This window comes from Apium graveolens, chromosome 5 (assembly GCF_009905375.1).
Source record: "Apium graveolens cultivar Ventura chromosome 5, ASM990537v1, whole genome shotgun sequence".
Classification (NCBI taxonomy): Eukaryota; Viridiplantae; Streptophyta; class Magnoliopsida; order Apiales; family Apiaceae; genus Apium; species Apium graveolens.
The window spans coordinates 166642994-166715082 of NC_133651.1; positions in this window are offsets into that span (position 1 = coordinate 166642994).

The window sequence follows — 72089 nt, forward strand, 5'->3', positions numbered from 1 at the left end:
CGAGTTCCACTTCCCTTAACAACACCCAATCTCATTAAACAATCAACTACTCTTTACTGTGACCCCGCAATATACACACACACCACAAGTTATAGTCTCAGAGATGAATATCAAAAAAAAATAATCACAAGTCGTTTTATTCCACAATTAAGTCAATACACCTTAAAAAGGTTTCTGATTAAATTTACATTTCTTTGCCATTATTACAATTCATAATATACATAAGTCTAGTACATTACTAGTTGAAAACTTCGCCTATTGGTAATTTCTACCTCAGCTACAGCGGCCTGAACGCTTCCGGAAAGCTGCGGAACGTTTCCTATCCGCTTGCGAATTGGGAGCTTGGTCCTGTTCATCTTATCTATCTGATGTTGTGTGATGAAAGAAGAAAGCAAGGGTGAGCAGCAAGCCCACCAAAATAATATGTATAATGATTAACAATATATGAGCCTACTCATAATACTCATGAAAGTCTTGGTCAAAAGAAATGAACCAAGTTTGATATCTTAATGCGATGAAGTCGCAAAATATTCAGTATATATATACATATATACTTTTCAAAATATTGGAAGTCCTCTTCCATGCATAATATGCACAAAGTCCCAGTGTATAACTGTATAAAAAAAATATCGTTGCAAGGTGATCTCATATATCTAACCTTGTCTCAACGTTTTTTTCTGAAAATCTTTGCCATGCATAAGACAATTATTAATTAGATATAAGTTTAAAAGATGAAGTTACAAGATACCCCAATATACTTATATCTTTCCCAAATACTACTTGAACTACCACCGTTCAAGTTATAATTAGCTTCAAAAGTTCATCACATAGATGAGACTATAAGACAAGATTTGAATAGATTAAATCTTTAAAATATTATCAAAATAAAATGAAGTTACGAGATACTTCATTTGATGTAAACATCATTTTGAAAACTTGACCCTGCCAACACTCAACAATCGCCCAACCGTAGCCTTTCTATCGAAGTGCTCTGGGTAGTGTTGCAGAAATTATCCAATTGGATGATGAACTCATTACGGGAGTTTGCCGCGCCAGGAAGACCACTTACGATGATCAGTCGTAGTAGTACAACCCCACCATTTTCTACATGTAGAGGAGAACCTGTCGGATTTACTTGTCAACCGAACACTGAACTCCTAAGGAATGGACCGCCTTAGCGGAACTTCCAGGCCATTTGGGCCAATATAATAAGGCTGGGCCGGCGCTACTCGGCCACTTATGCCACTCCTAGTTCAGATGAAATCCATGACTCTGAAACGTAAAGCTCGTTCCCCCTTTCCCCAAGTAGAAACTTGTTGATACGGCTTCACCAAGAAGTCGTATCTAGTTGGAAAGGAAAACTCACCGATATTTCCCAGGCGATGCCTGTTAATGGATTAACTTGTTCCAAGAATTTTACTTCCCGAATATTGGGTAAGTAATTAATTCATTTATCAAAACAGCAACCTTGTTGCGAATATAAAATACACCACAGAGCCGGATTCCCCAGGTTTTGAGCGAGTATTTAAATCCCCTTAAAAAGGAAGATCTTAAATATAAAAATGAGTTTTGGGATCCGCTCTAACTTTTAAAAATCATTTTGAAGACTCGAAAACACTTTAAAGAGTGTTGGGAGTAAAGCTGATTTAATGAAGTAAATCAGTCCCCAGTATATTTAGAAAAATGCCTGAATATTATTATTTAAATAATATTCTCATAAAGATAATCCTTATAAAAATAATCGAAGTAGAAGTATTAAAACTTATACTTGAAATGGATATTAAATAACCAAAGATATACTTATATAAAAGTACTATCTTTATTTGAATAATCGAAAATAAGTTTGATTATTTACACCTTATTCTTTAATAAAATAAAGAATATATCTCAGCAAATAATCGGAGTCATAGATCCTCAAATGAATATTCAAAAATATTCAATAAATAATATAAACTGAGTCATAAGCCCTCGAATGAATATTCAAATAATATTCAGATAAATAAATAAAAGGGTCATAAGCCCTCGAATGAATATTCAAAATAATATTCATTAATAAAATAAAAGGAGTCATAAGTCCTCGAATGAATATTCAAATAATATTCAAATAAATAAATAAAAGGAGTCATACGCCTTCGAATTATATTTGAAATAATATTCAATAATAAAATAAAGTTAAAGTTATCGAATAAACCTTATTCGATTAATAGTTTGGAAAACTATAACCATATATATATATATATAAATATATATATATATATATATCCATATCCATATATACAAAATCTACTCGGGATCCTCGACTCCCGGTTTTAGAAAATATTTTCACCCTTGGGTCCCTATACTAAGGGTATATGCAAGATACAACTATCCTCTAGCATAGGTATTATCAAATAAACCAACAAATATATATCTCAAGAATATAAAACAGGCATGCATATATACCATATCACATGCTACAATATATCGCAACATTTGCTAAATAACAATCATGCAATATCACAAGATAATGCATATACATACATTTACATCACAACAACAGTGTATCGGATAGAATACTTGCCTGAGCGACTTGGGGGTGAGAAAGGCTCGGGACGAGTCTGGCAACCTATAAACAACAAGTAAGTTGGAATTAAACCAAAATCACTTGTAAGTCTATGCTTTAACTAACTTAGACTCTAATGCTAGTTTTACGCTCACCGATTCGCTTAAGTCACTCGGGTACCCTCGGCTCCACCATTTTTAATAACTTGACCTTTACGAGTTTTAACGCGATTCCTTCGCGAATGACTTACCAACTGCCTAACACACTTACCATAAATGTTTCATACATTAATTAACCCTTTTTGGTCTTTAACCTACATTCCAAAATAAGGCGAGGGAAAAAGTTTCGTTCGCGAAACGCCGTTACTTGAAACGGTCGTTTCTCCTAAACCGTAAATCGGAATCGAACGAACTACATATCAAAACGAAGCTCGTAACATGAGCTATCTAAACATGGCAGTGGTCACAATCTAGCAGGGGGTTCTCGGGTCCTAATGCTATGCACAAAAACAGTCCAGAGAAAATCGGACATTACGACGGCTATGTTTACGCGATTACCCAATTTTAAACAACTCCAAATCATCTCACAATCAACCCACAATCACAACCCAATTCAACCTCAAATCCAAGATACAACCAACATCCATCCTTATCACATCATAACAATCCCAAACAATTCAATATTACTCATTCATACATATGCTTAACCTAACTTTAATCATGCTTTAAGTTTCTTTAAATCAAAACCACTAAATTATCATTTCATTTCACCACCATTCCAAATCTCAACTCTAAACATAACAACAAGATACCATAACATCTTACTCATCAAAATCACTTTATAATATATAAGAACCTAGGGTTTGAAAGTGGTATACCTTCCTTGGATTGGTGGGTGAAGCTAGGAAGCCTTAATAAGCTTGGAGTAGTCTTAAGAAAGCTTGGATCTTCAAGAAAACAAGAAAAAAAACTCAAGTTAAAACTTGAAAACACTATTCATTGTCTTCTCCAATGATTAAATCAAGAAGCTAGAGAAAGAATTTGTGGCTTAAACTTATGATATAGCCATTACTAAGCATAAAGAAGGTTAGGGAATTTTCTTACCAATTAAGGATGCTTGGATCTTGATTTTGGAAATTTTTAGCTTTGAAAATGCAAGAAAGCCGAGAGCAAAGTGAAGACAATGCCTTGGTTGATTTTTTTTTTGATTTTGATGAAATGAATTGCTAGTTGGTTGGCTTGTTTTTGTTTTCCATTTAGCAAATTACCACCTTGTCCTTGCATTTGTGTGGTCCTAAATCAACCACACCTCCTTCCTTCCATGTCATGCTTATGTCACCCCTATGATGTCATCCTCCCTTCCTTGTCTCCTTTCTATTGGTTGGATGACATCACTCCCCTTAAACCCTTTGATTAACTCCCTAATCGTTTGCCTAATGACCGCTGATCTGTTGTACGGTTCGCTTAGCTTTCGTTCTCGTTTATCGTTTGAAGGATCATACCCGGGATCTTATTACTTAGGTTCCCTTGACCTTTCTCAATACATTATATTCCTTTTTATGATCCTCTATTATAATCCTTTAATTTAAATCCTTTTTATTTTGTTACCTTATACTCAATTCTCTCCGTACCTTGTGGATTTCCGGGAAAAACCAAAGTGTTCGGAATTGGATTCTGACGATCTTTACATACACTTATATACTTCATAGAGTACTAATAATATCCCATAAGATCAATAACAGAACCCCTACATAGCGTGGCATGAACAGTTTTCTCATTCAGCAAAAACACTATTCATAAGGGTTTCAAAAATTTCCCAAAAATTGGGGTTATTACAGTCTCCCCTCCTTAAAAGGATTCCGTCCCGGAATCAGATAGAAAACAAATGGGTATACTTTCTTAGCATTACACTTTCTAACTCTCGAGTCAATTTTCCACATTGTGGTTCTACCACCAAACTCTGCCTAGTTTGATAATCCTTCTCCTAAGCACTTGTTCTTTTTCACTCTATAACCCTTCCTGGTTGCTCCATACAGGTTACGTCGGGTTGCATATCTATGCGCTCATATGCCTCTATTTATCTGGCATCTAAATTACACTTCCTTAACATTGATACGTGAAACACGTTACGACCTGCTACATGTTCGGGGTTAGGGCTAGCTTCTATGCTAACTTCCCAAACGTCTTAATATATCCAAGGGTCCAACAAATTGTAGACTTAGCTTTCCTTTCTTTCCGAACCTCATCAATCCTTTCCAAGGGATACCTATAACATTACTAGGTCCCCTATTTCATACTCTTTATCCTTTCGTGTCAAATCAACATACTTATCATGTCCATCTTGTGCTACTACCAGCCGTCCTCTGATTAGATCTATCATATCCTTGGTCTTTTGGACTACTGCGGGTCCGAGCATCTTGCGCTCTACAACTTCATCCTAACATAAGGGAGATCGACATTGTCTTCCCTCAAGGATCTCATAAGGCGACATCTCGATAATGACATATGATCTATTGTCGTAAGATAACTCAATCCGAATTAAGTGATCATTCCAAATTCTTTCAAGTCTATTGCACAGACTCTCATCATAGCTTTTAACATTAAAGCTTTTGCTTCTCAATACCCATTCTTTTCCAGTTCGTAATCGCTACTACCTTCCGTTCCTAATATTATACGGGTTATACTTTTGCTTGTTAGCGTTCTATAACCTTTTAATATCCACGTCAACCTTAGTATCACGAATGTGTTCCCATTCCGCATACTACCACCACTTTATTACTCCTTTTTCAGTTGTTTCTATTTTCCAAAATTTGATCAATCAAATAGAAGTAAAGGAATTTGTTGAGAGATCACTATGATCATGAACACTTGTTATATCGCATAGTTAGTACAGAAGGTGGCCAGCCTTTAGTACTTGATAAGCAATTAAACAACATGTGGTATCCTACTAGGCTTCTATCACAAAGATAGATAGTCATTCGGCAATCCCTCCCCTTCTGGAAGGGTTGTTCTTCTCAGCTTATATGAAATGAAAAGAAGAGAAAAGAACGAATTGAAGAGAATTGTATATTCATAAAAATTTTATTGCCATAAAATATCTGGCTTGGAATCTACCTCTGAACTATAGAGGTTTGTCATAGAAGAACAAAACATATATGTATTTATATCCGCATCAAGTATTATAGCATCGCATTTCACGTGCCTAAATATTTCTATTCCGTCCATCATTCTATGGACCCATGCTCTTCATCGAGCTTATACGCAATCACCTTTGAAACTCCCTCGACATCGAAAATCGAATCTGGGATCTCATTCTATACATCATCGTTACTAGAATTCTATGCTCGCACCGCAACCTTCCTCGTATAATAATACGACTCTCTTATTGATAAGAAAGAATAATTATTCACTAGGTAGATACTCTACTTAATTAGTATATCAATGATAACTTATACACTACCACGACCCGATTAGTGGTACTCAATCTCAACACCCATTCCAATACAACTCTCACGGTTGTAATCAGCTCAATACTCGCAGAATCATTGCTGCCTTACTATGGTCCACCACTGACCTACTGTCGTCATTCATTTTTCCATAAAGTCTTAATATCTAACCATACGGAGTCTATACCTGTCGTATCAAATCCTTCTAAGGAGGTAACATAATCACCATTCATGATTCATGGAGTACACTCCTGATTCTAACATACCTACATGACATGAAGCAGATAAAATTGCAGAAGAGTTTCAATCAAAGCAACGATAGCAGGTCAATACCATTCTTAATCATATGCCTTAAATAGAAGACTTACTCAAAGGTTCGTTTAGTCCTTTTGAAACATGGTCCAGGCTCATTCTCAAGATAGGACCTCCTAAGATAGATAGCCCGTTCATGGCGATTACACGAATTAAACCTTTACTAACTACTATTACGGCTGGGTATTGCACAGTCATCAGAAGGAATGTCAATCTTCCAAACCATAATACAACCTTCAGCTTTTAACCATCATCACTGTATCCTTTTTGGCACACGCGCCTATAATTATCCGCTTACCTTTAAAGTGTCGGCCACCTCTTTGGCCTTTCCTGATAGTAAAATTTCCTTACAGTCAATGTCATTTTAACCACCTCCAAATAAATTTTCTACCTTATTTCAATCACAGCTTATGTGAAAATACTTTTCTTTAATATCTGATGAGTAAAAAAAAAAATTCCATTTTTCCATAAGTTATCCCCTCAGTCTTTAGAGGTTAATCACTGTCATGACTGACTCTCAATCATAATTAGAACATCTTTTATCTTAAGTCCTAATTGCCCTGAACAATTTCGACCATTACTGGTTCGATCCATACTTTCTCGTGGTTAAACACGTGCCTCACTTGGCAACATTATAATTACGTCATATTTCCTTTATCAACATTTCTATTCTTGAGAATTTTGAATATTACCTTTTTCCTTGTAAAACCTCTAAGGTTATCCTTCAATCGTTCCTCCTGTATTCCCTAGATACAGGGCATATCACAATACCATTTACTAATACTAGAACCATTGTCTATATACTTCTGAAAAAATTTCTCCACTGATTCTTAAAGGTTGTTGTTACCTTAACCCTTTCCCAATCATACTGTCAAAACTCATACTGTCCCTGTTAAGGGTGACATGCCAACCTTTATGCAGTCCCCTAGGATTCATTTTAAGTTACCAATGTTCTATCCTTAATTCCACCTTAAAAAGGTACTTGCGTCCTTCCATGGATAAATCAAGTCATATATCTTTGATAGATTATCTTATTCATCATTCCCACCTCGATAGTCTATACCTAACTTCATAATAGCATCCTTATTCAAATTGAGGTCAATCCATATGGCCTCCAAAAGATAACAATGGTCATCCGCTTTTCTTTTCTGATTTGGTAATGATAACATGGATGTTCTGGAAGATATTGGTCATGTTCAACGTGGACTTCTTCTTAATAATTCCTTATTTACTTTTGTTGTTTATCTCAACAGTCACCTTAATGTTGGGATACCTCCCATACCTGGTGTCTCCCTTTCTGGGTATCGAGCCACCGGTCTTACCTTTCACATTATTGAAGGTCACTTCCTTCATCCAATTTTTCCTGATTTCTTACTTCCTTGTCTCCTCAGTCTATCCGTGTCTCAATATTTATCCTTCGAACTATCTCAAGGTTTCCTCGAATCCTCCCAACTTAAAGGGGGTACAATATACGTATCTCTTATGCCTTCAACCATCAATTTTTAACTCATGGTGGACCATCATCCTGACAATTACATACTTTTCTATTTCTATTGCTATGAGTCTTTAGGGTTTCCTCATACCCAACTTCCTTATTATTCCTCAAACTCTACTGCCTTTATATTCCTTTCCACTTCAGTTTCTTTTTATTTTCCTTTCTCTTATCATTATTTCACAAATCAATCACAATATAAGCATTGATTTCAAACATCCCGTCATTCTGGATTCGTGTCCTCAGAACGAATCTTGACAACTTTTACAACTTAGATTCATAATTTATCATACTTGTCTGCCTTTGTTCTGGCTCTAAAGCTTTTACACTATCTCCTTATCTTTGGGAATTACTTTCCCGAAAACAATTGACTGGACTTAATCAGTTTATTCTAACCTCTGGCTCCGTGCCTTTCTTGGTCTTTCACCAACGGGTGGTCTCTCTCTTAGGAGGGTAAGTGACAAAACAGTCTTTTGTGGTTCGTCAATCATTTAGAGTCTCAAATGATTCATCTATTTCCTTTAGCCAGACTCTTGCCTCGACTGGGTCAGCTTGTTCCTTGGAACTCTGAGAGCTTAGCGACTTAAAGGTCATGAAAGAATTTCCCACCGCACTGTCTCCTCAGGGTGGTGGTTGGGGATAATAGTCTAAGTTCTCTTTAGACAGGTCCATGAATTGCCGTATAGGGGTATCATCTCGGGTCTCCTTTCCTTACTCGACTTTTGATTCCTCAGTCTAAATATTTCTTCCTACTCCCCATAATTGGAGTCATCTTTTAATTTAAAAAATCTTCATTTTCCACTTTATTATATTCCGGGTTCTTTAAATTTTAATTGCAACCTCCCTGATTATTACGTTCCAGGTTTGCCCTTAATCTTTTTCCTTCTGGGGGCATATTACTTGGAAAATTTTGAGAATCTCCGGATATTTGTCTTACTTACTTTGCTTAAGTCTTCCCCTTCGTTTAGTCCTTGCACGATTGTAAATCATGAATTCTTAAGTTCGATAAACTTCATGACACTCTCTTAAGTGTTAATAGAGCAATTAACAATGTGATTTATCACAAACAAACTGACCTGAACTGAAATTAACGAATATATACATAACCATTTGTTCGAGGGTACAACAACTGAACATATTACAGAGGGTTACATCATTCGAACTTATCGCTCCTATCCCAAAAGTACTACCGTAGATAGTCATCTCATCATTATAACTAATCATTCATCACTTAGGCTAATCCTCCAAAAGCGGTGCTACATGAAACCCTTGTTTGATTGCTCTGGCTCTACACACTACCATGGATTAAGAGATGCGAGCACGCACGACATCCCTAACCTGCTCCATCACAGAGGTGATGAGGTCTAAGATAGTCGCAAGTAGAGCCGGATCGACCTGACCCTCAAGATGGCCTCTAGCTGTAACACGGGTGGTAGCCTCAATCCTTTCCATGCTATACGCTAATCCTGCCGGAAGTATCCCGCCCTCAATCCTTGGTGCAGTAAGTCGATCCAACAGATCACTCCTAACATTACGGGCCTCAGACAGGCCACCCAAAGTCATATAGTAATTGGCGATAAGAGAAGCCTGAGTGGTAGCATCTAGCAGTCCATGGGGTGCGGGTGGTGCAGACCCAGGAGATCCAAAGGGATAACCAAGCACGGTATCAGGTGACAATGGTTCAGGGGATAAAGGTGGCATTTCCTCAGTATGTGCTGGGCTCTGTACAGGGGATGGGACAGGAATTGGTGGAACCTCATGGATGTCTACAGGAGCCTCTGGAAGAGGGTCTGATACTGGTATAATTGGGGTCGTGGAAGGCCCCACTCCTTCTGCCCTCATTAACCTTCGTGCCCTTGGTAACTCTTCATCCTCTACGGCCACCCTCGCGGCCATTCTTGCTCTGGTAGTCGCCCTGACTATGGTCATCAGTTCCTCAGCGGTCCTCTCTTCATTCTCATCAGGATCCTCCATGAGATCCTCCTCAGCCACAATCCTTTCCGGAATAACATCCTCAACCGCAACATTCTCTATCTGAACCTCATCCGGTCCCTCATTAGGGTACTCCATCGGATTCACAATTTGATCTCCAACTTGTAATAAAACATCCTCATGTTGATGCTCCTGAACCTCAAGGTTCGGTGCTCCGCTGCCCTATACGAGAACGAACTACGTTACTATCACGATACTTATAAGGGTTCCCGTAAGGGTTTTATATGTCAGTGCTACATTAGGTAGCCCGACTATGAACTTGGCAAGAGTTCTTATTATCTTAGTGAACTTATTATCTTAACGTCCCATCATCTCTGAGGTTTATAACGCTTAGCTCTGATACCATTTCTGTAACACCCCCAGATCCGGGGTCGGGGATCCGGGTCGTCACGAGTTCCACTTCCCTTAACAACACCCAATCTCATTAAACAATCAACTACTCTTTACTGTGACCCCGCAATATACACACACACCACAAGTTATAGTCTCAGAGATGAATATCAAAAAAAAATAATCACAAGTCGTTTTATTCCACAATTAAGTCAATACACCTTAAAAAGGTTTCTGATTAAATTTACATTTCTTTGCCATTATTACAATTCATAATATACATAAGTCTAGTACATTACTAGTTGAAAACTTCGCCTATTGGTAATTTCTACCTCAGCTACAGCGGCCTGAACGCTTCCGGAAAGCTGCGGAACGTTTCCTATCCGCTTGCGAATTGGGAGCTTGGTCCTGTTCATCTTATCTATCTGATGTTGTGTGATGAAAGAAGAAAGCAAGGGTGAGCAGCAAGCCCACCAAAATAATATGTATAATGATTAACAATATATGAGCCTACTCATAATACTCATGAAAGTCTTGGTCAAAAGAAATGAACCAAGTTTGATATCTTAATGCGATGAAGTCGCAAAATATTCAGTATATATATACATATATACTTTTCAAAATATTGGAAGTCCTCTTCCATGCATAATATGCACAAAGTCCCAGTGTATAACTGTATAAAAAAAATATCGTTGCAAGGTGATCTCATATATCTAACCTTGTCTCAACGTTTTTTTCTGAAAATCTTTGCCATGCATAAGACAATTATTAATTAGATATAAGTTTAAAAGATGAAGTTACAAGATACCCCAATATACTTATATCTTTCCCAAATACTACTTGAACTACCACCGTTCAAGTTATAATTAGCTTCAAAAGTTCATCACATAGATGAGACTATAAGACAAGATTTGAATAGATTAAATCTTTAAAATATTATCAAAATAAAATGAAGTTACGAGATACTTCATTTGATGTAAACATCATTTTGAAAACTTGACCCTGCCAACACTCAACAATCGCCCAACCGTAGCCTTTCTATCGAAGTGCTCTGGGTAGTGTTGCAGAAATTATCCAATTGGATGATGAACTCATTACGGGAGTTTGCCGCGCCAGGAAGACCACTTACGATGATCAGTCGTAGTAGTACAACCCCACCATTTTCTACATGTAGAGGAGAACCTGTCGGATTTACTTGTCAACCGAACACTGAACTCCTAAGGAATGGACCGCCTTAGCGGAACTTCCAGGCCATTTGGGCCAATATAATAAGGCTGGGCCGGCGCTACTCGGCCACTTATGCCACTCCTAGTTCAGATGAAATCCATGACTCTGAAACGTAAAGCTCGTTCCCCCTTTCCCCAAGTAGAAACTTGTTGATACGGCTTCACCAAGAAGTCGTATCTAGTTGGAAAGGAAAACTCACCGATATTTCCCAGGCGATGCCTGTTAATGGATTAACTTGTTCCAAGAATTTTACTTCCCGAATATTGGGTAAGTAATTAATTCATTTATCAAAACAGCAACCTTGTTGCGAATATAAAATACACCACAGAGCCGGATTCCCCAGGTTTTGAGCGAGTATTTAAATCCCCTTAAAAAGGAAGATCTTAAATATAAAAATGAGTTTTGGGATCCGCTCTAACTTTTAAAAATCATTTTGAAGACTCGAAAACACTTTAAAGAGTGTTGGGAGTAAAGCTGATTTAATGAAGTAAATCAGTCCCCAGTATATTTAGAAAAATGCCTGAATATTATTATTTAAATAATATTCTCATAAAGATAATCCTTATAAAAATAATCGAAGTAGAAGTATTAAAACTTATACTTGAAATGGATATTAAATAACCAAAGATATACTTATATAAAAGTACTATCTTTATTTGAATAATCGAAAATAAGTTTGATTATTTACACCTTATTCTTTAATAAAATAAAGAATATATCTCAGCAAATAATCGGAGTCATAGATCCTCAAATGAATATTCAAAAATATTCAATAAATAATATAAACTGAGTCATAAGCCCTCGAATGAATATTCAAATAATATTCAGATAAATAAATAAAAGGGTCATAAGCCCTCGAATGAATATTCAAAATAATATTCATTAATAAAATAAAAGGAGTCATAAGTCCTCGAATGAATATTCAAATAATATTCAAATAAATAAATAAAAGGAGTCATACGCCTTCGAATTATATTTGAAATAATATTCAATAATAAAATAAAGTTAAAGTTATCGAATAAACCTTATTCGATTAATAGTTTGGAAAACTATAACCATATATATATATATAAATATATATATATATATATATATCCATATCCATATATACAAAATCTACTCGGGATCCTCGACTCCCGGTTTTAGAAAATATTTTCACCCTTGGGTCCCTATACTAAGGGTATATGCAAGATACAACTATCCTCTAGCATAGGTATTATCAAATAAACCAACAAATATATATCTCAAGAATATAAAACAGGCATGCATATATACCATATCACATGCTACAATATATCGCAACATTTGCTAAATAACAATCATGCAATATCACAAGATAATGCATATACATACATTTACATCACAACAACAGTATATCGGATAGAATACTTGCCTGAGCGACTTGGGGGTGAGAAAGGCTCGGGACGAGTCTGGCAACCTATAAACAACAAGTAAGTTGGAATTAAACCAAAATCACTTGTAAGTCTATGCTTTAACTAACTTAGACTCTAATGCTAGTTTTACGCTCACCGATTCGCTTAAGTCACTCGGGTACCCTCGGCTCCACCATTTTTAATAACTTGACCTTTACGAGTTTTAACGCGATTCCTTCGCGAATGACTTACCAACTGCCTAACACACTTACCATAAATGTTTCATACATTAATTAACCCTTTTTGGTCTTTAACCTACATTCCAAAATAAGGCGAGGGAAAAAGTTTCGTTCGCGAAACGCCGTTACTTGAAACGGTCGTTTCTCCTAAACCGTAAATCGGAATCGAACGAACTACATATCAAAACGAAGCTCGTAACATGAGCTATCTAAACATGGCAGTGGTCACAATCTAGCAGGGGGTTCTCGGGTCCTAATGCTATGCACAAAAACAGTCCAAAGAAAATCGGACATTACGACGGCTATGTTTACGCGATTACCCAATTTTAAACAACTCCAAATCATCTCACAATCAACCCACAATCACAACCCAATTCAACCTCAAATCCAAGATACAACCAACATCCATCCTTATCACATCATAACAATCCCAAACAATTCAATATTACTCATTCATACATATGCTTAACCTAACTTTAATCATGCTTTAAGTTTCTTTAAATCAAAACCACTAAATTATCATTTCATTTCACCACCATTCCAAATCTCAACTCTAAACATAACAACAAGATACCATAACATCTTACTCATCAAAATCACTTTATAATATATAAGAACCTAGGGTTTGAAAGTGGTATACCTTCCTTGGATTGGTGGGTGAAGCTAGGAAGCCTTAATAAGCTTGGAGTAGTCTTAAGAAAGCTTGGATCTTCAAGAAAACAAGAAAAAAAACTCAAGTTAAAACTTGAAAACACTATTCATTGTCTTCTCCAATGATTAAATCAAGAAGCTAGAGAAAGAATTTGTGGCTTAAACTTATGATATAGCCATTACTAAGCATAAAGAAGGTTAGGGAATTTTCTTACCAATTAAGGATGCTTGGATCTTGATTTTGGAAATTTTTAGCTTTGAAAATGCAAGAAAGCCGAGAGCAAAGTGAAGACAATGCCTTGGTTGATTTTTTTTTTGATTTTGATGAAATGAATTGCTAGTTGGTTGGCTTGTTTTTGTTTTCCATTTAGCAAATTACCACCTTGTCCTTGCATTTGTGTGGTCCTAAATCAACCACACCTCCTTCCTTCCATGTCATGCTTATGTCACCCCTATGATGTCATCCTCCCTTCCTTGTCTCCTTTCTATTGGTTGGATGACATCACTCCCCTTAAACCCTTTGATTAACTCCCTAATCGTTTGCCTAATGACCGCTGATCTGTTGTACGGTTCGCTTAGCTTTCGTTCTCGTTTATCGTTTGAAGGATCATACCCGGGATCTTATTACTTAGGTTCCCTTGACCTTTCTCAATACATTATATTCCTTTTTATGATCCTCTATTATAATCCTTTAATTTAAATCCTTTTTATTTTGTTACCTTATACTCAATTCTCTCCGTACCTTGTGGATTTCCGGGAAAAACCAAAGTGTTCGGAATTGGATTCTGACGATCTTTACATACACTTATATACTTCATAGAGTACTAATAATATCCCATAAGATCAATAACAGAACCCCTACATAGCGTGGCATGAACAGTTTTCTCATTCAGCAAAAACACTATTCATAAGGGTTTCAAAAATTTCCCAAAAATTGGGGTTATTACATTGCATTATGGTATATATGGTGTTATTTGGTGTTAATATATGATATGTGAATATGTGGCTATGTGTGTACTTTTTTAATTTAAAAGTGAATATAAAATTAAGTGCGTATAGGCCTAAGTGCCATCCGTGTTTAATTTGAAGTTGTAAATAGGTTAAGATGGTAAGAATATATTATAATGAGGATTATTATTATTATGTAGGATCTCGAGACGAGGGAAAACTTGCCATAAAGGTCGAGTGAAGCTCCAGTTGCTCCTACCAGTCAGACCAGACCAGCCTTTCTCAAGACAAGTGATTCAACTTGACCTTCGTATTTACTATAAACAGTTCATATATATATTGATGCAATTATCCTGAGTCATTTGATATGTTTTAAATCAAGCGTATCTTTCGTTTATCTTTGAATTATATAGAAATGCCATGAACCCTCGAGTATGTATTGCAAGTAGTTCAAAAGCCTTTTCATGATAGTTAAATGCCATGATAAAATGAAGAGTTGATATATTACTTGATTGATCCTTTTGATTAACATGCTGATCATTCCTACGTATTGATATCTCATCCTGATACTTGAATCCCTATAGAACCTTACCTTGAACCCTGAAAGTCAGAAACTTATCAAAGTGATCCCTCATTGATTGATACCCCTCTTTCTTATCCTAAAGCTTGATAACTCTGATATATCCTGAGCTAAAGAATCATTTCTTCATACCTTAACACCCGTAGTATTCATGAAGCTTATCTTCTTGATGATCCAACACCTGTACCTTGACGAGAAACCATTGCTTTAAGCCCAGTTTGGCATTACCCCTTTATATTATCCATTAGTCTCACTAAATTTTCCTGTCCAAGTTCTGACATATGAAAACCTTTTGGTTACCCTAATAGAGTAAAAATTTTGTAAATCATGGCCCTGAGATTTAGTACCATATTTCCCGTGTTTCGAGTTGATCTATAATCCCTTAATAAAAATGTTTACTGTTAAAAGAGATTTTGTTATAATTCGGCATCAGTTTTTGAAATAAATAGAATATGGGTTTTCAGTCCTAAAAGGGGATAAATGTTTTCCTTGAATAGTGGATCTGGACTGAGACGCGAGTCCTTTCCATTCTTATATTAGGCTTAAAAGTTGCCTAGGGATTCCCGTTAATGTTTTAGAACCCAGCGAAGTTCGGGATTACTTCGCGGCTGATCACCGGCTGTAATCCGTAGCGTCATAAAATGATTTTGATTAAGACATGATTTTAAAATTATTTTGATACAAGCAAAATGATGCCATCTCACATAGTTTTATCTCTCGTTACCTTTGGTTATATCTTTCCATTGTCATTCTTTAATGTATATCCCGATTTATGTTTTGTGTCGTACTGTTAGCACTTGTTGAGCATTTGGCTCACTCCTTGCTTTACCCTGATATTACAGCTAGCAGCTATGGTTAGATTCAAGCAGACTGCCCGTAAGACCTGTGATGCTGATGCTTATGTTCGAGCTCAGGTAGAATAAGTGATAATAGTTTGTGTGAGGACTCGGTATTTATAATCAGTTGTAATAGTTGGAAGTGTTGGGCTGTTCCAAACCCTAAACTGTAAGATCTTGGATTTGGTTGTGTTATGTCTTTTAAAATGTTGTAATAGCTATATTTAATTTGCTGTTTAAGTTGGGGGCGTGACAGGTTTTGGTATCAGAGCTACGGTTTATAGTCCCTGGACAGCCCAAATAGGTTATAGGATATGTGTGTAGGTTATAGATAATATGCGAGAGAGTAGGATAAGTAAATTAATTATTAATACTCATCTTATTGGTTGTCAGGAAAGGGCGCATTCCTCGTCATCCTCTAGGTCGGACGACACTATTGCTTTCACGGTGTATGCTGAGTTGAGGCACGAGTTCGACATACTTCAGGGCAAGTACGACCGACTGATAGACCGACTGAAGAACGTGTATCCGGAAAGCCGAAACTACAAAGGGAAGCCCAAGGAGCAGATGACTGCGAGACTTGAGACCTTGGTTCAGTACGTCAACACTAAGCTTGAGGAGATGCCAGTACACCGGGACCGTACCAGCCAGTATGTCATTCAGATGGTGGCGGATGAGCTCCAGAGCATTGTGAAGACGCTTCGAGAGGAAAAGACTACCAAGCCCCATTCAGATGGAGTGGAGCCTTAGTTCTTTCCATTTACCTTTCATGTTGTTGTACTATCAGACTCTATGGAATCCCCAGTTGTTTCCTTTAAATAAGCCTGTTATTCCTAGAATCAGACTTTGTCCTAATCCTATGTATTGTGACCTTTAAAATTTCAATAATTATGTTTTATTGTTCCATTTGCTCTCAACTGTTATTTTACGTTTTTATATGCATCATCATATCTGCTTAATTTGGAAACTTGACCCCATATGTAAATAAGAATGCCATGCGATACCCTCGAATCATTTTATCATTCATATCTATTTTGACATAACTCTTATTTCAGGATTATGCCTCCCAAAAAGAAGAAACCAACAACCACATCCACCACAGACCCAAACATTCTTCGATTACTGGAAATCTTGCAACAGCAAACCAATGCTATAGCTCAACAACAACTAACTCTTCAACAACGAATTAAAAACCAAGATAACCGTGAGCCACACCAACCACCTGAACCACCAGTACCACCTAGATAAATTGTCACTTTCAAGGCTTTTCAGAATGTGAATCCACCTGCATTTCATGATACCACTGATCCAGTGATAGCTAACACATGGATCAAGGAGATGGAAAGGGATTTTGAGTTGGTACAGTTAGGAGACGATCAGAAGGCGCCGTATGCTACTTACTTCTTGAAGGGAGAAGTCATCTATGGAAGTCACTCAGCAGGTTTTTTGGGAGAGATTTAAGAAGTTATTTCTGGACAAGTATTACCCTAAGTACATGCAGAATCAGACGGAGCTAAAATTTCTTGAGTTGAAGCAAGGGAACATGACTGTATTGGAGTATGAGAAGAAGTTCACTGAGTTGTCAAGATTTGTGACAAAGTATACCAGCACTGAGGAAGAAAAAGCAAAGAAATTTCAGCAAGGATTGGAGCCTTGGATCAGAGATAGGGTGGCTATGTTTGAGCTTGAAACTTATGCGGGAGTAGTACAGAAAGCTGCTCTGATTGAGAATAATGGGATGCAGTCAAGGAAAGAGAGGGATAACAAGAAAAGGAAGGTTCCATTTTATGGAGAAAAGTCTGAAGCCGGAAGTTCACAAGATCGGAATGTAAAGAGGATCGGATTCCATAAGGGCGGAAATTTTCAAAAGAAAGGAAATTTGGGTAAAAGGCAAGAATCGAAAGGGAACAATCAGGCAAGCCAAGGGCAAGTTGGAGAAAACAGGTTCCAGAGGCCAGAATGCAAGCACTGCGGAAGAAGGCACCCCGGAGTGTGTAATAAGCTGAGCATGACATGCTACAGGTGCAATCAGAAGGGACATTTGGCGAATGAGTGCAAGATGCCGAAGCCAGGAGTTACGTGCTACAAGTGTGGGAAGACTGGACACATAGCTAGGGAGTGTAAGGCAACCGGACCAGTCAAAGCTCTGATGAACGTGGCAAGTACCAGTGCAAGCGTGCCAGCTGAGGTATTGGCATTACCTCCACCACCTACACCAACCCCGCAAGCAACAGCAAGGACATTTGATTTAAAGATGAAGGATGCTGTACAGAATTCGGAGGTGATAGCAGGTACACTTTTACTCAATAATGTCAAAGCTAAAGTATTGATTGATTCGGGAGCAACAAGATCTTTCTTATCAGAATCTTTTGTTGATAAGCTTCAATGTGAGAAAATGATTATGAGTGAGGTAGTAAATGTGGTAATTGTGAACCAAGAGAAGATTCCTGTGAATCAATTTTTTCCAAAGTGTGAGATTGATATTTCGGGGTATAAGTTTTCAGCCGACTTGATACTCTTCAAGTTGGGAGAGTTTGATATAATTTTAGGAATGAATTGGTTAGGAGAGAATAGCGCTCAGATTAATTGTAAGACCAAGAGAGTGTATTTAAAGATGAAGAGTTGAGAGAAGGTAGTATTTAAGGGGCAGAGGCAAGAGCAACTATTTCTTACAATTATTCAGGCTAAGAAGCTACTTAGAAAAGGTTATGAGTCATTTCTAGCTTATGTAGTGGATTCGGAAAAAGGCAGCCCCAGCATGGAAGATATCCCTGTAGTTAACGAGTTCCCGGATGTGTTTCCCGATGACCTACCAGGCTTACCACCAGATCGACAAATCGAGTTCGAAATCAACCTTGCTCCAGGCATGGAATCAGTTTCAAAGGCCCCGTATAGGATGGCACCAGCAGAAATGAAAGAGTTGGTGAGCCAGCTACAAGAATTATTGGATAAAGGAGTAATACGACCAAGTACGTCGCCATGGGGAGCCCCTATTCTGTTTGTAAAAAAGAAAGATGGGAGTATGCGTCTATGCATAGATTACCGGGAGTGGAATAAGGTGACGATCAAGAACCGCTACCCGCTACCAAGGATAGATGACCTTTTTGATCAGTTGAAGGGAGCAAAATGCTTTTCGAAGATTGATTTGAGATCGGGATACCATCAATTAAAGATCATAGAAGAAGATGTTTCCAAGACCGCATTCAGGACCAGATATGGGCATTATGAATTCCTAGTAATGCCGTTTGGATTGACCAACGCTCCGGCCGTATTTATGGATCTGATGAATCGGGTATTTAAGAAGTATTTGGACAAATTTGTCGTGGTATTTATTGATGACATCCTTATTTATTCTAAGTCGGAAGAAGAACATAAGCAGCACCTCTGGATAGCATTGGAGATACTCCGACAAGAGAAGTTGTATGCCAAGTTTACCAAATGTGAGTTTTGGTTAAAGGAAGTTCAATTTTTGGGGCATGTCATTGGAATTGAGGGAGTTAAAGTGGATCCGGCAAAGATTGAGGCAGTTATGAGTTGGGAGAGGCCAAAGACTCCTACGAAAGTGCGAAGTTTTCTAGGATTGGCCGGATACCATAGAAGATTCGTCAAGGATTTCTCGAAGATTGCCACACCATTGACCAAGTTAACCAGAAAGAATAAAAAGTTTGAATGGAGTGCAGAATGTGAAGATAGCTTTCAAGAGTTGAAGCAGAAGTTGGTAACAACTCCGGTGTTGGTACTTTCAGATGATCAAGGGAACTTTGTAATATTCAGCGACGCTTCACATAAGGGTTTGGGTTGTGTGTTGATGCAACACAGTAAAGTGATCGCATATGCGTCAAGACAGTTGAAACCGCATGAGTTAAAGTACCCGACGCATGACTTGGAACTAGCCGCCATAGTGTTCGCACTTAAGATTTGGAGACATTACCTCTACGGAGAGAAGTGTGAAATCTACACGGATCACAAGAGTTTAAAGTACATTTTTACTCAGAAAGAGCTCAATATGAGGCAGAGGAGATGGCTGGAATTGATCAAGGACTATGACTGTTCGATAAATTACCATCCTGGAAAGGCGAATGTAGTGGCCGATGCTCTGAGTAGGAAGGAGAGACTGAGTATGATGAAAACATCAAAAGAGTTATCTGAAGAAATCGAAAGATTGGAATTGGAACTTTGTGCTTATGGCAAAGTCGAGGAAGTTTGTCGTGCAATGACCTTTCAGCCAATACTAGTGGAAAAGATAAAGAAGTGTCAAGAAGAAGTAATGGAGAAAGAGAAGAATCAGTTATTTGGAGAGGAGATTAATACTCAAAGGGATGAGTAAGGGATACTAAGGTTTTCATCCAGAATATGGATTCCTCATGTACTTGAATTAAAGAATGAGATCCTCCATGAAGCCCACAATTCGAAATTTTCAATCCACCCGGGAAGCACCAAGATGTATCGAGACTTAAAGAAGAACTTTTGGTGGCCAAATATGAAGCGAGACGTGGCAGAATGGGTTGCGAAGTGCTATACTTGTCAGAAAGTGAAGGCAGAACATCAACGATCAAGCGGATTAATTCAGCCCCTGAAGATTCCAGAATGGAAATGGAAAAATATCGCTATGGACTTTATAGTAGGACTACCGCGAACGAAATCCAGACATGACGCAATATGGGTTATTATTGATCGTCTTACGAAGTTGGCGCATTTCCTTCCAATAAATGAGAAGTCGTCACTGGACAAGTTGGTTCATCTGTATGTGCGCGAAATCGTACTAAGGCATGGAGTACCCTTATCAATTGTTTCAGACAGAGATCCCCGATTTAACTCGAGATTCTGGAAGCAATTTCAGGAATGTCTTGGTACGAAGTTGAATATGAGCACGGCATACCACCCGCAGACTGATGGCCAGAGTGAAAGGACAATTCAAACAATTGAAGACATGTTGCGCAGTTGTGCAATCGATTTTGCAGGAAGTTGGGACGACCACTTGCCGTTGATTAAATTCTCTTATAACAACAGCTATCATTCCAGTATCGGCATGCCACCATACGAAGCTTTGTACAGGCGAAAATGTAGATCACCAACAAGTTGGGATGAAGTAGGAGAAGGAAGAATTCTCGGCTCGGAATTGGTACAACAGTTGCATGACTCGGTCAAGTTAATTCAGAAAAGGTTGCTTGCTGCTCAAGATAGATAGAGGAAGTATGCAGATTCAGAGCGTAAGGATGTTCAATTCCAAATTGGTGAAGCTGTGTTGCTGAAGGTGTCACCTAGAAAAGGGTTGATGAGATTTGGCAAGAAAGGGAAGTTAGTACCTAGATACATAGGTCCTTTTGAGATTTTGAGTTAAGTAGGAAAGGTGGCGTACGAGTTGGCCTTACCACCTCAGTATCAGCATGTGCATAATGTGTTCCATGTGTCGTTGCTTAAGAAGTACAATCCTGATGCTAGCCATGTGATAGAATATGAACCTGTAGAAATTCAGGCAGACCTGTCATTTGTGGAGCAACCGGTTAAAATACTCGACTGGCAAGTAAAGAGTCTTAGGAATAAATCGGTAAAGATAGTAAAAGTGCTTTGGAGGAACCCTAAGGTCGAAGAATCGACTTGGGAGTTAGAGTCTGATATGCGTTCCCGGTATCCTCATCTGTTCTCTTAGATTCCGGGGACAGAATTCCTTAAGGGGGAGAGGATGTTACGACCGGTATCTTCGAGTAATATTATTTGTGGATTTTGTATAATATTAAAGCCGAATGAAAATATATTCAATGATTGTACGTTTGTGTGAGTGCAAATTTCTGCATTATAAATTTGCTTTATGTAGTATATGATTTTTCAAAGCAAGAGTTTATTTAATTTCTTTATTTTTGATTTATAAGGAATATTCTAAGCCTTGGAAAAATTTTCTTTTAAAAGGTATTTTGTTCACAAATTTTGAAAATGATTTTTATAAAGTCTCTAAAAATCCAAGTTATTTTATGGTACAAATTTTATAATTTTTGAACTTGTATTTTATTTTATAAAAATAAATCATTATAAATTTTAGTTGTCATATTTAGCAAATTACAAGAAAGCCCTTGCATGCAAATCACCCTCTCATTCTTTTCAAGGACAAAGAGGACAATTCCAACCCCACTAACTCTTATTTCTCTAGCCAATTTCCTTCTTTACACTTGCATGCAAAATGCACAAAGTATAAGTGGAGGGATAGACTTGTCAATTCTCCTTTCCACTCAAATTTTATCAAATCAAATACCATAAAAACAATCAAATGTCATGATCATTCTCATACTCCACCCACACCTCACTCTCTCCTCCCTCCTCTCGGCTCTCCCCTCTCACTCTCGGCTAAAAGCCGAAACCCCATCCCCATTTTTTTTTCTTCAATCCTCAACCAAGCTTCCACTCTTTACACAAGTAAATGTTACTTCCCATACCATTATCACTCATATTTCAAAGAGTTTTGAGTAGAAAGTTTAAGTTTAAAGGTTGCATGTAAAAGTTTTAGTGAAACTCAAAATACAACCTTGATTCTTGTGAGTTTAGGGTTGTTTTTGAGAGGACTACAAGGAATGGATAAGTGCCAAGTCTTGAGAAGGAAACTCTTGATGATTAAATGGCCATTCCCATCCATTTCATTTGGCCATGACCATATGAGAGCCGAATGAATGGTCCTTGAGATCATTCTTGTTGTTTTGTTCAATTTTTGCATATTTATGTGATAATGACTTGAATTTTGTTGTGAAAGTGTGATAAAACTCCTTGCATGCTAAGTGATCATCTAGGTATATCTTATGCTAGGCTTGCATGTCAATTTTATGATAGAACATATGTAGAAAATGTGTTGTTTTGGATTGAAAAACCCGAAGGCATGCATGCATGTGGATTTCTCTTAGAATGTTGTAAGATTTTTATCATTTGGAAAGATTTTGTTAGTGAGCCTTAATTTTAGTAGGAATAATGTGTTAATATTGATTTATGCTTCTTGTTGCATGGTAATAATTCGTGGTTATCTTTTATAAAATGCATATCTTGTGGTTTCAAAAAACTTAATGATTGGTGAGTTGAGAAATGTGATCTCTTTTGTTTTGCCATAATTGTACCTTAGGTAAGGATGATCTCACCCAAGGTTATTTTGAGAATAAGGGAGTTAGTTCAGTAGATTACCATGTTTAAGTCTTGGTTTGAGTACTGGGTTGTTGGTAGTTGAGTTTGTCAAGTCAAAACCTTGGAGAAATGAGAGTTATAGTTTCTGCAGAAAATCAGTTTAGTACCCTGAGGTTTAGAGTGAGTTTTTACCATGTCATTGATGTGCACTTTGAGGCCCAAGCTACCAGAAGTTAGTATTGGGAGTATATAAAAGGTTTTAGGTGTTGGTTGGAGGTTTGCATGTCATTTGGTTAGGTGCACAAGTAGAATAACAAAATCTATCCAGCAGGGGACAGTTTTGTTGCAACTTAGAAATAGGAAGATTTGACCATGTCATGGGTAGACCCTCATTAGGCCCTATTAGGCCTTAGTTAGAGGGAGTTTCAGAGAAGTTTTTCCAACCATAGTTCATAGGATATGAGTTAGAACCATGTGTCACAAGTTAATTCAAGTCAGGGCGTTTTCTGCCCAGAAAAACAGGGGAACCTTGGACTTTTAGCTTAGGCCCAAGAAGGCCCAAGCCAGGCCCTTGAGCCACATCAAGTTTTTGAGATTCCCTTAGGTTAGGAGAGTCTTGTGTAAAAGTTTTGAAGGAAAAATTGTAGTTTAAGAGTGCCTAATGCACTCAAGAAACTATAGTTGTCATTCTGAAATTTGCACCAGTGAGCGCTTTCACTTATCACATAGTTTTAGAACACTTAGAAGTGAGTATTAGGTCGACCACCATAGTTTTAAGATGGTATAAGGTCAGTAGAGCTAAAGGCACAAGTGAGGGTCAATAGGTTTTGGATAATTTAGGAAAGGCACATCGAGTTAGGAAGCCAAAATTAGAAGACCTTGTCTAGTTTAGCGACCAAGTGGCTTATAAGAGGTGAGTCGAGATCATCCAAGCCTAGTGTTGCATTATGGTATATATGGTGTTATTTGGTGTTAATATATGATATGTGAATATGTGGCTATGTGTGTACTTTTTTAATTTAAAAGTGAATATAAAATTAAGTGCGTATAGGCCTAAGTGCCATCCGTGTTTAATTTGAAGTTGTAAATAGGTTAAGATGGTAAGAATATATTATAATGAGGATTATTATTATTATGTAGGATCTCGAGACGAGGGAAAACTTGCCATAAAGGTCGAGTGAAGCTCCAGTTGCTCCTACCAGTCAGACCAGACCAGCCTTTCTCAAGACAAGTGATTCAACTTGACCTTCGTATTTACTATAAACAGTTCATATATATATTGATGCAATTATCCTGAGTCATTTGATATGTTTTAAATCAAGCGTATCTTTCGTTTATCTTTGAATTATATAGAAATGCCATGAACCCTCGAGTATGTATTGCAAGTAGTTCAAAAGCCTTTTCATGATAGTTAAATGCCATGATAAAATGAAGAGTTGATATATTACTTGATTGATCCTTTTGATTAACATGCTGATGATTCCTACGTATTGATATCTCATCCTGATACTTGAATCCCTATAGAACCTTACCTTGAACCCTGAAAGTCAGAAACTTATCAAAGTGATCCCTCATTGATTGATACCCCTCTTTCTTATCCTAAAGCTTGATAACTCTGATATATCCTGAGCTAAAGAATCATTTCTTCATACCTTAACACCCGTAGTATTCATGAAGCTTATCTTCTTGATGATCCAACACCTGTACCTTGACGAGAAACCATTGCTTTAAGCCCAGTTTGGCATTACCCCTTTATATTATCCATTAGTCTCACTAAATTTTCCTGTCCAAGTTCTGACATATGAAAACCTTTTGGTTACCCTAATAGAGTAAAAATTTTGTAAATCATGGCCCTGAGATTTAGTACCATATTTCCCGCGTTTCGAGTTGATCTATAATCCCTTAATAAAAATGTTTACTGTTAAAAGAGATTTTGTTATAATTCGGCATCAGTTTTTGAAATAAATAGAATATGGGTTTTCAGTCCCAAAGGGGGATAAATGTTTTCCTTGAATAGTGGATCTGGACTGAGACGCGAGTCCTTTCCACACTTATATTAGGCTTAAAAGTTGCCTAGGGATTCCCGTTAATGTTTTAGAACCCAGCGAGGTTCGGGATTACTTCACGGCTGATCACTGGCTGTAATCCGTAGCGTCATAAAATGATTTTGATTAAGACATGATTTTAAAATTATTTTGATACAAGCAAAATGATGCCATCTCACATAGTTTCATCTCTCGTTACCTTTGGTTATGTCTTTCCATTGTCATTCTTTAATGTATATCCCGATTTATGTTTTGTGTCGTACTGTTAGCACTTGTTGAGCATTTGGCTCACTCCTTGCTTTACCCTGATATTACAGCTAGCAGCTATGGTTAGATTCAAGCAGACTGCCCGTAAGACCTGTGATGCTGATGCTTATGTTCGAGCTCAGGTAGAATAAGTGATAATAGTTTGTGTGAGGACTCAGTATTTATAATCAGTTGTAATAGTTGGAAGTGTTGGGCTGTTCCAAACCCTAAACTGTAAGATCTTGGATTTGGTTGTGTTATCTCTTTTAAAATGTTGTAATAGCTATATTTAATTTGTTGTTTAAGTTGGGGGCGTGACATTTTTTTCATCAATAACTTACATTGGTTAGTTCAGTTTTTATATTTACATAAAAAGGAAAGTATATTATTATACATGGGTTATTAGTGTATGTTCTTTTTCATAGATATGACACAATCTGACATACTATATTATAGATATGATATAATAAAATTTTAGTTAACATGTATATATTTCCATATAAGAAAGTAGAAAATAACTAATTTCAAGGCCTTTCTCAAATGTAACAACTGATATTTAGTTATTCGTAGTTGTATTTAAATATTTGATTGTAAGTTATTAAAAATTACATGAATACGTGTCAATTATGTGTTTATGTGGCTAGTGTAGTAGAGTATTATAAATCGATAAATAAGGTGCTTTATTTGAATTTTTACTGGTAATTTTAAAGACATTAATTATTGATGAGAATTACTTTTCAAGAATATATATTTCTTTTACACAATTATAAAAGTGATCTCATAAAATTTCTAAATTTCTAGAATATTTTATGATGTAATATTTATGATTTATGGAATCATATTTTGATTTATAAAAAAATCATTCTTTTAAAAGATATTTGATAATGTTAATAATAATTAGTGAATTGCTATTATGTCCTTGCATGCATTTGATCATCCAAAAGGAGAGAGGGACACCAATGTCATTTCCAACCCTATTAACATCTTTTCTACTAGCCAAATCCTTAGAATATCCTTGCATGCAAACCTTAGTAGATTTACTAAAGGACAAGCTAGTAAATTTCCAATTTCACTACCAAATTAAACCCATAAAAACACATCAAGTTGGACAAGAAGTGATCATTCTCCCATTTCACTTGTTCCACTCTCTTCTCTCTCCCTCTCTTTCTGTTCCTCTCGGATGAACTATACACACACACACTCCCTCAAATTTTACTCAATCCATCAAGATCTTAGTGTAATTTAACTCTCCACCCCTTGCTCAATTCATCCTTATATGTTTTATGTTGAACCTTAAGTGATTAAGTGTTCCATGTTTAAGAATTCTCAAAGCTCAAGTGAAAGATATTGGTTCTTATGAATTCAAGGCCCCAACCATGAGATATATCATATTGGGAGATGGATATGGTTGGGGAAGTGTTTTACTCCCACAATTTCCCCTCCACACCATTGGGCAATGGATTTTAGGAGCCGAATGGAACCAAATTTTTGGTTATTTTGTTGCACTCAAGTTTAAGAACAAAAATCATGTTTTCTTAGTTAAACACATTTGCATGTCATTGATTCATATGGTCCTTGTCATATCAAGTCATTCATGTTAGTATAGACTCTTGCATGTTTATCAAAATCATGTTTTCTTAGTTAAAAACCTTTGCATGTCATTGATTTCTATGATCCTTGTTTCATTAAGTCATGCATGTTGATTTAACCTTATGCATAGTGGCTAAAACTAGGTGTTATCATGAGTTTCCTACTTAAACCTTTTTTCATGTCATGTTTTACTTGAGATATAGATGTATGAGTACTTGCATGTTGGTTTTAGTACTAAAATTTCTAAGTGCTAATAGTGTACATTTGAGACTAGTTATCCTATGGTTAAGTGCTTATGTTTGGCTTCGAATTTGACTTGCATGCGCTATATAATATCTTATTTTTCTTAAATAAAGTATGTTAAATTTTAAATTGAACTTATTTAGTCGAAATTACGATTTTACATGAGGCTTATATTCGAATATATGCATGATAAATTTGAAAATGTGATTAAGTGCTATATATGCTTAGTTATATATATAATGATTTATGTTGATAATTTTGGAGTATGGGATGATCTCATTGGTAGATAATAGGAAGAACAAGATGGTTAGAGATTTAGTTTTGGTTGTCCTTGTTGTGAAGTTGGGTAGCGTAGTTCGAGTCATGAGTTGAGATTTTGTCAAAAGTTTAGTGAGTTGTGAGTGAGAATTAGTGAGGCCCTAGGAGGCCCAAGATCCAGAGTGTTTTGACTTGATATAATCTTGAGTCCAGTAGCCATAGATTGAGAAAAAAATTGTGTTTTGGCGGGTACATTAGTGTAAAACTGAGAGCAACCTAAAACATGGATAGTTTTGGTGTGAGAGTGTTTATGGACTATTATAGGCCAACTTTGGGTAGTTAAATCTTGGCCCTTGATAGGTAAAGGTATAAAGAAGCCCAGGGAAAGTTAGAAAGCCATTAGAATCAACATTAAAGCAATATTAATGGGTTTTAAGTTGGTTAAAACAGGGAAGTTTGCAAAGTTGCAACTGCAGAATTGTGTCAACTTTATAGGGAGCCATAAGTAGGCCCAAGTGAGGCCTTAGTGTCAAAACAAGTTCAATAGTTAGTTTTATGAGTTAGGAGTTAGGAAAAATCAGAGTTGAGTGAATTCACTAAGTAGAAAGGTTCATTTTTTCCAAGGCACGCAAGGTGTTGCCGAATGGTGCATCGGGAAGGTTGGGTTTGTGTAAGGTGTTTATGAGTTCAATTAGGTGAGGCTTAGGTGCGATTTGACACTTATATGATATATTAAGGTTAGTGGAAGATATTTTTCTAAGAAGAAGTCAAGGGAATTGGATTATAGTACTTGGAATTGCAAGTTGGGTGACTAGGAATGAGATATAGGAAGATTCAAGTGATCAAGGGTAGAATGTCTTGAGACCGTCTGATACTCGTATGATTATGTGAATTGGATGCCATGTTTCTATGTGACTACATGTAATTAAATGTGATTATTTGAGCTAAGTGATTATATGGTAAAGATGTATGATAATAAGTATAGTCGTGTGTATAAGACCTATATGTTGTATTGGGGTCGTATGGTGTATAAACATAAGATATGTTTAGTGACGAGATTTATCATATGTGTAGGTTCAAGAGAAGATGGAGGAAAGACTCTTTCCATCAAAGTCGAGTAAGGGAGCTCAAGTTTTTTTTGTTAGCTAAGGACTTTAGGAAGAGGCAAGTGCTCATCCCCTTCTTTTATAACTCGTTTTGTACAACTGTTTGCCTTAACCTATTTGATAATAGACACGTTTCTTTCAATACTTTATTCCTTCGTCATTGAACCTTATGATACCATGATTATGATTCTTGATCTTGTGAATTATGCGATATTCCCATGATTTGTTATTCCTACTCTCGAATGATTGATCTTTCGTGTCTAATGACCCTAATTGTAAGATAATGATTCCTTTCTTGATAAGATCCTTATACTTCTAATACTTTAACTTTTAATTGTAAATCTATTTCCTAGACTCCTTTAACAATGGAATGATTGATATCCTTGTTTAGAATCTTTGGAATTCACCTCCTCGCATAAATTTTTCAAAAGACACTTACTTAAAAGAGAAATTTTAAAGCGATTAAGGTTTTCTTGAGATTATTGAATTGGACTAAGACGAGTCCCTTTCACACTTGTATATTGGGCTTAAAAAATTCCTGGGGATCCCAATTAAAATTTATTAGAACCCGGCGAGGTTCAAGATTACTTTGTGGCTGATCACCAGCTGTAATCTGTAGCGTCATAAAATGATTTTGAACAAGGCTTTGATTTAAAATTGTTTTTGACTTGAATAATGATGCCATCTACCTTTCTTTGAATTACAACTTGTTATATTTTTAATTTCTGTTTCATTATATCTCTTTCTGAGCATTTGGATTACTTCTTGCTATTTATCCCATGTTATATCAGCTAGCAAGTATTGTTAGATTCAAGAAGACTGCTCGTAAGACTACCAATGGAGATGTCGAGGCATATTTGAGAGCTCAGGTTGTTAAGCCGTGTCTGTGTGAGGCTCGATGGTTCTATATAAGTTGTAATAGTTGTTAGTATTGGGCTGTTCAAACACTAAACCTTTGCAATCTTGGATTATGTTGTAATCAACCGTTTGTAATATATTTAATTATCAGTTGTTATCTTTTTCCATATTTTGATTTTATTTTCGGGACGTGACAGGTTTTGGTATCAGAGCTAAGATTTAGAGTCACTGAATAGTCCAAATAGGTTATAGGATATATATATATATAGAAAATACGAGAGTGTAGGTAGATATTATTTGAGTATGCTGAAACCTTCGTATATATATTTTTCAACAAATGATGCATTCGTCCTTATCTTTGGCGACATCCGATACTAATGTGTTCTCCGTGTATGCTGACTTAAGGCTTGAGTTGGATAGGCTTCAAGGCAAGTACGACTTAGGGAGGAATATAAGGAACAGTTGATTGCGAGACTTGAGTCATTGACGCAGTTTGTTAACACTAAACTCGAGGAGATGTCAGCACACCGCGACCGCAGCAGCTAGTATACCATCTAGATGATAGCGGATGAAATCCAGGGTGTTGTGAAGATGCTTCAAGAGGAGCAGTGGGAGGAGACCCCAATAGCTCGAGACGATAACGAGGAGTCTTAGAGAATGACCGTTAGGCCGAAACTAGGAGAAAAATTCCAATTTCCTTTTCCAGTTGGCTACCTTCTATGTTATTGTATCTTTCTGACTATGATGTTGTCCTTTAAATTCAAACTTTATTCGGTTGTGATGTAATCTAACTTTGTTCTCAGTTATGCACTATCGTTTTGTTTTAATATCAGTTCTCTTTTGCTTCTATATTTAAGAACCATGCATAACCCTGCTGTTAATAATCAGAATCTGAATGTATGTGATCACATTAACCTTGTAACACCCAAACTTTCAAATATCTGAAATATTCACAACTTTTTTGTTACATAATTTATTTCAAAAACATGCCACCTAAAAAGATGAAACAAATTAGTACTTCTAATGCAACCACAACAGACCCTAATATCCTTCGAATATTGGAAACCCTGCAACAACAAACCAATGTCATAGCTCAGCAACAACAAACTCTTCAACAATATTTCCAATAACAACAATTTTGAATCCCAGAAAACCATGATCAAGACCAACATCAACAAGATCCACCAGTACCTCCTCAACCAGTTGTGAATTTTAAAGCTTTTCAGAATGTAAACCCTCCTGCTTTTCATGATACTACTGATCCAGTCATAGCCAACACATGGATACGAGAGATGGAAAGGGCCTTTGAGTTAGTCCAACTAGGAAAAGATCAAAAGACAATATATGCTAGTTATTTCTTAAAAGGTGAAGTTATCTATTGGTGGGATTCAATGCGAGCTTTGGAGGAAACTCAAATGATTGCTTGGGAGAGATTCAAGGAACTATATCTGGAGAAGTATTATCCTAAGTATATGTAGAACCAAATGGAGATAAAAGTTCTGGAATTAAAGCAAGGAAGTATGACTGTCTTGGAATATAAGAAGAAGTTTATGGAGTTGTCGAGATTTGTGATGATCGGATTTGAGATAAGGTATCGATGTTTGAGATTAATACTTATGCAGGAGTAGTGCAGAAAGCAACTTTGATTGAAAGTAATGCAGTGCAATCCAGGAAGGATAGAGATAACAAGAAAATGAAGATATCTTTTCACGGAGATAGATCAAGATCCGGGAATCCGCAAGATAGGGATGTGAAGAGGATTGAGTTCCATAAGGGTGGAAATTTTCAAGATAATGAGAGATAAGCAGAAGGAAGGCTAGCTAAGGAAGTTATTAGCATAATCAGGGCTAAACAAGGGAGAATAGGCCACCAAAGGTTGAATGCTAGCATTATAGAAAGAAGCATCCAGGAGTGTGCACCAAGATTAATATGACATGTTATCGATGCAATCAGAAAGGCCATTTGGCTAGCGAATGCAAAGCTCAGAAGTTGGGAATTACATGCTACAAGTGTGGGAAGCCAGGACACGTTGCCAGAGAGTGTAAATCGCCAGGACCAATCAGGAGTATGATGAGTGTGGAAACCACCAGTTCAACTATAGCAACTGAGGTATTGGCATTACCTACACCATCACAAACAACTCCACAAGCATCAGCTAGGAGTTTTGACTTGAAAATGAAGGATGTAGTTCAGAACTCAGAGGTGATAACAAGTGTTAGGTCCCAATATGTTTGTAGAAGGGGAGGTTGAATACAAACTTTATCGTTTAATTGAATTTAATGCGGAATAAAAAAGTTAAACAAAATTCATGTTAAATAAAACTATTGTTAAACTTGAAAGTTACAACAACGGTATCGTTTACAAGGGATTAATATAACGACTCATGTATTTTTATTTTATTTCTAATATTTGGAAGTGTAATAAAGGTTTAAGTAAATAAATAAAATGCGTGTATTGGTTTTGACAGCAGTTATGGATTGTTATTTAATTATTTATGATTGTTGTTATATGAGACTGAATTGTGTGATTTATTAATGAGATATATGATTTTATTTTTTTTGCTTATAAAAGTGATTTTGTTGAAGTTTTAATTCCATAAATATTTGGATTGTCTTTAAAATTGGTTTTCTAATTTTATAATTTCAATAATTACTTTTAGGACTTTATAAAATTGAGAAATTAATATTTTATTAATTATTTACCCTTAAATGATTTTCTGAGTGTGTTTATCTGTAAAATCCATATTTTATTAAGTTTGTATTATTCGGAGAATTTTAAAATTAATTTGGGAATTTTCGGGAATCGTTTCACCCGCGTGTCGTCTCGTTATTTGTTAAAAAGCGGGTATAAAGCGCACCTCGAAAGTGTTTTTAAAATTTCAATATTATATTTTTATTAACTTCAGGATATCTAAAATATTTTTAGACTATTATCGTGATTTTTCGAAATTGTTTTAAGGATGTTTCGGTTCGCTAATTTCAAACTCGGGTTAAAAAATTCAGGTCCCCGGGTATTTCGGGACACGTGTTAACAACTTATAATAAGAAGTTAACACGTATCCTTTTTACATGACACGTGTTGGCTGCAGTTTGTTTCTCTTTTGTTTCCATTTCAGTCTCTCTCTCTCTCGGTCTAATCTCTTATCTCTCTCTGTATCTCTCCCCTCTCTATTCCCCATATCCCTCCTCTGTTTTTCCTCGCGTGTTCCGGCTGTTCTTCCCTGTTTTCCTCCGTTCTAGTTCCGGTTGCTTTGGTCTCGCCGCCGCCGTGATTTTTTCGGTGAGCTTGGTGGTTCCGATCAGTCTTGTTCGATTATGTCTATATATATACTGTTGTATATATATATATGTGTGTGTGTGTAATTTGTGTGTGTGTGTGATGTGTGCGTGCGTGTGTGCTGTGTTGTGTTGGTGGTGTGGCAGGGGCGGCGCGTGGCCGCGTGCTTGCTCCCCTGTCTTCTGTGATGTTATTGTGGGCTGGTTCTTTGGGCTTGTGCTGATTTCCCTGTTGGGCCTTGCTGTTGGGCCTTGCTGTTGGATTTTGGTTTTGGGCTCTTGGTTGAGCCTGTGTGTGCAGTTGGACTTGGTTGTTGCAATTTTAATTCTTATTCTTTTTCTGCAGGAATTATTGAGTAAAATTCATGATATTATTAATTCGAGTGGGAAAATACTTATTAATAAATCGGTGGAATTTATTTGGATACCCGAATATTTCGGGCACCAATAAATTTTGCCGCCGTACCGCGATGACTCGTTACGAGCGGACGGTGGACGGTGATGACGATGTTCTGAGTCCTAAATTTTATAAATAAATAAAATGATTATGTAAAATATTTTCGGACTTAAATAATTAATTTTGATTGGTGTTGGGATGTACATTGTATAAATGGTGAAGTAATATTGGGGATTGTTTTGATTATTGACGTCGATCGTAATCGACGGTTAGTTTTATAATCAAATAAGATGTTGCCAAATTTTCCTAAAAATATATTGTAAATGTACATAATTATATTCTACGTGTTACCCCTAACAATATTCGGACTACGTGACTATGTGATTACAGGTTTATGTGTATAATAATAATATGAGTCGGGTTATCGGAGTGAGTTGTTAGAATTTGAGGATATTAAGCATGTCAGTGTAACTGATTAGGGTATTCTGTATTTGTAGATTCCGAGCGAGTTTTCCCAGGATTAAAGTCAACGTGAAAGCTACTTAGAGTTTTGTAAAGCGTTGCAAGGCAAGTACCCCTGACCATTCTTTTATGGTTCAGTGCATATGAATAGCTAAAGGTTTTACTTTCGTAATGGAACAGAAACGTTTTAAGTTACGTATCCCCCGTATTTGAAATGTTGTTTAAAATTATGTTTTGGGGAAAAGTAACTTCTGAAAATACCTATCTCTAAACGTGATTTAAATGAAAAGAGGATTTGAATAGTGTGCTATGACATAATTAATTTTGAAAAAGAGATAGGTAAAAGTGATTTTTGAAAACTGGATAAAACGATCAGATATGGGATACGTTGGGGCTAGAGTAGGCCTATTGAGGTGGCGTAAGAGGCTAATTCGGTTGCGCGTACTGTATAACCGATTAGTCCAGCAGGTTAGAGACCTAGCTAGTCTCTAAGTTCCGGAACAGGTAAATAAGATGGCAGTTGGTGCCATAAATAAGATGGCAGTTGGAGCCGCCTGGTGTTGATAGCCTGATCAGCTGTCTTCACATATCCATTACGTATCTAATTGGGTTTTGTGATTCCCATAAGGGTACGAATAGTTGATACAGTAATTTTATAAGTGTGACTAGCATGCTAAAATTGGACTCTGGTGTTTTTACAGCACACTACTATGTTGTTTTGATGAAGCATGCTATTTAGTGATATCCAGCTTTCTCTGATTTTTGTTGCATAATGTTGATATCATGATTATAATTCCATTCCTATCATTATTACATTACTGTTTTATTTTGTTATTCATATTTTGGTACTGCTGAGCGATTATGCTCACCCTTGCAAACTGTTATATATATCTCGCAGATGCCTAAAAGATCAGTCAGACCGACCTATGTTCCCGCCCCTACTGGATCCGGCTCCTCTGAGGTAGTTTTATCAGGCCATGAGGTCTGAGGAGTTGCTGAATAAAGTTAGAGTGTGGTAGATGTTGAATAAAGAGTTTGTAGTATTGAGAACCTGAATTATACTTGAACCTGGATCGGATATTGGTTCGGGGTCAAGTTAGTATATTTTAATAATAATTCTGTTGTTTATATTTTTGGTAATTGTGTTTAGTGACGTCAACTCCTGACCCCGGGGTTGAGGCCGTCACAGTTGGTATCAGAGCTACAGGTTCAAGTCCCTGATTCAGGTTAGGGATTGTGTCGAGTAGGTGATAACGTGTGGTTTTAAGTGTGAGTCAGCAACTCATATAGAGGAGCAAACCTTTAGAGTCAGTCGAGGGTTCCGACGACGTTATCCTGGCATCTATTAAATGTTTTGATAGAATTGCCTGGACCTGGTTGTGTCTTGCCTGTATATTTATTGTGTTGGCAGTGGCCGATTGCGATTTTGAGTTCTCCATCTCGGGAGAATCCTTCTGATTCAGATAGCTCAGATTCTGAGAGACCCCCTGATGCTGTTACTAAGGAGACCCCTATGCCTCCTCCCCCGGTCCCTTCCTTTGTGTCGAGAGACATCCCTGGATCTGGTCCTCGTCCCCGTTGGGTACGTAGGTCTGTGTCTGCTGTCAGGGATTTCCCTCCCGGCTGCGGTCCCAATTCTTCCATGATGAGACCTCCGGTACCTCCTGCGGACCCTAGTGGTACTTCTTCACCCATCCCTTACCATGTCCATAGGGCGGTGAATACTTCCTTTATCAGAGATCAGAGTCCGGAGTTTGCTGCTCAGTTGGACCAGGTACCTATTACACCATTTTAGGGTATTTCTGCCCCTTCCCCAGAGGTGCGAGCCCGTGTGCGAGCATTAACCCAGATGGCTGTAGAGAGGGCTAGATCTGTTGACCGTTTCATTAGTTCAGAGTTCAGGGCGGTGCAGTATCAGGACCTAGTGAATTGGCTAGTGTTTGAGCTAGGTTCCATTGTTGGCAGTGGTAGTGGATAGACAGAGTCGCATCAGAGAGATGCAGAGCTCAGAGTGACTTTTAGGAGTTCTGTAGTTGTTTACTTTGTATATGTACATTATGTTGTGATAGTTTGTAGTAGGCGAGGCTGTTATGACAGCCAATTTTGGTGTGTATTCGGATGGTTCTTTTCAGTTGGATTTTCAGTTGTACTGGTTAGATTCTGTTGGTTATTGTATTTCAGCTACTTTATCTTATTGTTCAGTTTTTATATATTGTGCATTGCTATTATTGTTGTTATTATTATTGTTGTTTCTGTTGCTGGCATTTTTAGATTATAATCATTCACTCAGGACGGATCCAATTAGAATGGGGATGAGAATATTGTCTTAGTGGCAACGCTCTCCTGATGCATAAATATCAACTGTTGGAGCAACTCATTTTTTTATACATGACTGTTATGTTTCAGGAGATGCCACCAAAGAGAAATTCTCGGCCCAATAACGGATCTGCTGGGGATCCTTCCGTGAGTGACATGATGAACTTGTTGCGTCAACAGTCTGTACAGCTGGCCCAACAGCAACAATAATTCCAGCAGCAATAATTGCAACAACAACAATAACAGCAACAGCAGCTCATACAACAACAACAACAGCAAATCCAACAACAGCAACTACAAATCCAGCAGCAGCATGATGTAAGAGGGGCAAATCATGGTGTTAGTTTTAAGTCTTTTCAAGCGGTGAAGCCCCCAGAGTTTAAAGGAGAGGTAGATCCTGTTACTGCCAGGATATGGTTAAAGGAGATGGAAAAGGCGTTTGCGCTCACCAAGGTGAGTGAGAATTTAAAGACTGATTACGCTAGTTATTTTCTAAGGAATGATTCGAATTATTGGTGGGATTCTACGTGAGCCCTAGAAGGAAAAGGTCCAGTTCCATGGACCAGATTTACAGAGTTTTTTTGGAGAAATATTTTCCGGACTGTCTCCATAGTCAAATGGAAGTGGAATTTTTGGAACTGAAACAAGGGGATAAAAGTGTCACGGAATATGAAGCAAAGTTTACGGAGTTGGCCCGTATAGCACCAGAATATGTGAGTTCAGAAACTCAACGAGCGAAGCGGTTTCAGCAAGGGTTGAAGCCAGAAATAAAGAGTGGAGTTGTAGCCTTATAACTCAAGACATATACTTCGGTAGTTCAGGCTGCCCTAGTGATATAAAGTGATCAGAAATTAGCTGTAAAGGAGCAGGGTGAGAAGAAAAGGAAATTTGAAAGTGGACCCGCTAGATCAGAAGCAGGAATAGCGAGTCGGAAGTTCCAGCGTTGGTTTGGAAGGAATAAGAATAAGAGGTTCAAGAGGCAGGATTTTCCCCAGGCTAAACCCGATACTACTTCCGTTAACTCTGCCCCGACGAGAATGAGTAAGCCAGTGGCTGATTATAGGATGTGTGGGAAAAAGCACAGTGGACAGTGCCGAGAGAATGTTAATTGTTTTAAGTGTGGACAGAAAGGTCACTATTCCATGGAATCTAAGTCTGAGATTCAAGGAGTTACTTGTTTTAGTTGCGGCAAAGTGGGACACATAGCTAGGAATTGCAAGTCAGTGACCCAAGGTAATGCGGGAAGGAGTGTGTCTCAAGGACCATCAACCAGTACTGCGAGAGCTAGGACTTTTAAGATGACCCAGAAGTCTCCAGTTCATGACTCTGATGTGGTTGTAGGTACGCTTACTCTTAATTCCGTACCTGTTAACGTTTTGTTTGATTCGGGAGCATCCAAATCTTTTATATCTGTGAATTGTGTAAATAAAATGCAATTGGTGTTAGAAGACTTAGACGAACCTCTAACCATAGAAGTGGCTAATAAAGATAAAGTACCTATAAAACAATTTTGTCCTAGATGTTCCCTCGAGATTTCGGGGTATATGTTCCCCGTTGACTTAATACTCTTCGAGTTGGGAGACTTTGATGTTATTTTAGGTATGGATTGGTTGTCTCGATATAGGGAAAATATTTATTGTAAAAAAAAGAGAGTTGTTACGTACACCCCAGATAATAAAAGGATTAGCTACCAAGGACAGAGACAAGATAGGAAGTTTCTTTCAGTGGTGCAAGCCAGAAGATTGCCGCGGCAAGGATGTGAGGCGTACTTGGCTCATGTGGTGGATACGAAGAAAGAGACCCCTATTCTGGATGAGATCCCTATAGTAAGAGAATTCCCTGACGTTCTCCCAGAATAGTTACCAGGATTGCCACCTGATCGAGAGATAGAGTTTTCCATTGATTTGATACCTGGAGCTGAACCAGTTTCTAAGGCTCCATACAGGATGGCCCCGATGGAAATGAAAGAATTGGCTAATCAACTTCACGAATTATTGGATAAGGGAGTTATTCGACCCAGTGTTTCCCCGTGGGGTGCTCCAGTGCTATTTGTGAAGAAAAAGGATGGAAGTATGAGACTGTGTATTAATTACAGAGAGCTGAACAAGTTGACGGTAAAGAATAAGTATCCCTTGCCACGAATCGACGATTTGTTTGATCAGCTTAAGGGAGCATGTTATTTCTCAAAAAATTAATTTAAGATCTGGCTACCACCAACTGAAGATAAAGCCCGAGGATATCCCCAAGACTGCATTCAGAACAAGGTATGACCACTACGAGTTTCTAGTGATGTCGTTTGGATTTTCGAATGCACCAGCGGCTTTCATGGATTTGATGAATAGGGTATACAAGGAGTATCTGGATAAATTTGTTATTGTATTTATTGATTACATCCTTATATATTCGAAGAACCCAGAAGATCACGCAGTGCATCTACATATTGCCCTACAGATGTTAAGAGAAAAGCAATTATATGCGAAGTTTTTTAAATGTGAGTTTTGGCTGACGGAAGTACAGTTTCTTGGTCATGTAATAAGTAAGGAAGGTATCAAAGTAGACCCAGTAAAGATCGAAGCCGTATCAAAGTGGGAGCAACCGAAGACACCAACGGAAATAAGGAGTTTCCTTGGATTAGCAGGATATTATCGACGGTTCGTAAAAGACTTCTCGAAGATTGCATCCCCATTAACCAAGTTGACCAGGAAGAATGAGAAGTTCATTTGGACGGAAAAGTGTGAAGAAAGTTTCCAGGAATTAAAACGAAGATTAGTGACGGCTCCAGTATTAGCATTACCAGATGAGACGGGAAACTTTGTAATCTACAGTGATGCTTCTTTGAAAGGATTGGGTTGTGTGTTAATGCAACATGACAAAGTGATTGCTTATGCCTCCAGATAGCTAAAGCCTTACGAGCAAAAATATCCAGTTCATGACCTTGAATTGGCGGCTATAGTATTTGCTTTAAAGTTATGGCGTCACTACTTGTATGGAGAGGAATGCGATATTTACACAGATCATAAGAGCCTGAAGTACATATTCACGCAGAAAGATCTGAACATGAGACTGAGAAGGTGGTTGGAGTTGATTAAGGATTATGATTGTTCGCTTAATTATCACCCAGGTAAAGCCAATGTAGTGGCTGATGCCTTGAGTAGGAAGGAAAGGCTGAATATGCTTAAGATTGCGAAGGAATTGGCACGAGACTTGGAAAGAATGGAAATTGAAGTTCGAGTACTTAATGAAAGTCAGGAGCAACTATATGAAGTTACTTTCCAGCCAACATTGATGGAAAAGATCAAAAGGTGTCAAGAAGGAGTTATGGAACAAGAGTCAGATACTTTGACAGGAGAAGAGTTATGTACTCAAAAAGATAGTCAAGGTTTGTATAGATTTTCGTCCAGAGTTTGGATTCCTAATGTAACGGAATTGAAGAACGAAGTATTACAGGAAGCTCATAACTCTAGGTTTTCTATCCACCCTGGTAGTACCAAGATGTACCAGTATTTGAAGAGAAATTTTTGGTGGCCAGGAATGAAGAAAGATATTGCCAATTGAGTAAGTAAGTGTCACGTGTGTCAAACGGTAAAAGCAGAGCATCAACGACCGAGTGGATTGTTACAACCTTTGGAGATTCCCCAGTGGAAATGGGAAGAGATTGCTATGGATTTTATAGTGGGACTGCCAAAGACGAGAGGGAATCATGATGCTATTTGGGTAATCATTGATAGGTTGACTAAGTCGGCGCATTTCCTTCCGATTAATGAAAGGTATTCGTTGGAAAGGCTAGTTAAGTTATACTTGGATGAGATAGTTACCAAACATGGAGTGCCTGTTTCTATAGTGTCGGATCGAGACCCGAGATTTAATTCCAGGTTCTGGACTAAATTCCAAGAGTGCCTAGGAACAAAATTGAATATGAGCCCCGCTTATCATCCTCAGACGGATGGCCAAAGTGAGAGAACGATTCAAACCATAGAGGATATGTTGAGAGTCTGTGTTCTAGATTTTAAAGGTAATTGGGATGAGCACCTACCTTTGGTTGAGTTCTCGTATAATAACAGCTACCATGCCAGTATTGGGATGCCACCTTACGAAGCTTTGTATAGATGAAAGTGTAGGTCACCGTTGTATTGGGATGAGGTAGGAGAAAAGAAAGTGATAGGTCCTGAGTTGGTTCAGCAGACCAAAGATGCCATAGTGTTGATTCGGAAAAGGTTGGAAGCAGCTCAAGATAGACAAAGAAAATACGCAGATTTGTATAGGAAAGCTATGGACTTTGAAATAGGAGCTCTGGTGTTACTAAAAGTATCACCTTGGAAAGGGTTAGTACAATTTGGTCAGAAGGGTAAACTTAGCCCTAGATTCATAGGACCCTTTGAGGTTTTGAAGGAAGTGGGAAAGGTCGCTTATGAGATAGCGTTACCACCGCAGTGGTAGCACATCCATAATGTGTTCCACGTGTCTATGTTAAAGCCCTATGTTCCTAATTCAAATCAAGTCATAGAATACGAACCGATTGAGCTTCAACCAGATTTGTCTTATGTGGAACAACCGGTCAAAATCCTAGATCGTAAGGAACGAGTCCTTAGGAATAAGTCGATTCCTATAGTAAACGTTTTGTGGAGAAATCCTCGAGTAGAAGAGTCTACTTGGGAATTAGAGTCAGTCATGCTTGATAAATATCCTCATCTGTTTAATTAGGTCAGATTCTGGGGACAGAATCTTTTTAATGGGGAAAGGATATAATGACTCGTGTATTTTTATTTTATTTCTAATATTTGGAAGTGTAATAAAGGTTTCAGTAAATAAATAAAATATGTGTATTGGTTTTGGAAGCAGTTATGGATTGTTATTTAATTATTTATGATTGTTGTTATATGAGATTGAATTGTGTGATTTATTAATGAGATATATGATTTTATTTTTTTTGCTTATAAAAGTGATTTTGTTGAAGTTTTAATTCCATAAATATTTGGATTATCTTTAAAATTGGTTTTCTAATTTTATAATTTCAATAATTACTTTTAGGAGTTTATAAAATTGAGAAATCAATATTTCATTAATTATTTACCCTTAAATGATTTTCTGAGTGTGTTTATCTGTAAAATCCATATTTAATTCAGGAATTCTTTAAAAATCATGAAACTTATATTTTATTAAGTTTGTATTATTCAGAGAATTTTAAAATTATTTTGGGAATTTTCGGGAATCGTTTCACCCGTGTGTCGTCTCGTTATTTGTTAAAAAGCGGGTATAAAGCGCACCTCGAAAGTGTTTTTAAAATTTTGATACTTATATTTTTATTAACTTCAGGACATCTAAAATATTTTTAGACTATTATCGTGAATTTTCGAAATTGTTTTAAGGATGTCTCGGTTCGCTAATTTCAAACTAGGGATAAAAAATTCAGGTCCCCGGGTATTTCGGGACACGTGTTAACAACTTATAATAAGAAGTTAACACGTATCCTTTTTACCGGACACGTGTTGGCTGCAGTTTGTTTCTCTTTTGTTCCCATTTCAGTCTCTCTCTCTCGGTCTAATCTCTTATCTCTCTCTGTATCTCTCCCATCTCTATTCCCCATATCCCTCCTCTGTTTTTCCTCACGTGTTCCGACTGTTCTTCCCTGTTCTCCTCCGTTCCCGTTCCGGTTGCTTTGGTCTCACCGCCGCCGCGATTTTTCCGGTGAGCTTGGTGGTTCCGATCAGTCTTGTTGGATTATGTCTATATATATACTGTTGTATATATATGTGTGTGTGTAATTTGTGTGTGTGTGTGTGATGTGTGCGTGCGTGTGTGTTGTGTTGTGTTGGTGGTGTGGCTGGGGCGGCGCGTGGCCGCGTGCTTGCTCCCCTGTCTTCTGTGATGTTATTGTGGGCTGGTTCTTTGGGCTTGTGCTGATTTCCCTATTGGGCCTTGCTGTTGGGCCTTGCTGTTGGATTTTGGTTTTGGGCTCTTGGTTGAGCCTGTGTGTGCAGTTGGACTTGGTTGTTGCAATTTTAATTCTTATTCTTTTTCTGCAGGAATTATTGAGTAAAATTCGTGATATTATAAATTCAAGTGGGAAAATACTTATTAATAAATCAGTGGAATTTATTTGGATACCCAAATATTTCGGGCACCAATAAATTTTGCCGCCGTACCGCGATGACTCGTTACGAGCGGACGGTGGACGGTGATGACGATGTTCTGAGTCCTAAATTTTATAAATAAATAAAATGATTATGTAAAATATTTTTCGAACTTAAATAATTAATTTTGATTGGTGTTGGGATATATGTTGTATAAATGGTGAAGTAATATTGGGAATTGTTTTGATTATTGACGTCGATCGTAATCGACAGGTAGTTTTATAAACAAATAAGATGCTGCCAAAATTTCCTAAAAATATATTGTAAATGTACATAACTATATTCTACGTGTTACCCCTAACAATATTCCGACTACGTGACTATGTGATTACGGGTTTATGTGTATAATAATAATACGAGTCGGGTTATCGGATTTAGTTGTTAGAATTTGAGGATATCAAGCATGTCGATGTAACTGATTAGGGTATTCTATATTTGTAGATTCCGAGCGAGTTTTCCCATGATTAAAGTCAACGTGAAAGCTACTTAGGGTTTTGTAAAGCGTTGCAAGGCAAGTACCCCAGACCATTCTTTTATGGTTCAGTGCATATGAATAGCTAAAGGTTTTACTTTCGTAATGGAACAGAAACATTTTAAGTTACGTATCCCCCGTATTTGAAATGTTGTTTAAAATTATATTTTATGGAAAAGTAACTTCTGAAGATACCTATCTCTAAACTTGATTTAAATGAAAAGAGGATTTGAATAGTGTGCTGTGACAGAATTGATTTTGAAAAAGAGATAGGTAAAAGTGATTTTTGAAAACTGGATAAAACGATCAGATATTGGATACGTTGGGGCCAGAGTAGGCCTATTGAGGTGGCGTAAGAGGCTAATTCGGTTGCGCGCACTGTAGAACCGATAAGTCCAGCAGGTCAGAGACCTAGCTAGTCTCTGAGTTCCGGAACAGGTAAATGAGATGGCAGTTGGAGCCATAAATAAGATGGCAGTTGGAGCCGTCTGGTGTTGATAGCCTGATCAGCTGTCTTCACATATCCATTACGTATCTGATTGGGTTTTGTGATTCCCGTAAGGGTACGAATAGTTGATACAGTAATTTTATAAGTGTGACTAGCATGCTAAAATTGGACTCTGGTGTTTTTACAGCACACTACTATGTTGTTTTGATGATGCATGCTAGTTAGTGATATCCAGCTTTCTCTGATTTTTGTTGCATAATGTTGATATTATGATTACAGTTCTGTTCCTATCATTGTTACATTACTGTTTTATTTTGTTATTCATATTTTGGTACTGCTGAGCGATTATGCTCACCCTTGCAAACTGTTATGTATATCTCGCAGATGCCTAGAAGATCAGTCAGACCGACCAATGTTCCCGCCCCTACTGGACCCGGCTCCTCTGAGGTAGTTTGTATTAGGCCATGAGGTCTGAGGAGTTGCTGAATAAAGTTAGAGTGTGTTAGATGTTGAATAAAGAGTTTGTAGTATTGAGAACCTAAATTATACTTGAACTTGGATCGGATCTTGGTTCGGGGTCAAGTTAGTATATTTTAATAATAATTCTGTTGTTTATATTTTTGGTAATTATGTTTAGTGACGTCAACTCCTGACCCCGGGGTTGAGGCCATCCCAATTAATCTCAAATAAATTATCACAAATCTAAAAATAAATTCGACATGAACTTTTTCTATTTTTGTAATAAAAAGATCAAATGCTAGAAGCAATTTGAGATTAAGTTCTAGGGATTTTAATCTGCAAGATAGTTACACAAGAACAAGAGAATGATTTCTAGTGGTTTAGATTTAACTTTAATTGCTAGAAATTAATGATCTTGAATTTGCAGTTGAGAGATGAAATGCTGAGTAAAAGCTTCTGCGGCTGCTGTGTTTCTTTTTGTTCTTGAGTAGTTATGTTGTCTTTAATGATCTGATGTTCCTTGTCTTTTATAATTTAATCAACAGAACTGAATTGAACTGGCAAGACAATCTGATAATTGGCATGACTTTCGGTGAGACAATCTGATTGAACTAGCAAGACAATCGGTGAGACAATCACCTGTACTAGCAAGATAATCCCATAGCTGATAGAACTTTCGGTATAACAATCCATTTGAACTAGCATGACTTTCGGTATGACAATTGATTGTCATACTAATTTAGTTGATTGTCATGCTGAATTAATATTGAATATAAGTTCAAAATCAATTCTGAAAATTCATAATATTAATCCAGAATTAATTAATTAATTAATTCAATTAATAAATAAATTAATCTTTACAGATATAGTTTATTTTCTTAATTAAATTATATGACTTAATTAATTAATAGAAAAGTAATACTACTCTTGAACAGTAATCATTCTTTTGTAAATCTTCTGAAAATCACTGAAAAATATGAATCAATTCCACCACTTCATTGTTGACACTCGATGTACTGTCTGGTTCATGAGTGACTAACTTCCATGACGTTTCTGCATGTCTTGACTTTGATAACTTGATTTTCTTCAGATTAAATCCCTGTAATTATTTGATACCCTGACAAGATCTTTGTCACTTGATTAAATCCATAATCTTGATTTATATCATTGAGGCTTGATCAATTTCTTGAACTTCTTCCAGTGAAGTAATTCCTCAAGTCTGTAGATGAACATTGTTTCTGAATCCTTTGACAAATGTTACTTTGAGAGATATCTTTGACGGTAGATCCACTATTTACTTGTTACATTCTTATTTGAGTTGAGTTAAATCCTTGAATAAACAAATAGGCTATGACATATGCCTTTCAATCTCCCCCTATTTGTTTGTTAGACAATAACAAAAAATACCTAGAGGATAACTCAACTAACAAATAAGAAAAAGATGTAAACAGAAATGCAAAGTAAATAGCAGAAAAGTTCTAGATTTTATTTAACATTTTCCAGATTCCAAAAGAAATTTATAAGTGAATACAAGATAGATGTTCCTCTAGTCTGAACATATAAATACATTTGTCTATTTTGATTCATTAAGCTCTAAGCATATTACATTAAGTTTTGAGCTATTTGAATTCAGTTGTCTTCACTTCCGAATTCACCTTCTTCAAAATCTTGCAGCAACTCCTTGTCATAGACACGATCCCTTTCTGAAGAGAAACTGACTGGTCTAACTGCTTGAACCCTAACTGACTTTAGCTTATTCTTAAACTGATTGTACCTTTTGATGTTCTTTTCACAGTAAGCTTGAATCAGATCAGCAGCTTGAGTTTTCAACTCAGATGAGTATCCAACAGTTCTTAAATGATGTTCCATCCAGACAAGATGCCTAACAGAGTAGTCTTTAAGAGATTGTGAATCGAGATGGCAGATTTGAAGACAGTCAGACTTAAAGAATCTTACTTGAAAGGGGAAGTTGACCACTTGAGGACTAGCTCTACTAGCAAACTCTTTGAGCCTTTCACGAAGGACTTCATTCAATTCTGAGCTTCTTTTTTAACTTTGTTGAGAAGAACCCAAATCTCAGATAATGAACGATTCTCAAACAGGTGAAGTGATACCTTGAAAGATCCTCTACTCTGACAATATACAAAGATGCTCATTTCATTTAATATTCTGTCAAAAGCAGCTGAGATCCTTGAGATTTCAGTCTTGATAGCATCCATATACACATCATTGTTTGGATTAGAAATTTCCAGCATGTCGAGAAGATGTAGAAACTCCCTATCATTGTTTGTGCTCAGCTGAGGTATTTCAAGTACTCTTCTTGCTTCATCCCATTTTATACCAATCTTCAGATTGACATCTCTTCTTCTTTCTTCAGCTTTAATGTCATGAAGACGTTGCTTTTCAAGAGTTTCTGTTCTTTGGATTTCTTTCTTCTTGTCAATGATCTGAGATATCTTTTTAAGTTCAGTTTCTTTTCTCCTCAACTCTAACTACTGCTTCTGGAACTCTTTCTCAAAAACAGGATCCACCGGAGCTTCCTCTTCCCAGTCTTCAAAATTACTTTCCTCTTCAGCTTCAAAGATACCAACTTTATCTTCCATGACTGGTTCAGTGGTAACATTTGGAAAATCAAGAATATCAAAGTCATCTTGCTCTCCACTATAGTAGACATCATCAGCCTTCCTTGTCTCTCCAGCATAAGAAACTTTTTCTTTTCCTTTTCCACTTCTCCCTTGCTTCTCCCCCTTAGTTGAGGAATCCTCTACAGATTTCCCTTTAGACCCTTCATGACCTTCATTACCTCCAGAGCCCGAGCCTCCACCAGACGGCCCTTCAAAGAAAGTCAATTCCTCTTCACTAGGATAATGAGAATTTTTTATCATGAAATATAAGTGCTGCATCCCTTCGTTGAGATGTTCCATTCCCTTTTCTATCTTCAAGAATCTGGAAGAGTCCAGTGAATGGTTCATTTCAATCAGGTCTTCAAGAGAATTCATTCTAGTATGGATAGAGCAGAGGTTTGAAATGTCTTCGGCTGTTAAAGTTGGAGATTCCTGAATGGAGTTAAGCTTGGGTACAACAGTGGTCTTCAAATCTGAAATATCACTCCTGATGAGTGCCAGCTGATTGTTGACAGAGGTGGAAGAAAAAGACCGTTCAACCATTTGTGCTTTGAATGTCTGAGCCTCAGCTTGACTTTTAGCAAGTTGTTCCTTCTGAGCAGCAATTTGAGCTAACAGGTTTTCAGTGTTTGTGTGTGTGTGCGTGCTCACCTGTATATCTCTCATTTCTGGTTCGCTCAACTCACGTGCTTGTGTTTCTCTTAGTATAATTGCTCGTGAGGAGTCATCCTGTTGCTGGTCTTCTGTACCTGCAATTGAAATCACCCTAGCCTCTTCAAGAGAATTCAGTGGTGGTGCAATAGGAATTCGTGAGTCCCGATCCTCAGTCAAATCTATCTTTTCATGGGAAATAGATATCTGAATTGCTTCAGGGATAGACTGACCGAGTTGCCCTCCACTTTCTCCAAATAAATCTGTGAGTGAAGAATCCCGTGAGGGAGCCAGAGGTGTTGGTTCTGGGAGGGGAGAAAATGTTTCTATTAGAGGTGGATGAGAGTCAGATTTTCCCTCTGAAGTATGTGACTGCTCTACTTCCGTAACTATGGCAGACACTATAACAGTGCCATGTGCACGCCTCTCTCTGTGTTCTGAGTGTCATCTATTGGTATGTTTGCTTCCATTGTGAGGAATGGAAGTGTGCTTGACTCGGTAACAGATGCCATGGCCCTATGGCGAATTTCAATAGATTCATCCTGTCGAGAGAATGTCTCTAGTAACTGTTCAGTGGCCACTTTAAAGTCCATGTCCTGTTGGGATGACAAGGATGGGCTTTCAAATGCCTCAGTATATGTTCTACTCTTCTTGGAAGGAGGCAGAGCTGAGGGTTCATTCAAATCTATAAACACACTACTTCCAACTAACCTTCTCGGTAACATTTTTGACAGTGGGGGAGAGTTTGAGATAGGTTGTGACTCTGTGTTTGGCTCTATGACCTGGGATTGAAGTTGTGGTTCTACAACTTCATGGTCAGCCCTATCAACCACTGGGGGTCTTACATCAGAAGTAGGAATAGTTTGAAATTCAGGAAGCATTACCTGCAGAGGAAGAGCATCTAAAGTTTGTTCCTGTGTGGATTGGACCACTGGATGGTGATGTTGATGTTCATGACCGGGAAGAGCAAAAACTGGTAAAGGAATAAAGTCGGCCATGAAAGCAGATACAAGTACTGGAACTTGCATGAATTTAGAGGTTGTGTCTTGTCGTGTGTAAATCTTTTTGTTTGCAGAAGGTGGTTGAGCTATTGATGAGTTTGCAAAAAAAGCCTTATGCTCAGGGGTCAGAAGATGTTCTGCTATAAGCATAAGAAATCGAGCGTAGTAGCAAGAAACCCTACGATTCGTTGAATGATCGCGCTTGGCTGAAGTGAGACGTCTGAGAATAATGGGTAAAAGTAATTTGCCAAAATTGATCCTTTGATTGAAACAACCGCAAGACCAATATACTGCAAAGTGGAAGTGATATTGTGAAAATTGGATTTTGTGCAGTTGGCAAACACTTTGGAAAGTGTAACGAAGAAAATATCCCATTCAGAGACCAAATTGGACTTAGACAATTTAGTCAAATTAATCACCCCTGATAGTGAATAGCATAGAAAAAATTGGAAATCTCATTATCAGTGTGTAAATTAACAAAATTGTCCATTGGAAAATTTAAAGCTCTATTGATAACTGTTTCATCAACTACGTACTGTGTGTTTGCCACCGTGAAAGAAAATGAATCAGAATCAGCGGCCACAGTAGAAGTTGTGCAAATCAGTCTAAGCAAGTCGTCGACATTTAATTGAACATTTGATTTAATAGCAGAGCTAACAATCGAATGATCATTTAAAAATCTAATCCACGGTTTAAATTTTTCAACATTACAATTTTCCGGATTAAAATACCCAACATGATTATGCATGACAATCTGGAAATTATAAGCCATAAAAAAATAATAAAACACACAATTCCAGAATTTTAAGGATTAAATTAAGAAAATTCGAATTAAAAATAATTAATAATTTGAATTAATTCAATTATATCCAACAAAACTTAGAAAAAATATATCTCGTTGATCTTTATCCCACAAACACACTAGAAATAACAGATTATGCAAACACACAACTGTGTATGAAGATTAAAATCGAATTGGAGATTTTGAAGAAAAAAATGAAGAACACAACCAATTCCACAAGAAAGATCTGATTTTAAAAAAAAGGGAGCACTTCTGTATGTATACACGTGTATGTATATAACCAGAAGTGAAGTTTTGAGTGTGCAGAGTAAGAACTCGAGCAAGAAGCAACAATGGCGATTGAGAGAGAGAGAAGCAAACAACGGTTTTGACATTACACCATAAAATGCCTACTGTAACACCAAAAAAACGTTGCATTAGGGGGTAAATATGTTGCTCTTGCCCCACTTTTAAGCTAAGGTAACATTTTCTTAAAGATAGGTTTTTCCATGTTGCCTTAGGGGTCTAAGGTAACATCTTTGGTGCCTAAGGCAACATTGTGTTTTAACTTGTTTATATGTTGCCTTAGCTTGCTAATGCAACAGAAAGAGAGATCAGTTGTAACTTATTTCTTATGTTACCTTAGAGTTTTAAAATGTTTTTAAAAAATGGGCCCCACGGGGGGACCCACTAGCTGACATGGCAAGTGTGGGACCCACAGTGCTGAGTTGTCTTGATGACGTGGCAAGTGAGCCCATAGATCCTAATGTAACACTTTAAAAAGTTGTTGTAACACTATAACTAGCCTAATGAAATGTTTTAATTATACTATGGTAATAGTTTAGGAGGCTATTGTAACACTTTAGCACAAAAAAATTGAAATGCTTATTGTGTAAACTGAAGAATCCTAATTATAAAAATTCATGACTGCAAAAAATGCATTCAACCCAAACATTAAACTAGTTCACATTCTTTACTTAACAACAGCCAAAAATTATAAATTTTAAAAAAACTACTAGAAGCTAATGCTTGAATTTGCTTCACTTTGTCCTCGACTCCACCATCCGGACCTTTCCCTTGCAGAGAAGAGTTTTCTTTTAGGTGAGAAGCCAAAAATATCATGAAGAACTTCGTTGTCCTGTTTCTATGAAAGTACTTTGTAATAAGAACCTTTAATCATTTATAACTCAACAGAACAGCCAACAAAATCACCTGCAAGAAAATGCAAGAAAATCACCTGCAAGAAAATGCTTCAGAATATTGAGCTATTCAAGGCAAGCAGAAATGAGGTCTGAGAAAATATAGAGATTAACAGATCAAGAAACCTCCATCAATAAGCAAAAGATGAACCTGTATCAGTTGAGACCAAGTCGTGTTTAAGGACTCTCCACCAATCTTTATTGATGTCTCTGGACTATAACCATCCTGGTTAATCAAACCACATATCAATAAATCAACCTTTACTCACTTAAAAGAATAAAGAGATAAAGAAGTGGTAAATAAAAAACCTCTAGATAGCCCAATATATCACGGAATACGTTGCGCTGATTTTTGAGATCTTTCTTTGCAGAACCTTTCAGGTAATGTTTATGCATATGGTACGTGTTTAGAAAAAGAAGTGTACCACTATTAAATTATTGATTGACAAAATGAAATTAGCAAGTTTAATACTAAACAATTAAACAATCAACATTTTATGACCACTAGTGTAATTAACAGCACAAACTAAAAAGAATAACTTATTTCTTATTCCATGGACTTGCTGTTATTCTCAAAAACAAAAAAAATTGAAGTCGTAAAATGATTTGAAAGGCAAAACTTCTTTGTTCTTACTTTTCCTGATCTAAAAGGTAACCATACATCTGAGACTTCTTAAATACAGTTTCTGGAATTTTCTTGTTTAGATGCTTCATTGCACCCCAAAGTGGAGGAGTTCTGTGCAAAAAATAGGTATCAATTCATTAAATATCAGAACAAGAAACAAAAGTTTAATGTTATTAAAGAATGCATGAAGTGAAAAAAATTGAGGAAGAGTAAATTATTGTGTAATCTAATCCAACCTGGTTATAGGCACGGTTAGGCAGAAGTTTAAGCATGCCTTCTTGCTTTCAGTTAGAAGTTCTTCTGCAGCAAGAAAGCAACAAACAACACTAGTGTGGCAGGATGGATTGGTGCCCTTGTCCCCGATCAGCCCATTGTAATAGTAAGCTGCAGCCTAAAAAAGTTTAAGCATATCTATTAGTAGTTACTTGTGAAAGAGAAGTCATAGATTAGAAGGGATGTCTGCAGCACGCGCACCTTTGCTTCAAGGTATTTCCACTTGATGAACAACAAATGCTTCTTTCGGTTGCCGTAGTTAATACATTTCGTCAAATAAAAATGAGCCTGGCACATAAAGTATATAAGGTAATTTAAGTTTAAAAAGTTTTAACATTGCAATTTTCATATTAAAACAAAACATAAAGGTTAACTTAGAAGAGTTCATATATGTTATCCGTCATACTGCTCAACTCCTAGAGCTACAATATAACTTCATAGTTCTTGTTCACTTGACAAGAGTTCACTAGTTAATAGGCTATATGAAACTTGATACTTTAAAATATGTAAACACACGTAAAGAGTGACACTTCCAAATGATGGAGCATTTTTCTTGTGCAAGTGAGGATGGTATACGTTATTTTATCATTGATAGCTAATGCTTTGACCCTCCTTTTCAATTACCAGAGGAAAACTAGCCTAGTTTGACCTGGACACAATTTTAGTTCTTAATTGACCATAATTTCTGCAGGAATCCCTAACGCATTGACCGGTGATGTTCCTACCATGGCAGATAAAACACCTATTAGGATCACTGAACTTTTCTAATGATATAACTAGAAGAACTCAATAGTATAATGATTCAATAGAAGAACTTTTCTAATGATTTAATGGTTACCAATGTTGCAGACAGGTGCATACCTGTCCTAAGTAGCTTAGTTGTTCACAAGCTAGCCTCCTCTTAACAGGTAAAGTGGTTTTTTTACTTTCAACAGCTAAACCAAACTGCACTTCAGTTCCCTGATGATGTTATGGTAATCAGCTTGGAGTTAATGATGCTTCAGCAGATCATATATTGAACATATGCTGATAATTGTAGAACACATCTTAGCTGATCAATATATGTAATTTTATAAATTAAATTTATTACATAATATATAACAACTCTATCTTTTAATATCAGCTGGTAGAATGCAACGTACACAAGTTTGCCACGACATGATTTCTCGAAGTTTATGTTAACTGTTGGAATAGAAAAAACAAAAAAGTATTTTTCAAAGCTGACCTGCACCAGAAATAATCCCTTGTGGAGTTACAATATGCTTGCTGGCTATCCAGTAGTGGTCATGAGGAAGGAGGCTGTGATCTCTCAGAGAGGGCTGCTGAATAGAAGTTAAATATCTTCAGCATAGTATGAAAATACACAAGATAAAGCAACTCAAACTGCTAAGCTACATTGCTACCATGGCAGGATGGTCAGACCTACACCTACTAGGTCAATAGATTTGCCACCATGCTGATATTAACAATTTGCAGGGTGCCCTCCAAATATTAACATGGAGTATTATATAATAACATGTATAAAGTAGTATACACGAAACTGCCTTTAACAGATAATACATGGGCAGATTAGCACAAAACTGCCTTGAACAGGAACAAATTAGCACGAAAATAACAGAGGGAATAATAGACAACAATTAATCTCAAGTGCAGCAACAGTCAAAGTTAAAAAAATCCACTGACTGCCTCATAATGTAGGAAAGGTAAATGTTGGATCAACCAATAATCACAGAAATGGCAAGTTTTCTAGAGTTAAATTGTTAAACACTAATCTAGCATTCAGAAATAACCAACCCTTTTCAAATCATTGGACTTCTTAGAGTTGCTTCCCTGTCCATCCCAAAATTCTAAAGCTAAATAATTACATTATTAATTTCTTCATTCTGCATTAGATCGTATTATTACTGTTTACGAGATAAACCGAACCTAAGCCTACTCTGTTTTCCTACACTTAACCGAACCTAAGTCAAATAACAAAAACATCAACACACACAACACGGTATGGTTTACTCCATAGTACTACGTCTACATAATATCCATTTTACTAGCTTTTGGATAGGGTCAGGACAATATTATAACATCATACACAACAAATCACTCGATCAAAACTTACAAAAACTTTAAATCAATAAAACCCATAACAGAACAAGCAATCACAATTAAGCAAGCATCCCATTTCAATAAACATACAACATAGCTAAACTAAAATTAAAATATACTTGTTCCATATGATTCTTAAGCTCCTGTATCTCCTTTCCACTTTCCTCAGCAAATTTCGCCACTTCCGCTTTAAAACTCTCCATTTCCTTCATTTCAAACGCAAAAAACCTCTCCTTCTCTTTATCCAACTCCTCCAGCTCTTCACTCTTCAAAATCGTAGTTTTCGACAAAATGAGTTATAACCAAATGAATTCAATAAGTGCATCTCAGCCAACAACTATAACAATGTTATTACGAGAAACAGCTAAATCGACAAATAAAAAAACCAAAAACAACCTGAATTGTTGCGAAATGTCTGTATATTCAGAATCAAGGAGATCAATTCGAGATTTAATCGACAAAATAACGAAATACTTAGAAGCAATCTGTTGTTAGAGATTCAAACACTGATGATCGGCTAATTGAATTGAAGAGATTATGGAAGCTAACAGTTGAGATATGAGAGAGAGATGAGTGTACTCGAAATTTGGGCGGCCGTCGGATACAAGAACCAGAGAGATGGTTGGAGTTTGAGATTTGAGAGAGGATTGTGTGAGTTTAGGGTTATTGAAAATTTGGGCGGCCTTTTACCCAAAATTTGGGCGGTCTTTTAGTTAAAATTTTGCCCCATTTTACAAAAATTTTAGTGCCCAAAAAGTTTTATAAAATATTTTATGTTTTATTTTTTTAATAAATAAAAATTCAGTTATTATTTTATAAAAAAATTATTACTTATTTCTATTTATTTATTTTTAAGAATTCGTATATATATACATATATATATATATTATTTTTAAAACTTTTATATTAATACTCATCTTAAAACATGAGAAATTTAAATTATTTTTAATTTTTATTACTTTTAAAGTTCAATTTTTAAGTTTTTTAATTTACTACTTTTAAAAGTTCCTATTTAAAATTTCATTAAATATTTATTATATCCACATGTAACTCATTTATTAAATTTGTATATCACCTTAAGTATTCTTATAAAATTAAGATTTAATTTAAAAAAATATTATATATATGTATTAATACTCTAAGGTAACATTTTGAGAAGAATGTTACAAGCTGCAACACTTTTTACCTAGTGCAACATCACATTTTTGGCTAAAGTAACACAAAAAATACAATGTTAGATTAGCTCATGAGTATCATATCTAGGGTAACATATTAGGTAACATTCTTGAAGAGGGGCGTTGCGATAGGCCATCTATGGCGTAGTGTGATTAAAAACAGGAGAGTGATATATGAGAGAACAAAAACAAAAAATCGCCTAAGTAGTACAACTGGTATGACAATTCTGGATTGTCATACCGATTTTCATACCAGGCAAAACTAGGAATATAAAACGAAAAAAGAAAAAGAGCTGAAAAGACAATCGAATTGTCATACCGATAGTCATTCCTGTACAAAATGAAAATAGAAAATAGTGAATATATATTATATACATTTTATAACTGGCAAGACAATTGATTGTCATACTGATTGTCTTGCCAGTATAAAACTATACTGAGAAATAAGATAAAAATAATCAAATATTAATAAAACCAAAATAAACTGGAATGACCTTCAGCAAGACAATCTCAGTAGTCTTGCCGATTGTCATTGCAGTTATACATACTGAAAGAAAACAAATAAAAAATTTACAAATAAAATTTTCAGAAATAACTATATTTTAGTCCAAAAATAGATTTCTTTTGAATTTTAGCCAATAAAGTTCATAGAAAAATATTTTTAGAGAAAATAAAATATTCTGAGATATTAACATAGACAAGTAGGATAGATAAGTAAGATAAGATAATAAAATTACATAGAATAAGCAATAAATATGGTATAAATGATAAAATAAATTGGCGAATGATTTTTTCATACATGAAAAATTCATTTGTAAATTCATTCAAGAACAGTTCTCAGATATTAACTAGTTTAATCACTAAAACTATTCAACATACCCAATTTACCAACTATTCTGGTAAATATGGATTCATCAAGAGATTTAGTGAAAATATCTGCTATTTGTTCTTCTGTTGGAACAAAAAATAGTTCAACAGTACCATTCATGACATGCTCTCTGATAAAATGATACCTGATATCGATGTGCTTGGTCCTCGTGTGCTGTACAGGGTTGTTGGTGATGGCTATTACACTTGTATTGTCACATAGAATAGGAATTTTGTCAATACAGAGCCATAGTCCCGTAGCTGGTTCCTAATCCACAATATCTGAGCACAGCAGCTTCCAGCAGTAATATATTCAGCCTCGGTCGTTGAGTTGGAAACTGTTTGTTGTTTCTTGCTGTACCATGAGACTAGCCTGCTACCTAGGAATTGACAACTCCCTGAGGTGCTTTTCTTATCAACAATACTTCATGCGTAATCTGAATCTGTATATCCAACAAGGTTAAAACCATATTATTTAGGGTACCAAATACCTAGATTTGGTGTTCCCTTAAGATATCTCAAAATTCGTTTTACAGCAACGAGATGAATATCTCTAGGATCCGCTTGGAACCTTGCCCATATGCATGTAGCATACATAATATCTGGTCTACTTGTAGTAAGATAAAGTAATGAGCCAATCATACCTCTGTAGCTTGGGACATCTATCTTAATGGAGTTTTCACATGGTCCAAGCTTGACAGCTATAGATAACGAAGTCCTTGCTGATGCAGAATCCTCTAGATTGTACATTTTGAGGAGTTCCTTGAGATACTTGGATTGACAAATAAATATTCCATATAACCTTTGATTTACTTGTAATCCGAGAAAGAACTTCAGCTCTTTCATCATGCTCATTTCAAATTTGTTGTGCATTAACTTAGCACATCTCTTACAGAGACTATCATTAGTAGACCCAAATATTATATTATCCATATAGACTTAGACTAATATAGTATCATTCTTATGCTTTTTAGAAAATAGAGTTTTGTCTATGACACCTCTAGTAAAGCCATTTTCAATAAGAAATTCAGAAAGTGTGTCATACCATTTTCTCATAGACTGTTTGAGACCATAGATAGCCTTGAAAAGAAAGTAGAAAAAATCCAAATGATCTGGATTTTCAAAACCAGGAGGTTGCTCTACATATACCTCTTCATCCAGCTTTCCATTCAGAAAGGCACTCTTGACATCCATTTGATAAACTTTAAAGTTCGAGAATGCTGCGAATGCTATAAATATCCCGATGGCCTCAACTCTAGCCACTGGAGCATAGGTTTCATCATAATCAATGCCTTCAGCTTGAGAACACCCTTTAGCTACCAGTCTTTCTATGTTTCTTGTAACCACACCATCTTCATCTAGTTTATTCCTGAATACCCGCCGAGTACCAACAACTTTCTTGTGTGTAGGTCTAGGTACAAGTTTCCAGACTTGTTGATGTTCAAACTGATTGAGTTCATCTTGAATAGAAATCACCCAATATGGATCAGTCAGTGCTTCCTCAATCTTCTTAGGTTCCATCTCAGAAAGAAATCCTGAGAACAGACATTCATTTTGAGTAGCATGTCTAGTTCTGACTCCAACATCTGGATCACCAATAATCAACTCAAAAGGATGAGCTTTATTCCAGACAGTCTGTCTTGGAAGATTTGATCTTGATGATTCACCTTGAAATATATTGGGATGTTGTGTCCTACTAGTTGATCCTTCAGCATCTCCCCCTGAGTTGTTGCCAGGTTGACTTGATGATTCTCCGTCAGTAGCAGTGGTATCTCCATTGTTGCCAATGTTTCCATCACCATTACCTTGAGTATCATCATTATTAACAGGTTCTTCACCAGTAGCAACCTCAGGATCTTGATCATTATCTGATTCTGAATCTGACATATCATCAAACTTCAGTTTCTCAGAAGGATCTTCAGTTTGGATACTTGGGAGTTTAGTGTCATCAAATGTAACATTGACACTTTCAGTTACTCTATGTTGATCAATGATATACACCCTGTATGATCTTCTTCCATAACCAATAAAAATACCTTCATATGCCTTTGCCTCGAACTTGCCACAATGATCATCTCCATCCTTGAGCACGAAGCATCTGGCACCAAATACATGAAAGTATTTGATAGAAGGTTTCTGTTCATTCATAATCTCATAAGGAGTCTTCATGAAGTCCTTGTTGATTAGAGTTCGATTCTGAGTATAACATGCAATATTGACAGCTTTAGCCTAAAAATACATTGGAAGACTTGATTTACTTAACATAGTTCTCGCAGCTTCAATCAACGTACGATTCTTCCTTTCTATCACTCCATTCTGCTGAGGGGTTCTAGGAGATAAATATTGTGCAGTAATCCCTTTGTCTGTACAGAATCCATTGAGAAGTGAATTCTTGAATTCTGTTCCATTATCTGACCTTATCGCTCTAACAGGGACATTAGAATCTAACTCGATCAACTTGATATGATCAATCACAGCTTGTGGAGTTTCATCCTTAGAGTAAAGGAATAAAACCCACGTATACTTGGAATAGTCATCAACTATCACAAGACAGTAACACTTCTTTGACATCGAAAGAACATTAACTGGTCCAAATAAATCCATGTGCAATAACTGAAGAACACCAGTTATGGAGGATGTGTCAGTGCCTTTGTGACTTGCTTTCTTTGACTTTCTTTTCTGGCATGCCTCACACAATCCTTCTTGGGAGAATTCCAGTTGAGGCAGACCTCTGACCAATTCTATCTTGACAAGAGAATTCATTGTTTTGAATTTGAGATGGGAAAGTCTCTTGTGCCATAGCCAACTCTCATATGACGATGCCTTTGCATAGAAATAATTGACTTCAGGACTGTTTCCAGAGTTCATGTCAGCTACGAACAGATTTCCTTTCCGGATTCCCATCAAGGAGGGTTTTCCACTTTTCTTATGCAGGATCTGACACTCCAGCTTGTCGAATAAAACATAGTAGCCCTTTCAGATTTACTCTTCTGATTTGAATCATAAGAGTTCTTCCTTACTTGCTTTGGCTTCTTGCATTTTGTGGCAAAGTGTCCCAACTAATTGCAGTTAAAGCATCGAATGGTGCTCTGATCAACCATCCCTGTTTTGTATCCACCACTACTGGTGTTAGAGGATGAAGATCCACCTTTCTGGAATCTGTTGTAGTTGGACTTGTACTTGAACTTGGGATTCCTCTTGAATCTGACATTGGAGAATCTCTTGACAATCAGGGCCATTGACTCATCTTCCAATTGCTCCAGCTCTTCCAAGGAGTAAAAATCATCACCCGATTGATTTGTAGTAGGAGGATCAAATTCTGTTACTATCACATTTTCCTCAACCTTGGAGGATTGTACCATTCTCTCTGACTGTTGAGATTGTTGTTGTTGTTGTTGTTATTGTTGTTGTTGTTGTTGTTGTTGTTGTTGTTGTTGTTGTTGTTGTTGTTTTTGTTGTTCTTCAGCTACTAGAGCAGTAGACGTGCTGACCACTTTACCTTTCCTGTAGATTTCCTTCTGCTGAATCTGCTCCAACTCATAGGTTTTTAACACACCATAAAGCCTTTTCAAAGAAATCTCACCCAGATCTCTCGCTTCTCTAATGGAAGTGATTCTATGTTCAAGATGAGTTGGCAATTTTAAAAGGAACTTTTTGTTGACCTCCCTGATTGAATAATATTTTCCATTAATGTTCAGGTTGTTTATCAATGCATTGTACCTCTCGAACACTTTAGTAAATCCGTCTCCTAGATTGGATTTAAAATGTTCATACTCAGAGGTTAGGATCTCTAACTTGTTCTCCCTAACTTCCTCCGTGCCTTCATTAATCACCTCAATAGTTTCCCATATGTGTTTGGAATTTTTACAGTTCATCACATGTGTATTCATCAAGGGATCAAGGGAATCAACTAAAATTAATTGAAGGCTGGCATCCAAGAAGGCTTCTTCGTTTTCAGCAGGAGAAAAATCCTCAGGATCTTTTGCATAGGTTCTAGCTTTGGTAATTACAAGATTTTCTTCTATAACCTCTGGTTCAATAACCATCTGAAATTTTGGACCCTTCTTTAACACGTCCAGATATTTGGGATTTGCAACTTGCAAGAACAAGAGCATCTTCTTCTTCCACATAATATAATTTTCTTAATCGAACAGTGGAATTTTAATGGTTCCAACTTTTTGTGAAGTCATTATGAATTTTTGAAGAAATAAAAATTCAAGGAGTTGAAAAATCACAAAAGTCTAGGATCTTGATATGTTCATTAATCAGAAGGCTCTGATACCAATTGTTAGGTCCCACTATGTTTGTAGAAGGGGGGGTTCAATACAAACTTTACCGTTTAGTTGAATTTAATGTGGAATAAAAAAGTGAAACAAAATTCAAGTTAAATAAAACTATTATTAAACTTGAAAGGTTTTACAACAACGGTATCGTTTACAAGGGATTAATCTCAAATAAATTATCATAAATCTAGAATAAATTTGACATGAACTTTTTCTATTTTTGCAATAAAAAGATCAAATGCTAGAAGCAATTTGAGATTAAGTTCTAGGGATTTTGATCCGCTAGATATTAACTTTAATTGCTAGAAATTAATGATCTTGAATTTGCAGTTGAGAGATGAAATGCTGAGTAAAAGCTTCTGCGGTTGCTGTGTTTCTTTTTGTTCTTGAGTAGTTGTGTTGTCTTTAATGATCTGCTGTTCCTTGTCTTTTATAATTCAATCAACAGAACTGAATTGAACTGGCAAGACAATCTGCGAATCGGCATGACTTTCGGTGAGACAATCTGATTGAACTAGCAAGACAATCGGTGAGACAATCACTTGTACTAGCAAGACAATCCCATAGCTGATAGAAATTTCGGTATAACAATCCATTTGAACTAGCATGACTTTAGGTATGACAATTGATTGTCATACTAATTCAATTGATTGTCATGCTGAATTAATATTGATTATAAGTTCAAAATCAATTCTGAAAATTCATAATATTAATTCAGAATTAATTAATCAATTAATTCAATTAATAAATAAATTAATCTTTGCAGATATAATTTATATTCTTAATTAAATTATATGACTTAATTAATTAATAGAGAATTAATACTACTCTTGAACATCAATCATTCTTCTGAAAATCTTCTGAAAATCACTGAAAAATATGAATCAATTCCACAACTTCATTGTTGACACTCGATGTACAGTCTGGTTCATGAGTGACTAACTTCCGTGACGTTTCTTCATGTCTTGACTTTGATAACTTGATTTTCTTCAGATTAAATCTCTGTAATTATTTGATACCCTAACAAGATCTCTGTCACTTGATTAAATCCACAATCTTGATTTATATCACTGAGGCTTGATCAATTTCTTGAACTTATTCCAATGAAGTAATTCCTCAATTCTGTAGATGAACATTGTTTCTGAATCCTTTGACAAATGTTACTTTGAGAGATCTCTTTGATGGTAGATGCACTATTTACTTGTTACATTCTTATTTGAGTGGAGTTAAATCCTCGAATAAACAAATAGGCTATGACAAATGCCTTTTAGCAAGTAAACTTTCGATGAATAATATTGAAGAAAAGGTATTGATTGACTCAAGAGCTACAAGATCTTTTATATCTGAAACTTTTGTTGATAGACTAAGATGTGATAGAAGGACCATGAGTGAAGTAATGAATGTGGTAATTGCTAATCAAGAGAAGGTACCTGTAAGTCAATTCTACCCAAAGTGTGAGATCACTATCTCTGGGCATAAGTTCCCAGTTGACTTGATACTCTTCAAGTTAGGGGAATTTGATATAATATTAGGAATGTATTGGTTAGGAAAGAATAATGCACAAATAGACTGTAGATCTAAAAAGGTTTATTAAGAGTGGAAAGTAATGAAAAGGTGATATTTAGAGGTCAGGCAAGGACAATTGATTCTTACAGTTGTTTAAGCCAACAAGTTGCTTAGGAAAGATTGTAAAGCATTTTTAGCTTATGTAGTGGATATAAAGAAGGAAGTTCCTCGCATAGAAGAAATCCCAGTAGTTAAGGAGTTTTTGGACATATTTTCAGAAGAGTTACCAGGATTACCGCCAAATCGACAAATTGAGTTCTAGATTAAACTTGCTCTAGTAGCGAAACCAGTTTCTAAGGCACCGTATAGAATGGCACCATCAGGAATGAAAGAGTTAGCGAGTCAGCTACAAGAGCTTTTGGATAAAGGGGTAATAAGGCCAAGTACGTCGCCATGGGGATCGCCAGTTTTGTTCGTAAAGAAGGACGGAAGCATGAGAGTATGTATAGATTATAGGGAGTTGAATAAGATGATGATTAAAAACTGATATCCGTTATCAAGGGTAGATGATTTATTTGATCAATTAAAAGGAGCTAAATATTTCTCTAAGATTGATTTGAGGTCAGGGTACCATCAGTTGAAGATCAAACCAGAAGATATTCCGAAGACGACATTTTGAACCAGATATGGACATTATGAGTTTTTAGTAATGCCTTTCGGATTAACAAACACCCCTGCAGCTTTTATGGATCTAATGAATTGAGTTTTCAAGAAACACTTGGACAAGTTTGTGGTGGTATTCATTGATGACATTCTAATATATTCCAAGTCAGATAATGAGCATGAGTAACATTAATGGATTGCATTGGAAACTCTCTGACATGAGAAGTTATACCCCAAATATATTAAAGTGTGAATTTTGGTTGAAATATGTTCAATTTCTAGGACATATAATTGGGAGTGAAGGAATCAGGGTAGATCCCGCAAAGATTGAAGTGGTTATGAGTTGCTAAAGACCAAGGATGCATACGGAAGTGAGAAGTTTCCTAGGATTGGCAGGATACTATAGAAGATTCGAAAAAGATGTTTTCAAAGGTTGCCACGCCATTGACTAAGTTAACAAGGAAGAACCAGAAGTTTGAATGGAATGCAGAATGTGAAGGAAGCTTTTAAGAGCTAAAGCAGAAGTTAATTACAACACTGGTGTTAGTGCTACCAGACGATATAGGAGATTTTGTGGTATATAGCGATGCTTCACATAAAGGATTGGGCTTTATGCTAATGCAACACAACAAGGTGATTGCATATGCATCAAGACAGCTTAAACCTCATGAATTGAAGTATCCTACTCATGATTTAGAACTAGCAGCTATTATATTTGCGCTCAAGATTTAGAGGAACTATTTATATGGATAAATGTGTGAAATTTACACGGATCATAAGAGCCTGAAGTATATATATATATCCAAAAGGAACTCAATATGAGGAAACAGAGATGTTTAGAACTGATTAAGGACTACGATTGCTCGATACATTATCACCAGGGAAAAGCAAACGTGGTAGCTGATGCTTTGAGTAGAAAGGAGAAATTGAATATAATGATAATATCAAAAGAATTGTTAATGGAGATTGTGGAATTTCAGTTAGAACTTTGTCTTTGCGGAGGAATGGAAGAGATGTGTCATGCTATTACCTTTCAGCCAGAATTGTTGGAAAAGATAAGGAGATGTCAGGAAGAAGTACTAAATCGGGTGAAAAATCAATTAACGGGAGAAGAAATATGCACACAAAAGGATGACCAAGATGTATATAGGTTTTCATCAAGAATTTGGATTCCTTAGGTGACCAAACTAAAGAATGAGATATATCAAGAGGCACATAACTCGAGATTTTCAATTCATCCAGGAAGCACAAAAATGTACCAGGATTTAAAAAAGTTATGGTGGCCAAACATGAAAAGAGAAATTGCAAAATGGGTCACCAAGTGTTACACTTGTCAAAGGGTGAAAGCGGAACATCAGAGACCAAGTGGTTTGATTCAGCCTTTAAAGATTACAGAATGGAAGTGGGAGAATATTTCCATGGATTTCATAGTAGGATTGCCTCAAACAAAATCCGGACATGATGTTATATGGGTTATAGTTGATCGCCTTTTGAAGTCAGCGCATTTTCTTCCAATCAATGAGAGGTCTTGGTTGGATAAGTTGGTGTACATGCGCGAAATTGTATTACGTCACGGCTACCTGTATCGATAGTTTCGAGACCCGGGATTCAACTCAAGATTTTGGAGACAATTTTGAGTAAGTCTTGGCACAAAGTTGAATATGAGCACGACTATCACCCAAACGGATGGTCAAAGCGAGCGGACTGTTTAAACAATTGAAGACATGTTGTGTAGTTATGCAATTGATTTTACAAGAAGTGGGGACTATCATCTACCATTTGTAGAATTCTCATACAATAATAATCATCACTCCAGTATTGGCATGTCTCCATACGAAGCTCTATATGGAAGGAAGTGCAGATTGCCAACAAATTGGGACGAAGTTGGAGAAGGAAAGATTCTCGACCCCAAATTGGTTCAAAGATGAAAGAGATGGTCAAATTGATCCAGAAAATATTCCTTTCTTCTCAAGACATGCAACGGAAGTATGCGAAACCTGCTCGAAAGGATGTGAATCTCCAAGTAGACGAAGCAGTATTGCTAAAAGTATCACCATGTAAAGGATATACCAAATTTGAGAAGAAAGGAAAATTAGCACCGAGATATATCAGTCCCTTTGAAATTTTGAGTCAAGTGGGTAAAGTTGCTTACGAGCTAGCTTTGCCGCCACAATATCAGCATGTTCATAATGTATTGTTAGGATGAAAACACGCGCTAATATTTATGCAAGTATACGCGTTCGCAAGTAATATAGAATTAGTTCTAGTTCGTTCCCACAGAGAATGGTTTAGGTTAATTTCAAATAATGGACTTATGCAACAATGATATGGTTATTATTCAATGCTAAGATTATAACAAGTTGAGATTATTTATAACTATGATATTAACTAACATGTAATTAACTAAGAGATTAAAAAGTTGATTTACTATATAAGACAAACATGGGATTCTAACTTCATTACTACTTCATTCAATAGCCTTTTGTTCTTAACCTTAGCATGCAATGGTGATGACAACTAATCAGATAACACGAAACTAGTAAGTGCCAACTTTCGTTGTGCGAATACCCTACTACCAGACATCCATAAAAGAGATAGAAGCTGAATAGACACCAATTATATTAAGACCCTATATGTCTATATAATTTGACAACATAATGGTTTAATGCACAAGTTATCTATCGTGATTACACAAGGCAAGTAAGATGCTTAAAATTACCTACGAATCATGCATAACAAATACATGAACCTATGCTAGCATGGCGAGTTCTAAACCCCTATATTCACTTTTGCTTCAATAGAGATTAACATGCTATCTTACAAGTTCGCAACACTCATAAGACGAATAAGCACAACCAATACTAGAAAATCATGCAATCACCACACACTAAGGTGTCAAAACATATTAACTATTGAAATCCATAAGTAAATCCACTAGAAACCCACGATAACGATTAGCCCATAATTGAACTCATCATCACCGTGGGTTCCGATGAAAGCATGGTATAATAAACTAAGTCTTTATAAACTGAATAATAATCAAAGTACGTTAAACAATAGTATAGGTTCAACAAACAAGAAAACTAGCATCCAAGATTACAACTTAAAATAAAGAATCATAAGAATAAACTAGATCCTCTTTGCATTGGTTGTATTTGTGCTCCTAGGTCATCTCACTGTCTTCTCCTTAAGCTTCGTTATGTCCTTCTTGTGAAAAATGACCTTAAGTTATCATTATATAGCAGCCCATGCAGATTAGAAGTCCAGAAAATCAGTTCTCTACTTGAAACAGGATTCCTAAAAAACTGCATGGCGCGGCCACGCGCTGTTCCAGTGCGGGCGTGCTGTTCCAGCGCGGGCGCGCTGTTCCAGCGTGAGCGCCCTGTTCCAGCGCGAACGTGCTGTCTCTCTGTAGTTCTGGCGCGGGCGCGTGCTATCACAGTGCGGGCGCGCTGGCCTTCTGGAAAAACTTCTGATTTTTATTTTTCTTGCAGGTTCTTGGTGGCGATCCACGATCAAACATCTAAGACACCTTCCTAACACAAATTTAGCACCAAAGTAATGCAAAATCACCTCATTCATTTAACTATGCCTGAAATGCAAAACACTACCAAAAAATGCATCAAAAACACAAACAACTCGAGTACAAAACACCAATTCAATCCTTTATAGGACGTTTTAAGTGGACATAAATGCCACTTAAAACACCCCCCAAACTTGAACCGATGCCTGTCCTCAAGCATAAACAGACTCAAAGAACAAGAAATAAAAATGCATGAATGCAACTACATGAATGCAACAATCCCCTCAGAATAACAAAACCAACCGATGAGCAACATCTCAACAAATGCAGTTATTCTCATAAAGATCAATCAAATCCCACAACTCAACTCACAAGCTAGAAATGTGCGTGTTTGCAAATGCTTAACAGATATACTATCGCAACTAGATTAATAATCATGACTCACTACTCATCAAAGCAATCGCAAGGTTATAAATAGAATAAATGTTAAAGTTAAAATGACTAACAACACTTCAATTTTATTGGAGTTATACACGGATTCATGCTTTTATTTATAACACATAAACAATCACAAATATGCTTATTTGACCGTGCAATGAGTGAGTTCCATAAAAGACTTATGCAATAATACCCGTATAGCGAGCGTTAGGTCAGTGGATCCCAGACTATAAAAAACTTAGGCCACTAGGCACAAAGTCCCATAAGAACTTAATAACTCGAGTATTAAAGAGCCCACTCCTGATCAATTATGCATAACATATTTTTTTTTCTCTTTTTTTCTTTTTTATTCTTTTTTTTTGCATCTTCAATTTCTGAACGAGTGCATTTCACTCCATCTCGCTCAACCCTAGATTACTCATATAAAATGAGCCGGCTACTAGCAATTCGACACCTAGCCACAAAAACTAACAATGAAATCCAATGTTTTTCTCCAATTTTTAAATATCCATGTTATTTTACCATTAAGAGAATATCCTAAATTATAAATATAAACAAGTGATTAAACCTCGACAAATAAACAAACCATGACCATGATCTAGCACTCAAGCAACCTATAAGACTTAGTGAAATTTTATTGCTTCTAGCATGCAAATTGACTCGATAGGACTTAACACCACTATACACGACATCACTACACTAGCATCAATATCACAAATTAATCGGAAAAACAAACTGAAGGGATCATATTATAATGCACATGTAACTATATGCAACATACTAACATGCAAAATAAAAAAAACTATATGACAAATATGCAACTATATGAACTAAACATTAATTAATATGCAAACTATATGGACTCACACAAACATATTTCTTAACTATCACCCCCAAACTTAAAATATTCACTGTCCTCAGTGAATGTAATAGTAAGGAATCAGGCATACCTACTCGGAATCAGGATCATCACCCTCAACGGGTGGAGTGTCAGGAGTGTTAGGAGTGTCAGGAGGCGGGCACACAGAGTCCTCACCGAAAACTGGCCACTGGATATTAACTCCCGTGGCTCTGAATATAGTCCCCAATTCCTGGGTGAGATCATGTACAAACCTACTATGGATGTCATGCATCGCATCCATCCTCCTCATCAAGCGCCTATACTGCGCTGAACCCAAACCAGCACCACTCTCATATGCTTCCTGCTGCTGCTGCGACTGTGAAGGACCGGCCTCACCCAACTGATGTCTCCAAGCTACTCTGCTAGCCTGAGTCGTACCACCAACATATCCCTAAGGTGCGGCCGTCTACCTGGCAAGTGGTCATAGGAGTAACCGAGCCCCTTCTCATTATCTTTTCTCCCGTACCACTCCTGCATAACAGCTATCGTCGAACTATCAATCGGGACACTAGGCAACTGCAGCTACTCGTGTTCGGGCCAATGCACTCCAATAGCCATACATAGCTTCGTCACAATCGACGCATATGAAATTGAACCCGTAGTGCTCCCTTGCAGAAACCTCAATATACCCTAATAAATCACAGACCCCAAGTCCACATAATCTCCCTGGAGAATACCCCACAAGAGCTTTTCCCGGTCCACCGTAACATCATGCATATGTGAGGAAGGCATAATGTTACCACAAATAAAAGTGTTCCCTGCACTGGCATACATGTTCATGCACGAGGCACGGAAAGTGGCATACTTGTTCATGCCCTTCTTAAATTTCCAGTGAGTCTCAGGAACACACAACATAGCAAAAATCAAATCCAAGTTAATATCCTCACCGGTATTTGTCACCCAATCATCCTGACCCGGCTGTCTCTCAGGCTGATTTATCACCCGACGAATAGCCTCAGCACTGTAATCCACAGTCAACCCCCTTACCACAGTAAAACCATTCTTATCCGCCTTTGTATTCGTGTAAAACTCGCGAACCACACTCATGGGAACAATAGCGGGTGTCTCGGTAAAAGTGACCCAACCCATCTCCAGAATCATCTCAAGTAACTTACCATCCCTCCCTGATAGTAGAAATCCTCTCTCCTTGGCTATCGACTTTGACAGCAACTTCGTATACTCTGCTTCAGCCTTCGAAGTAGAAAACCTGGGCCTCACACCCCCAACACTTGAAGAATCGGCGGTGCTGCTGCTAACTTGGGTTCTTTGTCTCTTGGGTGCCATTGAATTCGAATAAGTTGGAGAGAAAAGATGTGTTTAAGAGAGATTTAAAGTTTTGAGAACTGAAAAGTGATGGAGATGATTGTGTATAAGTTGTGTGTATATATAGGGTTTAGGGATTAGAATTAGCTTTAGAAAAGAAATGGGATTTGATTATGGGAATAATGGGAGTAATGGGGTGATTGAAATTGATCTGGATAGGGAAATATGGAAGGTGGGAGAGGGAAATTCGGCCGGACTTGATTTTGTTTTGATTTTTTCATTTTTTTTCAGGTTCAGGGAGACTGTGCGGTCGCCCCGCCTGGAAGCGCGGGCGTGCCGTGCTTCTGGAAAACCAGCGCGACCGCCCCACATACCAGCGCGGGCGCGCGCATTCTCTGTACTTTCAGCACGGACGCCCCACTCTTCAGCGCGGGCGCACCGTGATTCTGTAATTGACACTGAATTTTTTTCCTTTTCTGGTTTTTTGTGTGTTTTTTTCTTATTTTCTTCTTCCTCTATCTACTAATGTACAACAAACTTGGGTTGCCTCTCAAGAAGCGGTTGCTTTACATCTCTAGCTTGACGTAGAATACCTAAGATCAAGTTAACAATAAAACGACACTAAACACCTCCCGGTTTGTCATATCTCCATAGTAATGCTTCAATCCCTGTCCATTCACCTTGAACGCTTGGCCTGGATCATTCTCAAAAATCTCCACCGCTCCATGTGGAAACACAGTTTTGATAACAAACGGTCCTGACCATCTCGACTTTAATTTCCGAGGAAAAAGACGGAGACGAGAGTGGAACAAAAGAACTTGTTGCCCCGGCACAAATGATTTGAGCACTAGACCCCTATCGTCCCACCTCTTGACTTTCTTCTTATATATCTTGTTGTTCTCATACGCTTAAAGTCGAAACTCATCGAGTTCATTCAATTGAAGCATCCTTTTCTTTCCAGTTGCATCCATATCAAGGTTCAGTTTCTTTAAAGCCCAATACACATTATGCTCTAGCTCCACAGGCAAATGATAATCCTTACCATAAACCAACTGAAACAGCGACATGCATAGCGGAGTCTTGTATGCCGTTTGATACACCCAAACAGCTTCATCCAGCTTTAAAGACCAATCCATCTTTGATGGGCATATAACTTTCTCTAGAATACGCTTGATCTCTCTGTTAGACACATTAGCTTGACCATTAGTCCGAGGATGGTAGGATGTAGCAATGCGATAATTCACATTATATCGCTAATCATAGAAGTGAACTTACAATTGCAGAAATGCAATCCCTCATAATTGATTATGACTCGTGGAGTCCCAAATCTTGTGTATATCTTCTTATGAAGAAAGTTAAGCACTACCTTTGCATCATTCATCGGTAAATCCTTGACTTCAACCCTTTTCGAGACATAATCAACTGCCAACAAGATATATTGATTATAGCTAGATGAGACAAATGCCCCCATGAAGTCAATTACCAAAACATCGAAGACCTCAACCTCGAGAAGCACATTAAGAGGCATCTCATGCCTTTTATACATATTACCAACCCGCTGGCAATGATCACACTTTAACACGAACTGATGCGCATCCTTAAACAATGCAGGCCAGTAGAATCCTGCTTGAAGGATACGAGCTACTGTATTTTTTCCACCATAGTGCCCTCCATAAATAGTTGAATGACAATTGCACAAGATTCCCCCCATTTCGCTGTACGAAATATATCTCCTGATGATTTGGTCAGCTCCTTGTCGAAACAAAAATGGCTCATCCCACATGTACCACTTCACTTCATGAAGAAACTTCTTCCTTTGAGCAGAAGATAAGTCTTGAGGCATAATATTGCTCACAAGGTAGTTCACAATGTCTACGAACCACGGTTCCTCCTCTTGCACCCCAAACAGCTGCTCATCGAGAAAAGACTCATTTATCAATGTCTTATCCTGTGAAGTCGCACTTGGATCTTCTAAATCAGAGAGAAGATCAGTGACTTGATTCTTAGTACCTTTCCTATCCTTGATCTCCAATTCAAACTCCTGTAGTAAGAGAACCCATCGAATCAATCTAGGTTTCGAGTCCTTCTTCGAGACAAGATAGTGAATCACAGCGTGATCAGTGAAAACTATCACCTTCGTCCCAAGCAAATAAGATCGAAATTTCTCAAAACTGTAGAAAATGGCCAATAGTTCTTTCTCAGTAGTAGTATAGTTCCGTTGAGCACCATTAAGGGTCCTACTAGCATAGTAGACCACATGAAATATGTTGTTCTTCCTCTGCCCAAGAACTGCTCCAACTGCATAGTCACTTATATCGCACATCATCTCAAAATGTTCATTCCAATCAGGCGCAGTTATGACAGGTGCCGTGATCAAACTCTTCTTTAAGATCTCAAAAGAAGCTCGACACTCATCATCAAACTTGAAAGGGATATCTTTCTCCAAAATATTGCAAAAGGTTTAGATATTTTAGAGAAGTCCTTGATGAACCGCCGATAGAAACCCGCATGGCCAAGAAAGCTGCGGACTCCCTTTACAGAAATTGGTGGAGGAAAGTTTTCAATTACCCCCACCTTGGTTTGTCCACCTCAAGACCTTTACTAGAGACCTTGTGCCCAAGAATAATGCCCTGTTGCACCATAAAGTGATATTTCTCCCAGTTGAGAACCAGATTGGTCTTAACACACCTTTTAAGAACGACACCAAGATTTTGCAAGCACTCATCAAAAGAATTACTGAACACAGAGAAATAGTCCATAAACACCTCCACATTTTGACCAATCATGTCATAGAAGATAGCCATCATGCATCTCTGAAATGTGGCAGGTGCACCACACAAAGCAAAAGAAACTCTTCTAAAGGAAAAAGTACCAAACGGACAGGTGAAGGTAGTCTTTTCCTGATCCTCTGGAGTGATACAAATCTGATTATAACCCGAATAGATATCAAGAAGAACATAGTAATCATGCCCAATCAACCTGTCAAGCATCTGATCAATAAAAGGAAGAGGTAAGTGATCCTTCCTTGTGGCTTTGTTCAGCTTCCTGTAATCCATGCAAACTCTCCATCCCATGACTGTTTGAGTAGGTATGAGCTCATTCTTCTCATTAGCAACAACTGTGATGCCTCCTTTCTTCAGCACACACTGAACTGGACTCAGCCAAGAACTGTCAGAAATAGGATAGATGATCCCTGCATCTAGCCACTTGAGAATTACATTCTTCACATCCTCTTTCATTATTGGATTCACCCTTCTCTATTGCTCAACAGTTGGCTTGCTACCTTCCTCTAGCAAAATTTTATGCATGCAATAAGAAGGGCTGATTCTCTTGATATCTTCTATAGTTCATCCAATTGCCGCTTTGAACTCTCTCAGAATCCGCAAGATCTTCTCTGCATCACTACCTGAAAGGTCAGATGTAATAATAACAGGAAATGTAGATACATCACCTAAAAACACATACCTTAAGTGTTCAATCAATGGTTTAAGCTCGAGTGTAGGAGCTTCCTCAATAGATGGCTTGAGGTGCTTTGGGGAATTTTTCAGCTCTTCCAATCCAAGAGATTCAAACGGCATATCCAGCCTTCGCTTCCATGAAGAAGCATTCAAATACTACAACTGTTCATCACCTTCATCGTCATCACTATCTGAATTCCCCAACAAGGCCTTCTCTAAGGCATCATACCTTAGCATTTGATCAAGTTCTGAAGTAATCACTGTTAGATATATTTGTGATGTCATCTCTAATCTGATTTGTTTAGTTTCAGAACTTAATATCAGAACTTAACTGGAAATCAGAACTTACTGAAGACAGGAATTTATCAAAACTTAAGCTATCAGGACTTACATCAGTACATAAGTACGGATACACTTCAGGTATGAAAAGCAGCTGATTTACAGGAGATGATCTGGATTAAACAAAAGAAGATATGCTTGGAGAGTTGGACAACTAAAGGACTACAGTAGATAATCTTCGATTGATGTATTTTAGGAAACAGAACATATAATATCAATTAGGAGATATCTTGTAACTATGTAGTATATAAACACAGATTAGGGTTTACACTATATGTGTTATCATTCACAAAAATATTATTCATTGTAACCCTATAAGCTCTTAGTGATATCATACATCACTGAGAGAGTAGATTAAACCTACTGTAACAGAGTTTGATATATTGAATAAACTTGTTTTCTGTTACATACTTGTGTTTATAATTGAGTTGATTGTAGATACTATATTCAACCCCCTTCTATAGTATCATTGAGGCCTAACAAGTGGTATCAGAGCCAATCTGTTAAGCTTACAAACATTTAAGATCCAAACAAACAATCAATCATGTCTGATCAATCAAAAACACTAGACCCTCAAGAACCTGCAAAGGTTCAACCCATTCAAAACACCAGTAGATATGAAACCATCAGGGTTCCTATGCTCAGGGTGTCTGAGTACCCTGTATGGAGTGTGAAGATGGCCATGTTTCTGGAAGCTACAGATCCAGAATATTTAGACAGAATTTATGATGGTCCACACAAGCCCATAAAGCTTTTTGTTGCAGTTGGGAATGAGCCACAGAGGATGATTCCCAAAGAAAAGAGAGAATTCACCACTGAAGACATCTCTTCACTAGGCAAGGATGCAAAAGTAAGACACTTGCTTCATAGTGCACTTGATAATGTTATGTCAAACATGGTGATTAAATGCAAGACTGCAAATGAAATCTGGGATGCATTGGAAATGAGATGTCAAGGAACCAATGCCATCAAAAAGAACAGGAAGACAATACTCACACATGAGTATGAGCACTTTGACTCAAAATATGATGAGTCACTAACTGATACA